Source organism: Pimephales promelas, chromosome 3 (assembly GCF_988280905.1).
Source record: "Pimephales promelas chromosome 3, fPimPro1.hap1.1, whole genome shotgun sequence".
Lineage (NCBI taxonomy): Eukaryota > Metazoa > Chordata > Actinopteri > Cypriniformes > Leuciscidae > Pimephales > Pimephales promelas.
The window spans coordinates 396,220-468,093 of record NC_142771.1 but is presented as its reverse complement, the minus strand read 5'-3'; the positions used below and the strand labels follow the sequence as shown (position 1 = coordinate 468,093).

General features: G+C 44.9%; 2 protein-coding genes and 1 long non-coding RNA gene across 4 annotated transcripts; all 3 read left to right on the top strand.

The window, feature by feature from the left end:
* Window positions 1–2,042: 2,042 nt before the first annotated feature.
* Window positions 2,043–2,938, top strand: LOC148981802 (uncharacterized). The gene is made up of 3 exons (XR_016155272.1): window positions 2,043–2,235; window positions 2,384–2,464; window positions 2,571–2,938. It is a non-coding gene; the product is annotated as an uncharacterized LOC148981802 (long non-coding RNA).
* A 13,922-nt stretch (window positions 2,939–16,860) lies between these two features.
* Window positions 16,861–19,834, top strand: LOC148981801 (uncharacterized). The gene is made up of 8 exons (XM_089129329.1): window positions 16,861–17,257; window positions 17,478–17,822; window positions 18,083–18,169; window positions 18,937–19,011; window positions 19,220–19,248; window positions 19,340–19,414; window positions 19,531–19,599; window positions 19,709–19,834. The coding sequence occupies exons 1-8, from the start codon at window positions 16,861–16,863 to the stop codon at window positions 19,814–19,816; spliced, it is 1,185 nt and encodes a 394-aa protein (XP_088985455.1). The 3' UTR covers window positions 19,817–19,834.
* Window positions 19,835–43,308: 23,474 nt separating this feature from the next.
* LOC120468254 (uncharacterized) lies at window positions 43,309–53,682 on the top strand. Of its 2 annotated transcripts, XM_089128993.1 has the most exons (6): window positions 43,309–44,424; window positions 51,637–51,951; window positions 52,049–52,435; window positions 52,884–52,979; window positions 53,128–53,208; window positions 53,315–53,682. In XM_089128993.1, exons 1-6 carry the CDS (start codon window positions 44,364–44,366, stop codon window positions 53,368–53,370), a joined length of 996 nt encoding a protein of 331 aa, XP_088985119.1. In that variant the 5' UTR covers window positions 43,309–44,363; the 3' UTR covers window positions 53,371–53,682. The 2 variants fall into 2 exon arrangements, with proteins under 2 accessions (XP_088985119.1, XP_088985118.1); XM_089128992.1 differs by lacking the exon at window positions 43,309–44,424 and having other exon boundaries at window positions 50,749–51,951.
* Window positions 53,683–71,874: the final 18,192 nt, after the last annotated feature.

Genomic DNA, 71,874 nt, shown 5'->3' with positions numbered 1-71,874 from the left:
TTCAGCTTGTCGCAGCGATGGAGTAAACAAACACTGTTCTCTGAAGCCTGTTCAAAAGATACTTGCAAAACTGGAGTCTACGCTGTTACATCTCGCCCTCTACTGGTCGGGTCGCGGTACTTCCTTTGCGGTGACAACTAACGGCAAGCCTCGTCTCTGACGCGTTCTCTCCACGCTATCGTGCTTTGTTTCCGTATCTGACGTCTCTTCTACGCGAATGCCCCACGATCTCGTTTCCTCTTCTCATCCAGCCGATGCCGTTCCACTCTTTGAGCCGTCCGGCTGTAATGGCGTTACGTTTTCACTATAGCTGCACTGGTCTGACGAAATAAAGGCCACGCTTCATACAGATGTCTTTGTCGTTTATTTCGTACATATCTCTCTCTCTCTCTTCAGTTGACACCATAGACACCGTGAAAACTACAAAAAATGAAAACATATATTCAAAATATGCATTTCTCAGTCCTTTGCAAGTTTCTCGTGCCAATGTCCCATGATATGAAAGTGAATCACAAAAGAAATATGACGAATCCAATCAACATCATGAAAAACACATCACATCATGCATGTAGAATAATATAAAACATTATAAACATTATGAAATATATATAAAGGTAAATTACCGTGTGCGCCTCTCAAACCATGCAGATTAAGCAACTCTTTTCAGACCACATGTCATTTCTCTGCATTCATGTTCGTTCTGACCCAAAGTGACGCAGAACCGCTACAAACTGAACCGGGTCATGTGACATCACGTTTTCTACGTAAAACCTCCTTAAAGAACCCCTAACTTTAAAACGCCTAAGGCATTTTACATACATTTTAAATATCCGCTTCTGAATATCACAATTGTATTTAAATGAACTCAAAATTTACATCAATTTATAAAAAGAAACAAATACACATCTCAACAAATACTTGTCCTTAGACAGTTACACCGCGCTCGCATCAACTTACAACTCAAAGAGCGATCCAAACTCAGCCGAAACTGGGCAGCTTTACAACAGAGCTTTAACACTCTCAGATGCAGTCGAGAGGACAAATATCATCATTTAATACTTCTGTTTATATCATCATGATCACTGAGATATACTGTGTTTCAGGAACCAGTGGAGCGGATCATCTGTTCATCAGTTCTGGTGTAGATGTCTCTCTGTCCTGTAATAAAACTCTTTCTGACTGCAAATCAACATCATGGACCTACTATAACAGCTTCGGACATTCATGGGTTAAACTGATTACTGGAGGAATAAAGAATAAAGACACAGAGAGACATGAGAGACTGAGTCTGGAGTCTGACTGCTCTCTGAACATCAAGAACGCCACAGGAGAAGATTATGGAGATTACAGATGCAGACAATATGTGAACGGAGAACAACAAGGAACTGATGCTTATGTTTATCTGCATGTTCTTCATGGTAAGTTTATGATTATGTGTTCAATATAAAAAGAACAGATTATCCCTTTAAACTCAGATGATGATTGAAGAATCTGTGATTTGGTCTTGTGTTCAGTTTCAGTGTCATCATCTTCATCATCATCATCTTCATCCTCACAGACTGAGATCAGTCCAGGCCGCTCTGTGACTCTCTCCTGTCAGTTGTATTCATATTCTAGACACCCCTGTGATTATTGGGTTCGTTATGAGGGAGTTGAGCTGTTGTGGGTGAATCAGGCTGGTGTTGATCTGAAGACAGACTCCAGATATCAGATATCATCATCATCATCATCATCATCACATCACTGTATCATCACTCTGACTACAACACTCCTGGATGAAGATGACAACAGAGAGTGGAGATGTCAGTTTACTCAGGGAAATCAAGTCCGGACGTCAGTCAGATACACTGTCAAGTATTCAGGTGAGGAAACAGTGTTAGAAGAGCCTCATGATGTCAGGAACACTGAGGTCTATCAGTATCACTGAACCAGAACAAACTGAGGGAACAAAAGCTGCTTTGACTCTCACAGAAGAGGAACTCAAAGCGTTGCTTCAAACTAATGAACTGCAGTGAAGTCACAGTCCAACTGTTCACTCTTTATGTAATGTGATGATCACAGTTAAAATATGACTGTCATATTCTACAGGACCATTGGCACATTGAGTTGTGTTAGCTTCATTTCATGGACTCGTGTGGTGTGTGTAAACATGTAGAAGTGTGTGTTGACCTGAACTAACACACGTGATCTCCACAGGTGATCCGGCATCAGGAACTGCTGGATTATTATACAGAGGTACGACACGTTGATTTAGACGGACAGCTTTCTAACATTACACTATCAGTCCGTCTGTAAATGCTTCATCAATAACTGTTGATAGATGAAGACCCTTGACTTCAGTCATGTCCAGTTTCTCTTCTTCTTCCTCTCATGTTTCCTGCAGTGATTGTGAGTATTGTTGAGATGGCAGTGTTTGCTGCTCCTACTGTGATTCTTCTTCAGATCATCTGTGCAAGAAGAGCTGGTGAGTTTGAGCCGCACACACTCTGAAGATTCACACTCGTCTGATCTGAACATCTGCAATCATGATAAACACACACCAGAGGTCAGGCAATGCTTTTATTTTGCAGGGAGGAAGGACTCGAAGCCCCCGGAGGAAATAGAGATGCCCACAATATTACAGTAAAACACTGATGAGTTCACAATCTGCAGCAATATTTACAATAGCAAACACTTTTTTATCTCAATAATACTTTTATTAGGATTTCTTTTCATTTCTATGGATATTTGCCTACAGTCATGTTCTTGAGCTTCATCTGTAAACTGCTGTAAATATAATATTAAATACAGTAATGGACAGACTCAGACTGTATAATCGTCTCTCTGTTCTGTGTGATGGAGATGATCTGAGGATTATTGTATTATTGATTCCTCATCTGTTTTTCATGTTGAATGATTGCTACTAATATTCTTAATAAACCTCTGCAGTTGTGTTTAATATGTCTCCTTTCCTGAGATGTTCCCCTTCATGAGCTCGTAATGTATGGTAATATAGAAGAGGAAGTGTGAGTATTAAAGGCTCAAGTGTTGATGAAATATGTGTGTGTGCAGCACTGTGAAACCAGTGCAAGTTCATGAGGAGAGGAGTGACGTGTGCGTCTCTATAGACCCTTTTACAGTTGGTAAACATGGTGACATTTTTGGTGGGCGGAGCTTAGGTGGAGGCAGAAAGATCCCTCTGGCCGCTTCACTAACGCTAGTTAGCAAGGATTGTTAGCTTGTTTTTTAACAATGACTGGAGAAAATCCGATATTATCTTAATGTGTAAGGTCACTCAGTGTCCAGGACCGCGATTGTTATTTCCAAAAGTTATCTTTAACGGACGGAACCAGATTGGCCGACCCGTAGCCGCCTACACGCTCACTCAATGCATGGATGATCTGACAGGAATGAAATGGCTTTATTTTAAAATGCTCTATATATGCGCATTAAAAAACAAATACTTGCAGTGAGGACATGCTATTAATCAAATTTAGGTTTAAAAATCATGTGATTTAAAATGTTTTAAAATAAACTATTTTGCATGTAGCCTATGTAGAGCGAAACTTGGATAACTTAGGCATCAAAATTGAACGTGTCAAAGCCAACAATGGACATACAGTAAACCTTGCTATATGGACAGAGTTCCTGACAAGTGTGTCCACATTGTTGTGCATCTGACTAAGCTTACACCTGATTGGAGTAGGTGTTCTGTGTGTGCATCTTCTAAGCATCCTTGACAATTATCATCATTACTCTGAGCTACTATGCCAATGGAGACTTCTTCAATGCACTCAATACTTAATCTTATATGATTCCAACTACATACTGTTTATTTGTAACTATGCCATGTTTGGTCTCATCTGACAGCTTATAAACTGAACTGAATGGTGGTGAACTTAATAGAGATATTATATTAATGTACTGTAGTACTGCTTACACATAATTCCATACGTTTATGTAGCGCTTTTCTCGACACTCAAAGCCCTTTACATAGAAGAGAGAAATCTCCTCAACCACCACCAATGTGGAGCATCTACCTGATGATGCGATGGCAGCCATAGTGCGCCAGAACACCCACCACACATGAAGCCAATTAGTATATACCGTATATATGGGGATGATCAGGAGGCCATGATGGACAGAGGCCACTGGGGCAAATTTGGCCAGGACGCCGGGGTTACACCCCTACTCTTTCTAAAGACATCCGAAGGATTTTTAGTGACCACAGAGAGTCAGGACCTCGGTTTAACGTAGTGCTGGGCCATTTGACCAAAAACTGTTTTTTGGGGGGGTTTTTTAAGCCGGTTTTCCGGTTTAAGACGGTTTTTTTCATGCATAATCAGGTGTTCAAAGCATGTTCTACTGGTTGAGAGAGGAGTTCTGCAATCAATTGACTTAGGATGGTCTATTTTACTGTCATTAGTTAATATTGTAGAATAGAATAGCGGCCAGTATAACCTAAAATTGTTATTTCTTAATGTCCTGATAACATTCTTATAACCAGGAAATAACAATAATACAACCTTTATATAACAGGAGAATTGAACGTTCTAATAACGTTTTTATAACTAAGAAATAACGTTATTACAACGTCTAAAAAAACTGGATGTTTTGAATGTTCCTAGAACATTCAGAAATAACGTTAATGGGAACGTTATGAAAACGTTCTTATAACCTAAAACCTCTTATTAAGAAACCACAATTAGATCCAAATAACCTAGCAAATTACAGACCCATCTCAAATCTTCCATTTATGTCAAAAATATTACAAAAAGTAGTGTCCGCTCAATTGTGCTCTTTTTTGCAAGAAAACGACATCTATGAAAAGTTTCAGGCTTCAGGCCACATCATAGCACTGAAACTGCGCTTGTTAGAATCACAAATGATCTACTTCCAGCTTCGGACCAAGGCTGTATATCAATACTAGTTTTACTTGATCTTAGCGCTGCGTTCGGCACTATAGATCACACAATACTCCTAGATCGACTACAGAACTACACTGGTGTTCAAGGACAAGCATTAAGCTGGTTCAGGTCATACTTATCTGACCGCTACCATTTCGTCTGCTTAAATGGAGAAAACTCGATCATAACTTCGGCAAACTATGGAGTGCCGCAGGGATCTGTGTTAGGCCCTTTATTATTCTCAATATATATGCAAACACTTGGTAATATTATAAGGAAACATGGAATTAGTTTCCATTGTTATGCTGATGACACTCAAATATATATTTCATCACGACCAGATTAATACGCTAAACTATCCAAATTGACAGATTGTGTCTGTCTCTGATGCAGAAAAATTAGTTCACGCATTCATGACCTCGAGACTAGATTACTGTAATGCTTTATTAGCCGGTTGTCCTGCATCCTCAATAAACAAGCTACAGTTAGTACAAAATGCAGCTGCTAGAGTTCTTACTAGGTCAAGAAAATATGATCATATAACACCGATTTTATCATCTCTACACTGGTTACCTATTAAGTTCCGTATCAATTAAAAAATACTACTACTGACCTATAAAGCCCTAAATGGTTTAGCACCTATGTACTTAACGGACCTTCTTTCGCCCTACAATCCACCGCGTTCCTTAAGATCACTAAATTCAAGGCTTCTGGTCATTCCTAGGATATCTAAGTCCACCAAAGGAGGGAGGGCGTTCTCGCATTTAGCTCCAAAACTCTGGAATAGCCTTCCCGATATTGTTGGTTGCTCAGACTCGCTATACCAGTTTAAAACTAAAGTGGGACCTCTAAAGACTAAAGACGCATTTATTTAGCCTACCATTCATATACATTTTTCATCTCACAGTCACATTTGGCCTCTAGTTCATAACCGCCAGAGGAGAACTGGCCCCCGACTGAGCCTGGGTTCTCCCAAGGTTTGTTTTTCTCCATTGGGTCATCTGATGGAGTTTTAGGACACCATCGGGTCACTTGATGGAGTTTTTCGGTTCCTTGCCACTGTTGTCTTTGGCTTGCTCAGTTGGGGATATTCAAATTAAATGACCCATCACACCATTGATCAGCTCTACCAAACTTGGATGTCTATTTTGTCCAGTAATAAACAAACACTGTTAAGTTGTCTTGATTGATACTGTGAAGCAGCTTTGATGCAATCTGTATTGTGAAAAGCGCTATAGAAATATATTTGACTTGACTAAAATTGTTAGCTGTGGAAGAGGAGAGATTGGCGATTGCACTGAACATGTTTTATGTGCAGGATTCTCAGAGCGAGCCCAGAGAAAATAGACCTATTCTTACAAGAGCAGCGTGTGTCTGCGAGCGCATTATATTAATGTACTTTGGCGCTACAGTAGTGCGCTCTCGACATTTGACGGGAAAATAACGCCATAGTTCTGCAGCATCCATCTTCCCTGTAACTAAACACCAAAGCACTTTCTCTGCTTAAAACTTTTAACTGTTGATCTTGGAGAAAGGCTTTTACGGCCTCGTCTGCACAACAGTCCATACTAACTTTCAGAATGACACACACGACCTCATGAAATCAAATTTGACACATCTTCTTTTTATATGTAATGTTGTAGTGTTTATTATAAATGATTTATCTGTGCACTTCATAATTTTTTTTTTTTAATTCATGAACAGTTGTAATCTTTAATCAAATACATTTCCCTTCCCTCCCCCCTCGAAACGACCTCTCTTCTCTTTCGGTCACGTGACACGAAGGGATTCATAAATTTTGGGGCATCTCACCCGGGGGGCGGGGTTACGTCCTACGTCACATCTCTCATGCGGGTTCTCGTCGACCAGGGTGAGCGGCGCGCGCACCATAGCGGTCACAGGCAGTCACAGAACTAGCTACCGAATCTAGGTCTTAAATCTAATAAGTTATGTTTTTTACAACACGTTTATTGATGGGAAAGTTTAGTGAACGAAGTCGAAACCAGGAATTGCGGTCTTTCAGTTTGTTTATCGTTAAGTTACCTAGCTAACGTTACCATGAGTTTAAGTTGTACAGTAACAAGATGTGTAACGTTAGCCTTAATTACAATGGCCAAGTCGCATTTCATATTACCAGATGAATAGGCTTCGCTCAGTTTATTAAATACATCCAACCTGAAAAGTCTCTGACTCTTACAAACTATGAAGGGACAATGAATCAATCAATACACTGACTGACATGGCAATAGCCTACTTTCTTTGCACAGCCTTACCGTGATTTTGTCACTCTTCTCTCCACTCCTAGACCTACGTCTGGTGACAGCGGGGAAACTTTTACCTCGATAAAGTTAGACCTACTTATTGTATTGCAGAAAAGTAAACTTCCAGTAAACTCCAGTTAACCAGTTCATGTTTCTTCTTTATGTGATTCAAGCACTAGTAACGACTAATTTGACTCAATACTGCTATTGCAGGTTGATATGAAATAGAAACAGGCCTTAATGCAAGATTTGAATCATGTCAATACACAATACATTAAGGATGGTAGAGGACGACTCATAAATGGTAACGTTAACGTTATTAACCCCAGTGACTGGTTGGGGTAGGTCATATATTTATATAACTTAAACAGTTAAGTCAACGGCATTCATTAACACTATGCGTGGCACGCCAAAAATCGAAATATCATGAGATCTAACAGTCGAAATCTTAACTAAACAGGAAAACAATCTAACATGATTAAAACGTACCCTCCATCGTGCAAAAAGATGTACAAATGCCGTTAAATTTAACTTCCCACTCAACAGACGAGTACAGAGCAGAGATGGTTGGAAAAACTTTGACTGGAGCGAGCGCGCCACTGCTGACCCTGGTCGACGAGAACCCGCATGAGAGATGTGACGTAGGACGTAACCCCGCCCCCCGGGCGAGATGCCCCAAAATTTATGAATCCCGTGACACGAAAGGGTGTGGCCAGATCTGATGAGGGTGTGGCTATCGGTGCAACGCCTCTCAGAGAATCGCATTCAAATCTGCCTCCATTTTGTTTGCAACGCCCAACCTCCAACGATCCAATCAACTCCCGGAGGATGAAATCAAGCCCCGCCCTACATTTTATTCTAATTTCAGAAGCCGGTTCACAACAAGGAAAAAAATGACAATCTCAACTTCTGTTTCATGCCGACTTTAAAGCTCGTCTGAAGTGCTTTAGACAGCTCAGCCTGTGTCAGGGAAAGGGAGAATCACTGGCGTTTGGTGTTTGTAGTGTTAATAAAGGAGTCTGCATCTGATCTATATCTCAGGCTGGAGAGATTAAAGTAGAACATTATAATCCATGTGTAGAAACTCTTCCTGAAGACATTTAATATCTGCTTTACAGACACTCGTGAAGTGTGTGCAAATACTGTCCGTTTCACCAAACTGAGTTGATGTTAATCTTCAAAATGCAACACACACACACACACACACACACACAGAGCAACACTTCACTGTCATGGACTGATAGTGTCACTATAGCAACGGACGTAAACTCATCAGATAAGATGAAGTCAATAACCACAGGAGGAGCTGATGATGATTAAAGGAGGAGCTGTAACTATATATAATGAAGAGGAAGAGCTGTCACTATATCTAATGAAGAGGAAGACGGACAGAAGCAGAAATGTCTGATCAGTGTGATCTGTGTCTGCTGGGACTGATCATTCTCTCTTCACTTCTCACAGGTAAAGAAATCTGTATTTTCTCTAAACACATTTAGTGGAATTAGTCTGGAAAGAGTTCATTTGAACATGCTCAGTTTAAAGGACCCAAGGTCTCAGACCAAGGAGCAGGACCAGAGCACAGAACGTTTTAATATATTTATTAGTATAAAATGACCAACGTTTTGATGCACATGCGTCTTCATCAGAGTCAAACAATGCACAGACAATGCACAATGTCTGTGTACGCTTTCTGCAGTGACTGGGGAACGACAAGTCTGTGCCCTTTCATGACGACGCCCTCCTCAATGGTAAGCTCATCTCTGAATGGAAAAAAAGAACTGATGGATGGTGGAGCGTTATGCTGTTTGACTGGCCATCCGTGTTTGATGACAGATGAGAGGGTTTGCAGTAGTCTGTCTTCTGCTGTGTGCCTCTTGAGTTCTTCTAAGCAGCTGGAAGAGACTCTGTTGACTGACATGACCTCAACGTCGTTTAGCTCGTTTACATATTGAAGTGTGGACGCTCTAGGAGCACGTGACAGGGTATCAGCCAGGTACATGTGTTTACCTTTTTTGTGTATTTTTGTGTATTTTTGAAGCTACAGCATCATGCGTTGCAGTCGTGCAGGCGTTGAGAAGATGGGCTTTCTGATGATGGTGATCAGAGGTTGATGGTCAGTATTTATAGTGACAGGCTTCCCATAGATATAGTCATTGAACCGCGAACACGCAAACACAACTGCCAGGAGTTCTTTTTCAATTTGGGCATAGCGTGTCTCGGTCTCAGTCATTGTCCTTGATGCGTAGGCTATAGGTCTGCCCCCTTGTAGACATGCTGCTCCCAGTCCGTGTTGGGAAGCGTCACATGTGAGTGTGACTGGTTGGTCAACATCGTAGTATGCAGGACAGGTGGACTGGAGATGCATCTTCTCAATGTGTCGAATGCATCTTGGTGTTGCTTCAGCCAGCACCATGCTGTGTCTTTGCGTGTCAGCTGATTGAGAGGGGCAGTTAACTCACTCAGGTTTGGTACGAACTTTCCCAGGTAATTTACCATGCCTAGAAATCGCTGTAGGGCTGTCACATCTCCGGGAACAGGCATTTCAGTGATTGCAGTGGTTTCATCAGGATCTGCCTTCAGGCCTTCGCTGGTGAACACATGACCGACATAAGTTACCTCTGTCAGCCGGAACTTGCACTTGGGATGGGTTGAGTCTGAGATTGACTTTGCGCGCACGGTCAAGCACCTTCTTTAGGTTTGCATCATGCTCCGCTTCCGTGCAGCATCCGATGATTATGCCGCCGACGATGATGGCACAGGGGTATCCTGCGAATATCTGTTCCATTGCGCGCTGGAATACTTCACTGGCTGAGTTTATTCCAAAAGGCATATTTAGGAACCTGTAGCGTCCAAACGCTGTGCTAAATGTGGTCAACAGAGATGACTTACTGTCCAGGGATATCTGCCAGAATGAACTTTTGGCATCCAGAACTGAAAACAGTGTTGCATTGGCCATCTGTGATGCAACCTCTTCAACCGTTCGCATCGGATGATGGGGGCGCTTTAGGGCTGTGTTTAAATCTTTGGGGTCAATGCAGATCCTTATGTCCTTTGTTTGCTTCTTGTTTGTGTCACGATACACTTAACAAAAGTGAAGGGAAGGACTCAAGTGCAGTGAAGGGATGATTTATTAACAAAATAAAACAAAACACAAAGCAAAAACCCACGAGGGGGAAAACATACTCAACAAAACATAAAACTGAACTTGAACTGAAATACCATAGACTGACCATGAATAACACCGAGGAACAGGGGAGATATAAGACAAAGATCCAACACAGACTGCAAACATGAAGGAACTTAAATAGGGAACAAATCAAGAGGGAACAGGTGGGAGAACTCAAACACTAATCAGGTAACGAGGGGGAGGATCAAACAATGACAGGAGCACATGGCTCAACATAACAAAACCACCCATGTGCTAACGCGACAGGACAGACACGTGACACTACCCCCCCTCAACGGAGCGGCTACCAGACGCTCCATCGGACTGGATGGGAGGGACAGACCAGGGCGGGACGGGAGGAACGGACCAGGGCGGGGCGGGAGGGACAGAGACATCAGGCGACCGGGGCGGAACAGAAAGTCCATAGGGCGGTGAGGGAGAAACACAGAGTTCATTGGGCAGTGAAGGAAAAACACAGAGTCCATCGGGTGGCCAGGGCTGTGAAGACCCCTCGGGCGGCCAGGGCGGTGAAGACCCCTCGGGCGGCCAGAATGGAGCAGATCTTTCAGGTGGCCAGGGCGGTAAAAACCCCTCGGGCGGCCAGGGCGGTGAAGAGCCCTCGGGCGGCCAGGGCGGAGCAGACATTTCGGGCGGCCAGGCCGGTGAAGACCCCACGGGCGGCCAGGGCGGTGAAGACCCCTCGGGCGGCCAGGCCGGTGAAGACCCCTCGGGCGGCCAGAATGGAGCAGATCTTTCAGGTGGCCAGGGCGGTGAAAACCCCTCGGGTGGCCAGGGCGGTGCAGACCCCTCGGGCGGCCAGGGCGGTGAAGAGCCCTCGGGCGGCCAGGGCGGAGCAGACATTTCGGGCGGCCAGGGCAGTGAAGACCCTTCGGGCGGCCAGGGCGGTGAAGACCCCTCGGGCGGCCAGGGCGGTGAAGACCCCTCGGGCGGCCAGGGCGGTGAAGACCCCTCAGGCGGCCAGGGCGGTGAAGACCCCTCGGGCGGCCAGGGCGGTGAAGACCCCTCGGGAGGCCAGGGCGGTGAAGACCCCTCGGGAGGCCAGGGTGGCGAAGAACCCTCGGGACCAGACACTGGCTCTGCCTCCGGCTCGGGAACAGGCGCCGGCTCAGGAACTGACACTAAAACAGACACAGTCACAAGAACGGACACAAACACAGACAAAAACACTCGGTCCTGAACCAACATGAGCTCCAGCTCAGGGACAGGCACCGTCTCAGGGACAGGCACCGGCATCGGCTCAGGGACGGGGACCGGCTCAGGGACAGGGACGGGCTCAGGGACCGGCTCAGGGACAGGCACCGGCTCAGGGACAGGCACCGGCATGGCCTCCGCCTCTGAAACAGGCATGGGCTCTGGCTCAGGTACAGTAACAGCAAAGACTGGCATCTCCAAAATCCGAGCCAGATGCTCCAAATAGTTCGTCACAGCTTTCGCAGCCACGCAAAAGGGGCTCGGTCTCAGACTGGACAGACGGGACGTGAACAGTCTCTCGCTGGGCAGACGGGACGTGAACAGTTTCTCGCTGGGCAGACGGGACGTGAACAGTCTCTCGCTGGGCAGACGGGACGTGAACAGTCTCTCGCTGGGCAGACGGGACGTGAACGGTCTCTCGCTGGGCAGACGGGACGTGAACGGTCTCTCGCTGGGCAGACGGGCATTTCCTCCTCCTTCTCCGTCCGTGACGGCGAGAAGTGGGTCCTGAACTGTCCCTATAGATGGGCGAAAATTGACTTGACCCAAATGAGGCGATGAAGTAGTCCGGGCAATCCAAATAGTCGTCATCGTAATCCAGATTTCCCCAGTCAAAGTCCTCGTCCTCCATCCTGCTGAGTCCTCAAGTTGGTTGGATCTTTCTGTCACGATACACTTAACAAAAGTGAAGGGAAGGACTCAAGTGCAGTGAAGGGATGATTTATTAACAAAATAAAACAAAACACAAAGCAAAAACCCACGAGGGGGAAAACATACTCAACAAAACATAAAACTGAACTTGAACTGAAATACCATACACTGACCATGAATAACACCCAGGAACAGGGGAGATATAAGACAAAGATCCAACACAGACTGCAAACATGAAGGAACTTAAATAGGGAACAAATCAAGAGGGAACAGGTGGGAGAACTCAAACACTAATCAGGTAACGAGGGGGAGGATCAAACAATGACAGGAGCACATGGCTCAACATAACAAAACCACCCATGTGCTAACGCGACAGGACAGACACGTGACAGTTTGTTGCTACCATGGATGACACCCATTCGGTCGGCTCTGACACGGGAGTGATGACACCCAGGTCTGTCATTCTCTCTAGCTCTGCCTTCACTCTGTCCTGCATGGCTACAGGAATACGGCATGTTGGGCGGACTACAGGTTGCACATCGGGGGCTATTTTCATAGAATATGTCACCGGTAGCTTGCCAAGTTCATCCTTGAATAGATCTGCATACTCTGTGAAGATCTTGTGTGGCAGGTTGATATCCACGTTCACACTGAGTTTGTGAACATCCCTGCTCAGCGTCACTAGCTTCATGCGTTGGCTTGCTAGTAGACCTAGTAGTGGCTGGACATTTCTCTCCACAATGTGGAACCGTAGTTTGTATTGCTGACCTGCAAGCTGACATCGCAGGACGACTGAGCCCATGGTGCTCATCGTGTTTCCCCCATAAGCGACAAGGTTGGTGATTATTGAGCGGTCAATCGGTTCCCCGCTCTGCACATGTTTGAAAGCATCATATGATATAACGTTGCACTGTCCACCTGTGTCGACTTTCACCTCTACAGCTTTGCGGTTGATGTGTACAGTGGCGAACGCTACATTTTTCTCATGTACGTTTGAGTCTATTGTGTCCACGACAACTGGTGTTATTCCATCTATACAGAATGAGTCATCTTCAGCAGTGCTGCACGTGGCCTGGTTCAGTTCGAGGTGGTGGACAGACTCCCTGGAGCTTTGTATCCTAGAGTATCTCTGTACTGACCTGCAGCATTTCTTGTAGTGGTTCCATTTTTTACATGCATGGCATTGTTGACCAGAAGCTGGACAGCTTTCTCTTTTTGCATCATGGCTACCACCACAATTATTACAGTTGACAATGGGCTGTTCATTTCTCCCTGTCTGTGCTCTCTGTCGTGAGCCAAAGCTCTGCTTCCTCCCACATTTGTACTGCAGACTGTCAACACTAGGAGAAACATGCGATGATGACAATACCCTGGTGTGCTGTTCTCTTTGCTCATAAATTTGACACAGTGAGATGGCTTTAGCTAGAGTTAGCTCGCTGTCACGCAGCATTATTTTTCTTAGATTATCATCAGTTATGCGACAGACCAGTCTATCACGAATGAGCTCGTCTAGCAGTGTTCCGAAGTTACAGCCCTTTGCTTTTATTCTTAGATCTGTGACATATGATTCGAAAGGCTCACCTTGGTGTTGGAACCGTGTGTTGAACTTGTGTCTCTCCACTATAATGTTTATTCGGGGGCTGCAAATCACCCGGAATTTTCTCTTCAGACATTCAGGGTTCTCCTTTGACTCAGCCGGAGTAATGATTGGTCCCGGTGTGTCGTCAATGTTGGGTCCTCTCACCACGGGCGCGTAGACGAACGACCTCTCCCTTTCAATGGCTTCCGATCCTGCTAGATTTAGGAGAATGTAGGCTTGTGTGCGGGCCGGCTTGTCAGAGTGTGCCGCCGCAATAAAAACTGTCATATTCCTGTTCGAATACTCGCCAATTCTCTGCGATATTCTCATCAAAGACGAGGGGGTCCGGTCTGCGAAATCCGTCCGCCATGACGCACTTTATGTCTGTTAGCAGGATAGCCGGTAGCAGCGTTAGAAGCTGGCTATTGTCCTTATTAGACTGGCGAACAGTCGTGCACTCCGTGATGAATGAGCTGTGTTCACTTCTGACACCATGTAGAATGACTTGTCAGACGGAATACTTTATAAACCGAACTCTGTTTATTAGCTTGCTTGTCCAGCTCTCAGTCACCAGTAACATTCACCTAGCCTCGTCTCGAACTTCCTCTTTTTACCTTTAGCGCATGCGCTGTATGGTAACCAGTACGGTGGCTACCGAGGCACATTCAACTACAAGCGAGCATTGGGTGGATGCTCTACAAATGTTATAATCTGTGTCACCGGATAAATCAAACCGTGTGTTATTCCTGATGTAATTTCATTCTCAGATCTTTAAACTGCGCTCTTCTCTTGGACACTTCTGCTGTTAAATCCGGAAAGATTTTGACATTCATCCCTTTAAAATGTAGGAATTTTCTTGCTTTTCTATTTGTAGAATAGCCTCTTTCACCGCATGTCTCTGCATCCTGACGAATCAATCCATGTTTTGTAACAGACCCCACTCTGTGCGCAATTACCACTTCAGGTTTATAAAGCAGTTTATCTTTAAATACCTCATTAAAGAGGGATAACATGAATTCGGTGGGTTTTCCTTTTTCCATATCCTTTTCGAGGCTCACTCTCTGCAACCGGACATGATGTCAGACATTTTTAGTGCAGGAGTTTGAAGGGGTAACCTTGATGATGGCTCTCGCCAATAACCCACGCCTACTGACCAGCACTGGCTTTTACCGGGCACGAAGAGACGGAATGTTTGGTGGCTGTGCAATACAAAAAGAGGTGATTAGAAATCCTCCTCTCGCGCTCCTTAGGAGAGATCCGAAGTCCTCCAAGCTGCATCGGCTCAGGATCCGTGCTCGTGGTTGAGGGATCGGAACTGACCGGGGCCGTGGAAAAAACATTGACTTCCATACGGTGAGCTCTGCGCCGTAGATCGAACCGTTTCTGGACCCGAATAGCCAGGTCGATGAGATCGTCGAGCCGAGTAGAAACCACCCAAACGAGGATCTCGATCTTCAACTCAGGATTGAGACCCTCCATAAAGCGAGCGTCCAACGCAGGTTGATTCCAGCCGCAGGTGGTAGCGAGGGTCCGGAATTCAATAGAGAAATCAATCCCCTGCCGGAGAGCAGAAAGCAGTGGAGAAGCCTCCTCACCGTCGGCTGATCGATCGAAGACCCGGATCATCTCATCCTTGAGACGTGAAAAGCTGAAGATGCAATCCGTCTCCACCTCCCAGTTGGCGGCTCCCCATTCCCAAACCTGGTCAGCGAGAAGGGAGATAACGTGAGCGACCTTAACCCGCTCCTTAGCATACGTCACGGCTGAAGGGAAAATACCACCTCGCACTGGGTAAGAAAGAGCGACATTGTGTTGGCTCACCCGAATAGACAGGAGGATTATTAATCCGCGGCTCCAGCGAGTCGTGAGAAGCCGGTGAGGTTGAAGGCTGGAGGAGTCTATTATGGACCTGACATGAGAGATCGGCCGTCTGAGCGACTCGACAGCGTGTCTGGCGGCGGAAATGTCCTCCTCATGTTTGCCCAGGAGGACACCCTGGAGTTCGACTGCAGACTGGACCGAGCTGCCACTCGCTGAGTCCATGTTCTGGTCAGATCGCTCTGTGATGAGGTTAGAGAAATGAGGTTAGGACAGGACAGGACTGTAAAAACACTGGTCAATGAGTAACTGTGACATCCAACAATCTGACAACAAGACAGAGAAAGAGAGGCTTAAAAGAAGACAAGATAATGAGAGGAGATGAGGAACAGGTGGAGAGGAATGAGCAGAATGAAAAGAGAAAACAGCTGATGTGTGTGTGTGTGTGTGTGTGTCAAGCGTGCTGCACAAGCCCTCAAAAATGAAGCCAATACGCCTCGATCGCCCCCCTGTGCTCGGACCTAGTATAGCTCATAACCCCCGCCTCCCCATGTTATTCAATGGGACGCGAGACCAACTAAACAATTAAATTACACTTCACATATCCTTTTTCCAAAGATAGTTTCTGTCATTTACTTTAGTTTATATCACGCTGATGTAATTTCAAGTGTTCGTTTTTTAAAATAAGTTTATTTTTAGTTAGTTATGTGATGATAAAGACGGTGCTCTGACATCATGATTGACAGCTGTGATTGACAGGTTCTCTGTGCGAGGTCACTGAAGCACCAGCGGACTTTTTTTAATAATGTTGATTATGTGGTTAGTAGTTGTATTTACCTTATTTTAACGAGGTTCTGCAATCAGCAGACATCATTGGAGAAGAACGAAGCAGACAGAGGACAGTTAATGAAAGTGCGGGGCGTGTGCATGTGTTTGATTTTAGCGAGAATGAGGGCGCGGCCTTGATTTCGCGGATTTACTTCCTGCTCACGACTGCGCATGACTGGTCCCGAAACACGCAAGTGCGCAGACTCAGGTCCCAAGATGTCAGCGTCATATCGAGACACTGGCGGCTTCAGTTCACTCTGATGGAAAAGAACGAAGGAGCGCCGTCCATCTTTTTTTACAGTCTATGGTGTGTGTGTGTGTGTGTCCAGCAGAGGGAGACAGAGAAGGAGACAGGATCATTGTTACCATTAAACACTGAGAGAGTGAATAAGACCGCTGAGAAACAGCAGGAGAACAGGGGAACAAATGTATTATGTGCAATGATGAGAAAGAAGAAAAATGAAGCGATCTGGGGAGGAAAAAGGGAAAACTGGACAGTTTTCTGTTTATATCATCATGATCACTGAGATATACTGTGTTTCAGGAACCAGTGGAGCGGATCATCTGTTCATCAGTTCTGGTGTAGATGTCTCTCTGTCCTGTAATAAACATCTTTCTGACTGCAAATCAACATCATGGATCTACGAGAACAGATATTCAGTAGTTGAACTGATTACTGGAGGGATGAAGAATAAAGACACAGAGAGACATGAGAGACTGAGTCTGGAGTCTGACTGCTCTCTGAACATCAAGAACGTCACAGTAGAAGAAGATTATGGATATTACACCTGCAGACAATATGTGAATTACAGACAACAAGGAACTGATGCACATGTTTATCTGCATGTTCTTCATGGTAAGTTTACGATTTTGTGGTCAATATAAAAAGTGCTCACACACTCACTGATAATGGCTGAGGCCGAAAAGCATCTGTGTGGACATGGTATAATAAATATATATTCGATGCAACTATAGAGAGTGCGGTTTTTCATCTTTATGTCAATATAAAAAGAGCAGATTCTCCCTTTAAACTCAGATGATGATTGAAGAGTCTGTGATTTGTGTCTTGTGTTCAGTTTCAGTGTCTTCATCATCATCTTCATCATCATCCTCACAGACTGAGATCAGTCCAGGCCGCTCTGTGACTCTCTCCTGTCAGTTTTATTCATATACTGGATACTCCTGTGATGTTTGGGTCAGTTCTGATGGAGTTGAGCTGTTGTGGGTGAATCAGGCTGGTGTTGATCTGAAGACAGACTCCAGATATCAGATATCATCATCATCATCATCATCTCCAGATCGCTGTATCATCACTCTGACTACAACACTCCTGGATGAAGATGACAACAGAGAGTGGAGATGTCAGCTTACTCGGGGAAATCAAGTCCAGACGTCAGTCAGATACACTGTCAAGTATTCAGGTGAGGAAACAGTGTTAGAAGAGCCTCATGATGTCAGGAACACTGAGGTCTATCAGTATCACTGAACCAGAACAAACTGAGGGAACAAAAGCTGCTTTGACTCTCACAGAAGAGGAACTCAAAGCGTTGCTTCAAACTAATGAACTGCAGTGAAGTCACAGTCCAACTGTTCACTCTTTATGTAATGTGATGATCACAGTTAAAATATGATGCTCATATTGTACAGTATGAATCATCTGAACTAACATTGATCTTCACAGCTCAAGCTGATTCAACGACAGCAGTGAATCCAGTCCACATCACACACTCTCAGGATCCCTCAACTATAAACACACACGTTTCTAAAGGTACATCATCACTGTCTTTCTCACATCAGTGCTTTTCAGTGCGTAATGCTGGAGTTATCTTCAGTGTTCACTCATCTAAATATGACTGTCATATTCTACAGGACCATTGGCACATTGAGTTGTGTTAGCTTCATTTCATGGACTCGTGTGGTGTGTGTAATTAGCGTACTTATTCATATTCCATGACATGTTCAGTATAAACAGTGAGAGACGGTTCTTTCACTCGATTCTCCCAGAAAGCATCAGATGAAGACGAGATGTTGAGCCGTGAAGCACACTGGGAACCATGAGTATGCAGCATGATGCATGTCACCATTGTTGAGATTCATATGTTGATTCTTGACGTCTGTGTGTGTCTATAAATCCTGTAATATATTTAAAAATAGAAATTCAGAATGTCTGATCTGTGGCAAGAAAATATTATGTATAAAGTAAATATTAATCAGGTCAGGAATAAGATTAGTGTATTCTACTTTATGATGCTAAAAACCTATATCACTTGATCCTCTTTGTTCCTGGCTTTCTTTGCAATGCATGATGTGTTTCAGTAAACAATGTAGTTTGCTACGCCTCACCTCGTGTCCTCCTCATCCTGGATATTATTATGAAGCATCTCAACTAACATTCATCCTTTTCAGATCAAGCTGATTCAACAAAACCAGGCACAAACTCTCCTGCAATCACAGGTTCATAATCACATCTTCTGTCTATAATTGTCCTCAGTCTGGCCTGTCCGTCTCTGACTCTGAGCTCGATCTCTTCTTCAGTCATAGGGATTTCTGTCGCTGCAGTCGCTGTTCTCCTTCTTGCTCTTCTCTGGCTGATCTGCAGAAAAACAGCTGGTGAGATTCACATTTACTCCTTTACAACAATTAAAAACAGTTCAGATGAGCAAACAAACACATCACATTCAGAAACATGTGGATTATATGAAATCTCCTGCTCCTGTAATGTCAATCTCAACGAGATATCAAGTCAACAATCATTTAATGCTTCAACAAACTCTGATTGTGCATAAATACTCATATTTCACGAGGCACTTGTTTTCAGATAATAAAGTCGGGACTGGCGACTCTGCGGTGAGTTCAGGAATGCAGTGATTTAGATTTGATTATTGTCTTTAAAGCTCAATAAAGTGTCATTCATGCAGTTGAACTGTTTATTCTGAAGGTCAAAGATGAGGATGAACATAAAGGGACGTATGAGACGATCAACATGTCCATTCCTCCTGATCTAAGAGCCGATGTGAGTCTCTAAATCATCAAACATTACGCTTTAAAAGCTTTTGTGTTATTCTCCATGTTATAGTGAGAGAGATGTGTGTTAAACTCGACTCTCTGTACGTTTGCATTGATGTTTAGGAGCAGACAGATGATGTGACTTATTCTGAGGTCTCTTCTTTCAACACAAAGCCAGTAAAATCACTGGATGTGAGTCGACGCCAGCACACGAGTTTGACTCTCAGATAAATGATGCTCTAATAATGGTAATAATAATCGCTGTGGTTCAAACATTGATGGACAGAATCTGTTCTTTCAGGATCATGATACCGTGACTTACGCTGCCATCAGAGGAAGAGAAGATAAACCGCAGGATCAACTTTATGCCTCTGTGAACAAGAACAAGACCTTCACAAATACACATTAATGACACAGATCATGCCCACTGAGCAAAATGATGTCCAAAAGACGTCTTTTCAACGTCTTTGTCACAAAAGTCGGACGTTGAAAAGACGTCCACTGAGGGGCCATAATTAAAGTTTTTATAACGTCTTTTTTTTGACGTGTTCTGGACGTCTGAAAAAGATGTTAATGGATGCTTCGTACAAGGTTAAAAACTAGTTCAAATGTGGCCATTTTCAACATTATTTATGGTATCATTTAGACAATTTATACTGTTTCTTGACCAAATAAACACTCTCAGGATGCATTAAATTAAAACTCAAGTTTATTTCAATGTAATTTCCTTACATTGTTTAGATGGTGATATTTATTTTATTTTGAGTCACCATTGTGGTGATCAGTGTTTGCTGTAGTTGGGCGCTTGGTCCCAATTAGTGATGGGAAGTCCGGTTCTTTTCCGCGAACCGGTTCTTTCGGACAGTTCGTTTTAATGAACCGGTTCAAAAAACCGGTTCACCAGTTCTTTTACGTCATCACGTAATGACGTCAATTCTATCATCCCGGCGGATAAAAATACTTCAAATTAAAGGCATTTGTAATCACAACTTCAGTTAAATAATAGTATGCATTGTCATAATCATCTTGGATAATTTTCTTACATTTACATTTTGAAAACGAACCCTGCTGCAGCCTAGTCGATGTGCTAACGCGGATGTTTTACATGTTTTAAATATATAAAATGCATAAATGGTCTTCATCATTTTATTTGTTATTAAATAAACTTACATTTCGCCGATTCGCCCTCTCATTTAAGTCCTGGGTTCACCCGTACTACTGCGTGCTCGTATATCAGCACAGGATCAGCCGGCCGAAAGAAAGTTCTGTTCAGAGACGGTGCTATCACGCATGCGCAGTATCTCCAGCTCATCGGTTCTCCGTATCGAACGTGTCCGAAAGAAACAGTTCTCGGTTCTGCACTAGTGATTCAAGAACTGCAACAACCAGTTCTCGACTCGAGAACCATAGCATAGGCCTGTGCTGAGCTGAAACCTGAATATACAGTCGACAAAACTAAAAAATCGATGCATGTCTGTCTCCAATATAGCCTGTAGCCTATACGTAACAGTATACATCATGTTTATAATGTGTTAACATAACGAATTAAACATATGTTTACATATATGTTTAATTCGTTATGTTAACACATAAACATTTACTAAGCAGTGCACCAAACCTTGGCAAGAGTTTACATCAAAGATTTATAATATTGTTACTTAGAAATTAAATGAGTCCTGAAAATATTATTTTAGTATAATAATAAATGTTTAGTAGTTTGACAGTTTTAGAATCCAATCATTATTTCCAATCGTTAAAATAATACAGTGATACAGTAATGGGATAAACATGTTTCCAAAATGTTTTATTTTGTTACACTTACTGATGTTCAACTAAAGACGTGGAAACGTACATTTCGTCCCTCAGAAAAAAAATGCACGCATGCTCAGCTCATCAACTCATCAGTTCTCAATATGTCGAACGTGTCCGAAAGAAACAGTTCTTCTCGGTTCTGTACTGGTTATCCGACCGCTGTACCTGTATGTTCGGTAGTACACGCATGCGCAGTATCAGCTGCTCGTGCTCATCACTTCTCTCAGCACCAACATATGTCTCCGTTCAGTGAACTTTTTGAGTTACTGGAATAAAATGTACTTCTGGATATTGGTTTATTTCGATTCGGAGGGACTGTCAGGCATGTCTGAAAGTGAGTAACTTTAGTAACTTGTGGTTTAGCGCTGACGCAAGACGCGAGCTGTTTCGAACGATTCAGTCCGATTTAGTGTACTGGTTCGACCGGTTCACTAAAAAGAACCGGTTCAAAAGAACGATTCGTTCACGAACTGGCCATCACTAGTCCCAATAATTAGTATTCTAGCTTTTCTTTGGCTGTTGTAACTGTGTGTTTGAATAACACCAATGTTGTGACAGAGAAAGCCAAGAAAATTGACTCTCATCAGCTCCTTGTTGTTGTTGTTAATGATGGTGATGATGATGATGATGAAATCAACATAAAGTGGGCATTTAACGTTGTGTTTAGACTTTTGTGTTTGTATCAGGAATTTATAACCACCAATGTTGTGGAACTGCATTAGTAGCATGGAAGTTGGACAAAAAGCAAATTTACACAATGTTTTGAGAAAATCTACCATAGAGTCACACACAGACATGAAGATTTTGCATATGATTCACAAAAATGGTGACAATAAATAAAAAAATGCTTCATGCTGCAATGCATGATGGGTAGCTTTCATAGTACAAAACATCCTCGATTCCCAGGCTTTTTTGTTTTGGTTGTCGCCGTCGTTGAGAATCATATGCAAAATCTTGATATCTTGTGTGTGACTATCTGATTCACTTTCTTAAAACATATTATACACAGTGGTCATTATAAAGTTACTGGTCCAAATAATGCAGTTCTAAAAGGTGAATAATTATTTCAGATATAAAAACAGAAGTTTAGATGTTGTTTAACGCTTGCATTGCGTTGATTTTGTCATCATCAACAAGCAGCTGAAGACAGATGATCTTTTATTTTCTTGGCTTTCTCTGCACAATCAATGGTGTTATGCAAACAGTTACAACAGCCAAAGAAAAGCTAAAGTAAGAAGAATTGGGACCAAGAGCCAAACTAAAGCAAACACTCATCACCACAATGGTGACTTAAAATGAAACAAATATCACCATCTAAACCACATCTAAACAATGTAATGAGTTTTAATTTAATGCATCCCGAGAGTGTTTATTTGGTCCAGAAACAGTATAAATTGTCTAAATGAGGCCATAAGTTATGTTGAAAACATGTCCACAATGGCCACATTTGAACTAGTTTTTAATCTTGTCCGAAGGACCCATTAACGTCTATACCGGACGTCCAGAACACGTCACAAAAAGACGTCATAAAAACTTTCATTCCGGCCCCTCAGTGGACGTCTTTTCAACGTCCGACTTTTGTGACAAAGACGTTTAAAAGACGTCTTTTGGACATCACTTTGCGCTCATCACATCAGGAGCCGACGGGAAGATTTCATCCGGTGTTTGGAGGAATGAGTGTGTGAACGAGCAGATATTTGTTGAATGTGAATCATCATCTGGTCTGTCGTCGGTCAGAGCGCAGGATCTCCTCTATATCATCACCGCTACAGTAAAGATGGAGATTATCCGCTCTGGAAACCTTCATCCAGTAGCGGTTCTAGGCACGGGCGAACCGGGCAGTCGCCCGGGGCGGCATTTCTTCATGTCACATGGGGGGCGGCACGCACGAGCAGTTAAAAAAAAATCCTCTGTGCCGCGAAGGTTTTCTATTTTTTTACCATTTCGATTCAATTATTGGCAATGGCGCCCCTAATTGCTGAGAAGGTGCCGTGCACAGAAGCGATGTCAAGGGGGTCTCTTGATTAGTTCACGTATCGCGTCTTTTGCGCGCTCGAGGTCGTTATTTCAAATAGGCGATTAGGCGCACCGGAAGCGCGCTCATTATCCGCTCGGGGGAGGCGCGCTCATAAACTTTTCAGTATGGGAGTGCTCGTGCACCCAAACACTTGGGTGTTTTTTCTCTTCTCCATAAAAAAATCTTTTAGCAGAGCTTCAGCAAGCGTTTTTCTGTGGTGGAAATACATTAGCTACTAAAACTTGTTTTTCATTGTGGAGAGCTCGGTGCATGGTTGTATAGCAACGACAGCCATGGACAAATCGGTCCGAATTTTACTATTAATAATAAAAGATAAGCTACTGTGCATTATAAATGTCAGGAATGTATCTTTATTGACTCATTCTTTTTATAGAGATGATTGAATGCATGAAATATGAGGTATATATTTTTATAAAATCTCTTTTTGTGTTAACCCTTTTTTAAGTTTAGGTAAGATAAAAGACACTCCTTTAAAACAAATCTTTAATGTTATTAACTTGGTGAATTGATTGTGTATTAGGCTTTTTGTGTATGTGATCATGTTGGTCACTATATTCATGAAATGAAAATAATTTACATAATGATCAACTTTGTCTTTTTACAGTAGCCTATATGCAAAGTACAATTTTCTATTTTCTAACATTCTAACATTTTAAGAGTGACATAGGGCTACAAAAGCTATTTTAGGTCTATAACAGTTTAGTGTTTAATATGAGAGCTGTTCAAAATTATTTAAGAGATAAGTATTGTGTTACTAAATAAGTATCTCTCAGACCCTTTTACTTTTAAAAACTCCATTTCGTGACAAATATTGTTTAACAAGCCATAACTAAAAGTGTGCCATATAATTTAAGGCAATAACCAATGCGCTAATGGTTACTTCCTCTCTTTAAAGTTAGATTAAACTAGCAAAATAACTGGATTCTATTAACTGTGTTTTTCAAATGAACGTTATGTGATTTTATTGTTGGGTTGTTGTTGTTTTGTTTTTTGTTTTGTTTTTTTTTTTTTTGGGGGGGGGGGGGGGGGGCGCTCGAAGGGGGTCTCGCCCTGGGTGTAATTGAGAGTAGAACCGCCACTGCCTTCATCTTCATCATCCTCTTGCTTCAGCTTGTATATCAGCGCTTTCTTCTACAGAGAGACGTCCGTCTGAGAAGTACATCAGTGCTTTCATTATACTGGCGTAAAATAGTTAAAAAAGTAATTTGCAGTGTGTATATGTTACAAAATTAAATGTCAGTTATTGCTTTTCTCACATGTGACAATAAAGAGCAAGACAAATCATGGGTTAAAGAAAAGTGTTTGTGTCCTCCATTCCTGTAGAAACACACACAACTAAACTTGCTCTTGTTAGCTGGAAAGTTGTTTTAAAATAATAAATTCGAGAGCTTGTAGATTTGAATTTGAGCAGAAAATATTGATGTTTGTGAACTGAAATTTACCCTCATAGTTCTGATGTGAAAGTCTGAATGTTTCGATTCACACAGACCATAAACTAGTCAGACGTTTCCAACTAAGACAAACGTGCAGCGAAGGGTTTATTATGATGAGCATTGCACTGACCTCGTACCGTATGCACACCGATGATGAGGAAACGATGGAGTCTGGTCATCTACAGCTTTCAGATGAGCTTCTGGAGTCGGGGTTTCATCCCTGTTATAGGAATTAAGTCTCATTCAGTGAGAGTCGGTAGTGATGAGTGAACTTCTCCATCTGTCCATTCTACACTTACTCCCCCGAGAAAATGTGGATTTCTCAGACCTACATTTCTGCATTTTAAGGTGTTTGAAGGTCATAAAAATGGTATAACAATAGCTTTAAAAGCATGTTGCATAAAAGATTACAGATTCTTAAATATGAGAATGAGGATAAATGTTGAAATGAATGATGAATGAATGTTTCTGCTTATTGTTGACACACAATCCATATTCCGATCAGGAATGGCCTTAATGAGAAATCTTTCAAGGATTATTTTACATAGATGTTATTTCAATCAAACACCAGTGCAATCTTTTTATGTCCAGAGGAAAATGTGCAATTTATATATTAGCATTAAAGATTGGTTTCAGCAACTTGTTTCTTTCTAAGGTTAGCTAATCAATATTTTTTGCACTAATCTGTTAAGTTAAAGTTCAATTGTGCACTCATAAAGACAGTCAATAATGCAAGTTGGGCAAACACAGACCGGCGGAGTGATACAAACGGTGAAAAGGCTGATAATATTCAAACACATTCGAGGACCACACAAATATATATTGTAAAGGACCTCTTTGAGAGTTTAATGTGTGCTTTAAGTTGGGTTATTGGTCAAATATTTGTGGAAATCTTGTAACTTATTCAAGTATTTTGTATGTGCTTTTGTTATTTGTATGATTGACTGGAAATTTGGTGCACCTGTAATACTGAGATTTGTCCTTTTGGTGACACCGTAGTTTTGCACAAGGGATGATGAACATTTAAGGGTAGCTGGCGGTGTGAATGGGGAGCGGCCGTGTGTTTGAGCCTACATGTGTGTATTTTATCTGAGATCTCGTGTTTTATTCATGAACTTGAAACTTGACGCCCGTTTATGACGGAAGGGGATTATCAAAATTTGTTTGCATTCCTTTGTGAGCGCAGCGAGGTATGATTGATCATTCATAATACTCTCCATATGTATGGTTTTATTAGATGTATAATTAATGTTTGTTTTGTAATGATGTTTGTAACCGTGAAACCAAGTGTGTGAAATTTTATATGTTTTCAATACAGTTTTCACGGTGCTGGTGATGATGAAGATGAGTTGAGCTTCATGGTTTGGGGAACTTACTAAAGGACACCTTATGCATCAGTCGAGACTCTCTCTTTTGGATCCAAGGGCTATGAATTGAGCTTATAGTTTATGTAATTAGCAAATGACATCTGTGTTAAATAGGAATATATTGTAATAATGTTAAAAGGCGTAAAGATAGAGCAAAATATCTTGGTTCAATCATTGATGATAAACTTTCCTTCCAAGACAATGTGGATTTTATGGGCTACATAAGAAAACTAGACAGCGTTTAAGTCTACTTAGGAAGTTAAGAAATCTTAACCATTGTTTATAGATCAATGATTGAAAGTGTTTTAACTTATAATATTGTTTCATGGTATTACAGTGAATGAACTAACATGAGTAATCAATGAAGCAAATAAGATCATCGGCCAAAAACAGCACATTACAGGAGCTATTCACATTTTTTTTGAGAAAAGGGCATTATCAATATATTCAGCCCAGACTCATCCCCTCCATTCCTGCTTCGAGATCCTTCCTTCGGGGCGCAGGCTTATCCCTAATGTTTCAGAAACCCCAAAAGTGACCTTAACCCGACCATAACCCGAAAACTGGCTGCATGTAAACGTAGTCATTGTCTGTTTCTCCCTATTTGATCCCCTTGTGTTTGCTGTCCTGTGCCATGTCTATACCTTGTGAGTAGCTTGTCTTAACGAAGTTGTGATCTTGTAAAATCCTGTCTTGTTCCTGTATAGTTTAATGTCAAAGTCTTAGTCTAGTGTTATTAGTCTTTATTTTCCCGACCAGTGTTGTTTGGCCCCTCGTGGGTTTTGTTTTCCCAGTTTTCTGTTATCAATAAACGTTGTGTGTTTGCATACTTTCTGCAATTGGGTTCATCTGCTATCCACATAACAGTGTGTATTAATTATTTATTTCTTATGTGGTTTGTAACGTGGTGGTTGTGCCAGTGTCAAAGATGAATTTCTGTCCAGTACATCTGAACAGACAATGAAGTTAATCAAATCAAATTCGCATTCATGTTATTATATGCCTATATACAGATGTCAGTCGGATATGGACTTGATTTATGGTAATTGAGAATGAACGTGCACGCGCATCCCATTTACGACAGGTTGGAATTAACACACACATTTCACTATGACATCTGACGTTTACGATGTATCTGGAAATCATGAGAAGAGTTTTCGGGAAGGTCTCTTTACGTGGAAATCACTCTCATATTTACACTCTCATATTTACATATTTATGAATGAGACTCACTGTGAGGAACTGCAGGCACTCCGGCCAACGGTGACGTCACGTCCCTCTATTTATAATTTCTGAACATTGAATCTCAGAATTTATTCACCCTTTTCTCATGGTTTCTCAATAGAGTTCATACAAGTATAGAGTAGAAAAGCAATAATTCTAATCATTTGCTCATTGCAACGCAGAGTGACAACATGCCCCGCCTGCACAACTGGGACAAAGTTCTCTTAAATATAGGATTTAAACCCGGCTAGTCTGTCTTCTGCTGTCACACCAGCATTCAAGAACTATCTCAAGATATAAGATAAAATAATATCAGACTTGTTCAAAATTAACACAAGAAACTTACTTTTGCTATGGTTAAATAAATGTTCAGTAATATCTTAAATTCATAGGCTATATTTTTTTTAAATTCTATAGTGTTGATATGGCAACTAGAAAATTTGTCCGCTAAACTCCATAATGTGTCGCGTTTCAAATCAATGCCAGTTGGAACTCCTAATCAAATGATAACATTAATTACTGCCAGGTGGTGGTTAATTAATTGAATTAACGAGATGAATGCGTTCCTGATCTATTAGAGTCTGAAGAGTGGCTTGATAAGGGTTAGTCTTGGCTGATCTGTCCTCATGGCTGTGAGGGAGATTTGTGTTTGGAAGAAGCTCATTTTCACTCTTTTTCTCTTTGCTGTTGATGGACTTAAAGAACCAGGTCAGTACCATTAGGCTTTGAAGTGAACAGAAGCATTCTGTTTTTATGTTGGAGTTGTTTCCTAAACTTTACAGATGGTGAAAATAAGCTTTGTGAACCATTGAAGCTTTCCTTCAACACCATTACTACTCTTGGTTTGTTTGCCATCCAGTGATCAAATGGATGATTGTCCGGTTTTTTTTTTCTGCTTTGCTTTGTTTCTGGTTTAGATTAGGTGAGCTATTGGCTGATCTGAACCATATACTCTTTATCATCTTTACAGGACATCCACTTAAAGCCACAAAGTTGATATTCTTCACTGTTTGTTTGGAATTTCTCTTTCAGATGTAATGGTGTCTAAATCTGCAATGGTGTCCTTTTATGTTTGTAGTCGGCAGAGTCAGATTTGTGGACCTCCTGGTTCCTTATTTTGAACCTGGATCAATGCTTAATGGAAAGGTAAGCAAAATGTCATCCCTTATCCCAGAAGCCTTCAAATTGTTTCCCTTTCCTAACCTTGATTATTCCTAACAGATATCCGTGACTCGTTTTGATAAGACTCCAGTTGCAAACAAAGTGATGGCGTCGATATGGCTCCAGCAGTGCAGATTCTGGTCTACATCGTTCTTCCCAGTGAGAATGCAGCTGTGCTCTCTTACCACCCTTGACTCCAGCGTGGACCATCGGCCATTCGGCCTCCCTCTGTTGGACATTACATCTTCTTCGCCATGGAGTTGCGGCCCATTCGCTACCCTACGGCTCTCCACCTCTTTCGCCTTTGAATAGCTCCGCCCTCCCTCAGGTTCTGGCTCCATCTATGGTTGCTGCAGCTCAGCCTCTAACTTCAGGATCGCTGCTTCCAGTTCAGGGGTCGGCGCTGTGGCCTAGTCGCAGTCGCCTAGGTCTTTGTGTCTCACTGCCACATCGCTTCTCTGGCTACGTGGTGTGCTCCACCTCCATCACCTCCGGTAATCCCCTTGGTAATGTTGGGACTCTTGACTCCATGGCTACTCCATTCTGCGACGCCGCCGTGGAATGCAGTCCTGACTGTGGGCTGGGTCTCCGTCTGCCCTTCCCTGCTCAAGGCCGTCTCCCTGGCTGTCACCACCATCTGCACCAACCTTTTTTCATGGTTCTCAGTCGCCCGCCCCGTCCGCCCAAGTCGTTCGTCCACCCGCCCCGTCCGCCCAAGTCGTCCGTCCGCCCGCCCCGTCCGCCCAAGTCGTCCGTCCGCACGCCCCGTCCGCCCAAGTCGTCCGTCCGCCCGCCCCGTCCGCCCAAGTCGTCCGTCCGTCCGTCCGCCCAAGTCGTCCGTCCGCCCGTCCCGTCCGCCCAAGTCGTCCGTCCGCCCGTCCCGTCCGCCCAAGTCGTCCGTCCGCCCGTCCCGTCCGCCCAAGTCGTCCGTCCGCCCGCCCGTCCGCCCAAGTCGTCCGTCCGCCCGCCCCGTCCGCCCAAGTCGTCCGTCCGCCCGCCCCGTCCGCCCAAGTCGTCCGTCCGTCCGTCCGCCCAAGTCGTCCGTCCGTCCGCCCAAGTCGTCCGTCCGTCCGCCCAAGTCGTCCGTCCGTCCGCCCAAGTCGTCCGTCCGCCCGCCCCGTCCGCCCAAGTCGTCCGTCCGTCCGCCCAAGTCGTCCGTCCACCCGCCCCGTCCGCCCAATTCGTACGTCCGTCCGCCCAAGTCGTCCGCCCGCCCGCCCGCCCGCCCAAGTCGTCCGTCCGTCCGCCCAAGTCGTCCGTCCGCCCGCCCAAGTCGTCCGTCCGCCCGCCCCGTCCGCCCAAGTCGTCCGTCCGTCCGCCCAAGTCGTCCGTCCGCCCGCCCCGTCCGCCCAAGTCGTCCGTCCGCGCTCCCAAGTCGTCCGTCCGCCCGCCCCGTCCGCCCAATTCGTACGTCCGCCCGCCCTGTCCGCCAAAGTCGTCCGTCAGCCCGCCCCGTCCGCCCAAGTCGTCCGTCCGCCCGCCCCGTCCGCCCAAGTCGTCCGTCAGCCCGCCCCGTCCGCCCAAGTCGTCCGTCCGCCCGCCCCGTCCCGTCCGTCCCATCCCTCCAAGGCCATGAGCAGGGAAGAGCAGACGGACACCCTGTACACAGTCAGGACTGCATCCCACGGCGGCCATCCGTCCGTAGCTGGAGGAAAGGTTGGTGCAGATGGTGGTGACAGCCAGGGAGATGGCCTTGAGCAGGGAAGGGCAGACGGAGACCCAGCCCACAGTCAGGACTGCATCCCTCGGCGGCGTCGTAGAATGGAATAGCCATGGAGTGAAGAGTCCCAACACTACCAAGGGGATTACCGGAGGTGATGGAGGTGGAGCACACCACGTAGCCAGAGAAGCGATGAGGCAGTGAGACACAAAGACCTAGGCGACTGCGACTAGGCCGCGGTGTCGCAGAATGGAGTAGCCATGGAGTGAAGAGTGCCAACACTAGTCTCCCAAGTCTTTGAGGTGAAAAAATACGGTAAGTTGTTGTGTGAGGGCAATTCAATGACAGATCTGAGGCCTTAATCTAAAGCACTTTGTTTCTGGTTTAGTTTTGCCCAAGTTTGACGTGACCGTAAACGCACTGCAGACCTACAGCGTTGAAGTTATGGGACTGAAAGTTGAGTCTTGTGCCAAGTGAGTGATGCTTTTATTTTCTTGTCTTGTGGTTGGTCAGTTCTTTATCTTGTTATGATGATTCCCAGATGTACATATGGCCAACCTGTACCTGGTCAAGCCTTAGTGGAAGTGTGCCGTAATCCATTTCCATACAGTCTGCTTCATAATGTGACCGGACAGTGCCTGACTCAAACTGCAAAGGTGTGTGACTCCTGCCTTACTACTGAGGGTTTTCCTTTTGCCTGTGCTTGACTTAATTGTGTCTTTGTTCTCCTACCAGATGAATGCCACGGGCACCAAATTTGAAGACCAAATGCAAGACACATTTCTTGTAAATGTGAATGTTACTGAGGAGGGAACAGGTGAGCTATTGGCTGATTTGAACCATATACTCTATCATATTTAGAAGATATCCACTTTAAGCCACAAAGTTGATATTCTTCACTGTTTGTTAGGACTTTCTCTCACAGATGTAATGGTGTCAAAATCTGCAATGGTGTCCTTGACAAACAAAGCTGTATATCTCTTGGAGGGGAGCAACTGGCCCAACAAACTGCTGTTGAATCTAACCACAAACAAGAATAGACGGGCTGCGTTCTCCCTAAACACTGCTAATCTTAAGGCTGATCTGAATCTGGTGGTACGACTTGTATTTTGTAAAAATTAAGACATTCTCTCGTATGATACTGATTAAGTTTTATCTTCCCCAGGCGAGTGCTAATCCAGAGGTTTTTTTATGGTTCTAAATCGCCATACTTCACTACAGATACAAGGTTTGTTCAGCTTCTCCTACCTGTTTCTCCCGACAACCCATCGTTTAGTGAACTGACTATAGTGAAGCTCAATCAGCCGCTCAAATGTGGTGCTTCGTTTCCAGTGACCGTGGAGTATTCATTTGTTGGAGAGGCTGGTAGCTACAGCGCTGACAATCTATATGGTGAGTGGACATTAGTTTTGTAGTTAAGTTTGCTGGTCTGTTTGTTCCACAACTAGCACACCTATGTCTTCTGTCAGGTCTTATCCAAACAGTGATCATCCTCCATGGATTTCAGACGGTTATAGCAAAGGCTGGTGATGCAGTCACAAGTGGCTCTGTGACGTTCCAGTTGTCCGTCAGCGTCGATATGGATCCAGCAGTGCAGATTCTGGTCCACAGCGGTCTTCCCAGTGAGAATCCAGTTGCTGCTAGTGTGCCGTTTGACACCGATATGCATTTCCAGAACCAGGTACTGTGTGATGAGGCTATTTTTCAATTTGGGAGTGTTGGTGTGTGTCCTACAGCGTGTTGGTCCTTGTTCCAGGTGTCTCTGCAGTTTTCTACGGCTGTTCCTGCGGAGGGAAACGTTCTGATGGTGTCTCCTCAAGCAGGATCTCTGTGTGGTAGATCAGAGCATCCGGATCATGGAGCCAGGAAGACGTCTGAGTGCTGAAAGGGTGTCTGTGTGCCTCAATCAGGTTTTTTGTTTGGGCTTTTAATCTGGATATTTCAGTGTGTGGCACTTCTGATTAGAATGCCACTTTAGTTTACCCCAGTGTCTGAAGTACAAGGGCCTGAATTTTTATCGCAACTTCAGTGTCGGTATGTCTGTTAGTTTGATTCTTACTCTAGAAATTGGTACATGACTTAAAGATAAAATGAAAAAATGTAGTCTTGTGTTGTAATGGTCTATACTAGCTTTTGTTACTGAATGTGGTCTTTTAATATAATGGTAGGAAGGATGTCCGTCCGTCCGTCCGTCCGTTCTTCCTTCCATGCGTGCGTCCGTCCGTGCGTGTGTCCGTCCGTCCGTCCGTCCGTCCGTGCGTGCGTCCTTCCGTCCGTGCTTGCGTGCGTCCGTCTGTCCGTCCGTCCGTCCATCAGACACGAAGACCTAGGTGTCAGAATGGAGTAGCCGTGGAGTGAAGAGTCCCAACACTAGTATCCCAAGTCTTTGAGGTGGAAAAAATATGGTAAGTTGTTGTGTGAGGGCAATTCAATGACAGATCTGAGGCCTTAATCTAAAGCACTTTGTTTCTGGTTTAGTTTTGCCCAAGTTTGACGTGACCGTAAACGCACCGCAGACCTACAGCGTTGCAGTTATGGGACTGAAAGTTGAGTCTTGTGCCAAGTGAGTGATGCTTTATTTTGTCGTCTTGTGGTTGGTCAGTTCTTTATCTTGTTATGATGTTTCCCAGATGTACATATGGCCAACCTGTACCTGGTCAAGCCTTAGTGGAAGTGTGCCGTGATCCATTTCCAAACAGTCTGCTTCATAATTTGACCGGACAGTGCCTGACTCAAACTGCAAAGGTGTGTGACTCCTGCCTTACAGCTGAGGGTTTTCCTTTTGCCTGTGCTCGACTTAATTGTGTCTTTGTTCTCCTACCAGATGAATGTCACGGGCTGTGCCTCTCTTACTGTTGATGCGTCAGTGTTTTTGAACACCAAATTTGAAGACCAAATGCAAGACACATTTCTTGTAAATGGGAATGTTACTGAGGAGGGAACAGGTGAGCTATTGGCTGATCTGAACTATACTCTTTATCATCTTTACAAGACATGCACTTTAAGCCAAAAAGTTGATATTCTTCACTGTTTGTTTGGACTTTCTCTCGCAGATGTAATGGTGTCAAAATCTGCAATGGTGTCCTTTACAAACAAAGCTGTGGATCTCTTGGAGGGGAGCAACTGGCCCAACAAACCGCCGCGGCCAATGCCCCGTACTCGGACTTCTCCAAGGCGAATTATTTATGCAGATCAGAGAGTTCTCTCCTCAAGTCCATATACAGCAGCCACTGAGGACAGAACAGTTCTGCCTAGAGATCAAGACGATTCTCCTCAGCCCATGAGGGCACCGTCTGTTGATTCACGAGGTGACCTTCTGCATTCTCATTCTGTCAGTCACAAAGAGATTGATTATCTCACTGACAATCTAGGAGACCTGAGACTACCAGGCTCGGCAACTCGGCTAACTTCAAGTCATCCTTTCTCTTCTTATGAACCAACACAAGCTAGCCCATCAAGAAGATGCTATATATCCTCAACCTGGTATTAGGAACATGGATAGACCACGTGGTTACTACAACACAGACCACTGAGGCCATAACTATATGTCCACTGACCAAAGAGATCGCAACCACTATCCCGCAGCTGTTCAGTTTATGCCTCAGGACTATAGTCAAGAGACAGCAGCTACGTATGGGACTTATAAAGATCATAGTCTGAACTGCAAACCCGTGCGCTATTTCCCTTCCACTGAACCATATGGTTATCAGCAACCTTATCATGGGATTCCAGCTACAAGTCCAGTCTATCAAGATGAGAGACTTTCTCCAAGGGATACATTAGCTCACCATGCACATGAGAGACACTCAGACAGCTATGGTCAATCAGCTCCTAATCCTACAGACAAGGGTTAGTGCGCCCTCCTTCTCTTCCATATCCTCATGTAGAGCCCACCTACAGAGGTCCAATTCCCACCATTTCTGATTTTTGTAGTAAAGATCCCAGAGAGTTTGCATGACTCAATTGCACTGGAGAATTTGCTACCTGCTGAGGCTACAGAACGTTTCAAGTACCAAATACTCGATCATCTGAAACAGGAGAATGCCTTGCTCATTGCAGACATGTACGTCAACAGCAGGTACCCATACACCAACACCATGAGGTCTCTAACTGCACTTTATGGTCAACCACATCAACTTGCACTACAAAGAATTGCAGAATTGATGGATGGCCCAAAAATCAGGAGTGGTGACACTAAATCTTTGAGAATGTTTGCCCTCAATGTGCGTGCATGAGTTGGAATGCTGCACCAACTTGGAGCTAAAGGATGGACAGCTCAAATGTGGGTCGCATGTTTCACGTCTCCTTGCCAAATTGCCTCATGATCTTAAAGCAAACTTCAGAAGGTTTGTTAACCCCATTCAGAACCCAGTTCCAACACTGATAGAACTTAGCGATTGGCTTGAATATGAGCTCAGAATACAAGATGATGAGTCACAGTACGTTAGTAATGTAAGCAGAGCCTACTCTCAGCCACAGAGAGAACAGCAAAGGAATTGCAAGCCGGTTCAACGATTTGCTACTGTCTTGGATGGTGGCGAACAGAGTAAACCAGCAAGTGTTACAGCAGTCAAGAAGGAGAAACCGACAAAGTACTGCCCCTTCTGCAACACTGTGCAGCATTACTTCAATCAGTGCGCTAATTTCAAACTGCTGAATCAAGATCAAGTGGAGTCTTGGCTGAAGTCAAATCAGAAGTGCTTTAGGTGTGGCCGTGACCACCAGATCTCACAATGCAATCTTAAAGCCAAATGTGAAAAGAGGCATTTAGAAATACTGCATGACTTCAATGCCAAAGGCAAACATGAAACACAAGCTTCAACAGAAAACGGTTGTTTTGTGAACTCAGAAGTAGAGACTTTGTATATGGACAGACCAACTGCAGGCAGCAAAGTTCTTTTGAAGGTCAGCCGAGTGATCTTGAGAAATGGAGAGAAGGAACTTGACATGCGCTATATTGGATGACGGATCAGAGAAGACAATGTTACTGTATGAAGCAGCACAGCAACTTGATCTTCAAGGACTTCCTGAAGATATAGCCTTCCGTACTGTGAGACAAGACATACGGGTTGTTCATGGGGTGGCTGTTTCATTCTCAGTAGCTTCTGCATTTCAGCCAAACAAATCCGTCACCATTGAAAGAGCTTTTATAGCCAAAGAACTGAGCCTCGCAAAACACACTTACCCTGTTAAGTTGCTGCAGAAGAAATACAGATATCTGCAAGGTCTGCCCATTCCCTCAATGCAGCAGGCTCAACCACTCTTACTCATTAGCTCAGATTATCCACATTTAATCACAGCTACAGAGCCAGTTCGTCTCTGACCTCCTGGCGGTCCTGCCGCTGTGAAAACCAGACTCGGGTGGACTCTGCAGGGCCCCTCAATTCCTTGCCAGTCAGTTCTCACCACAACAGTGTCTGTCTATTAACCTCCACTTTGTCAGCAGAAGCCGAACTGTTCAACAATGTACAGAAATTGTGGCAAATGGACACACTTCCGTATGGGAGTGAGAAACTGATCACAAGATTAAGGCAAGACACAGAATGAAGCAAATCCTTGAGGAGAAAACAGTCAGGGTGGCAGTCGGAGATATTCAAAGGTATGCAACACCTCTCCATATTGGCAATATGGAAAACCAGGAAAAATCAAGGATTGCAGCATAATAGTATTAATGTTGAAGTGATGTTTTTGAAATTAGTGGCTGGTAGACTAAAGATAGAATTTGCATACTATAGTCTTGTAACTAATGAGAAGGGTTTCAGTGATATGTGGTGTGTTAATGATGCTTTGTGTGTTTATGATGGAAATCTGGTTTTGGAATTTTAATGTGTTTTTTTTTATTATTATTTTTTCCATATATACAAATAATGTTAATTGTTGAATATTAAGTGTTTTAAATAAAGTTTTGTAAACCTCTCTCTCTCTCTCTCCTCTGGTGCACAATCTAAACTCAAGTGTGCTGTGTAACCATAGTAACCATAGTAACTTTGATCTGTTTGAATATTTTTATCGTCTTTAATACATGATTCTGAAGGATGGATTAAAATACCCGGTATTTTGTTTATTAAATAAATAATAAATTATTAAAATTTAATAATAATTATCAATCTTTTTTCTTTTTTTTTTCTTTTTTTTTGGATCCGGGGTTATAAAAAACACATCCGGGGCTGAAGCCCTGAATGCCCATGTCTAATGACGCTCCTGGTCTGTATCATGAGCAGTGAAGGGAGGAAAGTGCTTGAAGAATGGAAGACTGAGTTTGCGGTCAACGAGCGAGATGGACAGCCTTTCTGCTTGCTCTGGAATAAAATACTGTCAAATAATGTCAACAAGCATTTCGATACCACACATGAAACTCTTGACACAAAATACCCATCTGGATCTCAGGAAAGAGCTTTAAAGATAACTAGTCTTGAAAAAAATGCCATTGTTGAACAGAATACATGCGAGCTAGCTTAAAAGTGTCTCAGGCCGCAACATTAGCAATGTTAAAAATGTCCTGGCTCCTTGCTAAACACAACAAACCATTCAGTGACGGAGAGCTGGTCAAGAACTCACAATGTCTGTTTGATGACCTGAGCAACAAGAGCGAGATCATTCACAGGATAAAACGTTTACAGCTCAGCAATGACACAGTTACTCATCGAATCTCTGAAATGTCTGAGAATTTGACAGAACAGCTAAAAACTAAGCTAGCCACAGCTTCAGCACTCAGTTTGGCTGCGGATGAATCGACGGACATCGGAGATGTTGCTCAGTTTTGCATTTGGGGGAGATGTGGGAATTCTGCAACATGACATCATGACTTTTGCGTAAACATACAAGCCACTTTCAAGTCAAGTGGCGTGTTATCTATACGCATTTTCAGCTATCCGCATGTATGCGTGTATGTCTACGCCATTAACGTCCGAGTGATTCTGGGTGTCTGTACACGCCGGCAAATGTCCGAGCGAAACGAAGCAAAATGTAGATCTACATCTGGGGAGCTATCTTTTTCTTTCCTAGGATGGTGAGGGAACAGTCATAAATGCCATTAACCCCAGTGACGGTTAGGTTTAGGGACGGGGTTGAGGTAAGTCATATATTTACATAAACCGTAATAACATTAAGTCAACGGCGTTCATAAACACGCTGAAAAGCGATTATGCGTGTTGATAGCACGCCAAAAATGGAAATACGAATTGGCGTGTCATACACACACTACTTCATGAGATCAGTCTGCCTACGCTGTGGGTGACCTGAGGTAGTTTCTGCTGCAGAATAGACTGCCGCCTTCAGTGCTTGCCATTGTTCTTCAATGTCCTCTGTTTTGACTTTTACTGCAGATGACACAGTTTCAGCCAGTCTTCTGCAGTGCTCTTCATTTGCAAGCTTTCCAAGGTCAAGTTTTAAGGGGTTGTGCCTAAAGAGGAGGAGTTTTCCTCCTTGGCACGGTTATCTTGAGTCTGATCTGACACCTTACAAGGTAATGGTCAGTCGAACACTCATGTCCCACTCATGACCTTGGTGCAAATGATCTCATAAAGCCCGTTCCTACAGGTAACAATGTAGTCTAACAGAAGGTAGTGTCCAGAGCGTGGATTTTCCCATGTGAAGAAGTTCTTATCTGGCTGGCTGAAGAAGGTGTTCGTTCGTGACATAGCTCTTGTTGAGCAAAGAAGTTAAGTCCGTTGTGGTTCTTCTTACCTTTGCCAAACTTTCCAATGATTTCACAGTCACTTCCCACCCTTGCATTGAAGTCACCCACAATTAACAGCTTGTGTTGTGGGGAGACTCTGCTTACAATGGTTGCCAGCTCCTGGTAGAAAGCCTCCTTTTCCTCATCTGGGTAGGTCATGGTTGGGGCATACACATTGACAATGGTCAAATGCCTGTTGTTCTCAGTTGGTATATAACCATCATCCTCTCAGATACGTTTCAGCGTCTCTCCTTCCCTCTGTCTTCCCAACCCAGAAGAAAGTGTAGTCTTCCTTTTGCACCTGAGGAAGACTACACCTTCTTCTGGGCATATTAAATCAACTTTTTACTTTTTCGACCACTGATTAGAAGTCCCGCTGGAAGCGGTAAACCATCCAGGATGTGTTCTGAGCATGCTTTGTTTACACCACCTTTTCTATAGGCTTCCCCTTCTGGGGTAGGCAGTGCTTTCCCTAAAAAGGTCTGCCCAGACGCTCCCAGTGCTGCCTCAGCCCACTGGCGCTCAGGATTCAGTGATGCTGCGACCATCAGCTGTGAGCCGCCTGTGTGCAAGGTTTCCGCTATCAGCTCCCAGCTACTTCAGCCTGCTGATGTTACGTTCCCCTCATCGCCACAGGGCTTCCACCTACGCCTCCAGTCAAGATGCCTTGCACCATGGTAATGGACCTGCGTGAAGTTGGCCCCCCACCCAACGCAAAACGTCGTCAAAATATGCTTAATCGTTTGTGCTCCGTTTGTGCTGTAAAAAGTTTCGTTTGTGCTGCTTCGTTTTTTTAGATATTAAAATAATATTTTTAGGTCATTCTGAGGTCACTCAGCCCCCCCACATGATCAAAATTCACCCAAAATAGCCTCGTTCGTTTGTGCTCAGTTTGTGCTGGATTGTGCCGGTAAAATTTTCGTTTGAGCTGCTTTGGATTTTTAAATATTAATCATTGAAGGTTGGGTCGATGACATCACTCAGCCCCCCACATGCTTCGAATTCATCCAAAATAGCCTCGTTCGTTTGTGCTCCATTTGTGCTGGATTGTGCTGTAAAACGTTTCGTTTCAGCTGCTTCGGTTTTTTAGATATTAAAATATTTTTATGTAGGTCATCTGAGGTCACTCAGCCCCCCACATGATCAAAATTCACCCAAAATAGCCTCGTTCGTTTGTGCTTCGTTTGTGCTGGATTGTGCCGGTAAAAGATTCATTTGTGCTGCGTCGGGTTTTAAAATATTAGACATTACATTATTATTGATGACCACCAGCCCCCCACATGATCGAAATTCACCCAAAATAGCCTCGTTCGTTTGTGCTTCGCTTGTGCTGGATTGAGCCGGTAAAATTTTACCGTGCTGCTGGCGTCGGGTTTTAAAATATTAGACATGAAATCAATTAGAAATGTTGATAGGCCTATTTAAGCTGAGTTTTAAAGTTTTTAAAGGTCAACATTTTTTGTTATGATCATAATGTTCGATATGATTAAATTTCAAAAGTTAAATCATTTAGACTTAATTCATTGTCATGAGTTTCCACATAGGCCTACATAATAATAATAGTTATTAAACGAATTAGGCCTATATATAGACCATTTCACAAGATGTAAACAACACTAGTCCAGAAGCACTTCCTGTTTCAGTTTTTTAACACTACATAAAAGCTGGGATAAAATACAACCAACAGAACATTTAAAACTGAATCAAAAAGTTAAACAAACATCTTTAAGATGTTTTCTTTACATGTGAAATAAAGAAATCAGTTACAAACTGAAACAGGAAGTGCTTCTGGACCAGTGTTGTTTACATCTTGTGAAATGGTCTATAGCTAGCCTACACATAGGCTACAACACACACAATACCAGTCAAAAGTTTGAAAATAGTCCCTTCTGCTCACCAAGGCTGTATTTATTTGATCCAATTATTTCAAAATACAATTATTTCACTGCTGTTTTCTATGTGAATGTATTGTGAAGTGTAATTTATTCCTGTGATCAAAGCTGAATGTTCAGCATCATTACTCCAGTCTTCAGTGTCACATGATCCTTCAGAAATCCGGATAATATGCTGATGTTATTAATTTGATGTTTAAGAAACATTTCTGATCATTATCAATGTTGAAAACAGTTGTGCTGCTTAATATTGTTCTTTCTTCTTCTGGAAACCAAGATACATTAAAAGTTTTTTGGTTAAGTAATATAAAAGAATAATAAAAGAAAGTTATTTAGCAAGGATGCATTCAATTATTCAGAAAAAAAAATTTGTTTTTTTATAGTTTCCACAAAAATATTAAGCATCTAAAACCCACGCAATGGGTAGGCTATTCAACATTGATAAAAAATAAAAACCTTTCTTAACTGAGCACCAATAATAATTGATCAATCAACATTTTACTATGATTTCTGAAGAATAATGTGGCATTGAAAACTGGAGTAATGACAGTAATTTCAGCTTTGACATCACAGGAATAAATTGCTATGTTTAATTAAAACAGAAAATAGTTATTTTAAAGTGTAATCATATTTTACATTATCAGTGTATGTTTGATCAATAACAACAGCAAAAATCAGGCTTGGTGAGCTTAAGAGACCTTTAAAAAAATATCCAAACTTTTGACCTGTAGGCTACTGTAGCCAGTGTTGGGAGTAACGCATTACAAAAGTAATACATTACAGTAACATATTACTTTTTGCTGTAACGCAGTAGTGTAAGGCATTACTAATCAATTTTCAGTAATATTTTACTCGTTACATGTTCAGTGAGGCTTGTATTACAGTTGTATTACAGTGTATTGTCTGCTTTTACTTCTTAAAGGCAACAGACTATGTGAAAGTTTTAAAGCAGTCTTTTAGTGCCGGTTCAGAGCGGTCGCGTCTGTAACATTGTTTTTTCCTCATAAATGCGAACATGAAAACTAAAATAAAATGAATATTTTAAGTTCTATGGAGACTGGAGAGCCAACCGTTCCTCATCCAATTTGCGCAGTGTAATTAACAGAATTACAAAAAATCGATTTTGCCTCCTATTTTTTTGTCACGCATGAATGTGTGTATTTTCCCTAATATTAAAAATAAAACATAGACTGATATTTGTCTAATGTCTGGAGTCCTTTAAGGAAGTAGCCTATATACGTTTCAATACATGTATTTTCTGAGAATATTTATTTCAAGTTTTGACTGCAAATGTCATGTCCATAATGCTGGACTTCCCCAATTTTAAATAATTTATCCTCAACTAGTTTTGTGGTGTAAGTCTACGTATTTTATAATGTTAACTTCAAATAATACTAATAGCCTAATTTAAAGATAAGGCAGCATTGGATCTGGACGGTAAGGAGAATAACGCTGGAGTTTGAAGAGGTGTTTCGCGATTCTGTAGGTTCGTGGATCTGAGTCGTGTGGCGAATCGCGATTTCGGTTTCATATTGCATATCGTTACAGCCCCAAAGTTAAGTTCTACTTAGTTATTTTGGTGAAAGTAACTCAAAAGTAATACATGAGTAATGTAACGCATTACAATTCTGGGACAGTAATATTGTAAGGTAATGAATTACTTTTAAATAACAGTAACAAGTAATACCTAATGTATTACAGTTTTGAAGTAACTTGCACAACACTGACTGTAGCCTATAATAGATCTATAGCCTACACACACGCTGCCCTACAAAGGCAAAGTGCAGTAAATACGCAAACAAAGAAACGGAGAAAAAAGCCTTTAAAGTTTTTATACCTTTTAAGTTTTTATGTTATGGGTAGATTAATGCATCTCCGAAACGGGACATAATTTAACCCCGATATTTTTTCACAAGACAGAACACATGTCATAAAGCCCTTTACAAGTCTTAACTCATTTTTGACTAAATGTGTTTACTGCGCTTTGCCTTTGTAGGGCACAGCAAAACAGATTATGGTGCATGTATTTTTGACAATGTTCATATTATGTTGTTAGGCTATTAACAAAACATCATAATATGTAAAACACTTAGGCTACCTTGGAGTTTGTGTTACATTCCACACCTCCAATGATCCTTAGTGTCCGTTAAGAGTTGAATAGGCTACACACAGGATAGGTAACAGAATATTGTGATTTGGTTTGCCGTTTCGGTCTTCCTTTAACTGTTGCTAGCTATAAAAAAAAAAAAAACATCTGGACTGGAGAAGTTAGCTACTATCTATCATTCAGTCTAATATTTTACAACCCAACGCCACGGTAAAATTTTTGCACAAACGAAGCACAAACGAACGAGACTATTTTGGATGAATTCGAAGCATGTGGGGTGGGGGGGGGGGGATTGACGTCATCAATAATAATGTAGCCTAATGTCTAATATTTTAAAACTCGACGCAGCACAAATGAATCTTTTACCGGCACAATCCAGCACAAACGAAGCACAAACGAACGAGGCTATTTTGGGTGAATTTTGATCATGTGGGGGGGCTGAGTGACCTCAGAATGACCTAAAAATATTATTTTAATATCTAAAAAACCGAAGCAGCACAAACGAAACTTTTTACAGCACAAACCAGCACAAACGATTGAGCATATTTTGACGATGTTTTGCGTTGGGTGGGGGGCCAACTTCACGCAGGTGTTTGTGCCCCCACCAGACTGCCTCTCTGGACCTCCACGCCGGTTACCATGAGGTGCAGAAAGGTGCAACAAACAAGGCTGCCCCAACAGTAGCATCTCACTTCAGGTGTGTGTGTAGGAACCCAGTTTTATGTAAATCATTGAAATAAAAATTTTAGCAACACTGAAACAATCAAATCAACAGTGAGCTTGTAAATGGGTTGCAGCAACTATAGCAAACATTTCTTGGACAAGATAAGATGAGCAATTCAGTCGTAGAAAGAAGAGGAAGTGTTTTCTGAATGTGAGAGTTCACAGCCGTCCGCCTAAACTGGGTTCAGAGATGATGTTGTGTGTGTGTGTTTAACAGTGCGGTCAAACTAACTGAGTTCTCAACGCCAGCGAAGACATACTTCTGAAACACCATTACTGTGGACAGCAAGTTCGGTCCGACACTCGTGAAGTGTGTGCAGATACTTTCTGTTTCACCAAACTGAGCTGATGTTAATCTTCAAAATACCTTAAAAACTGTTTTAGTATTAATTTTCTACAAGTTAGTCGTGGAAAATGGAAACCTTTTTAGAAACAAACCAATTGTATCACTAATAATGTAATTTTTTTTTTTCTAGATTTTAGCATCATGCGATAAACTGCTAAAAGAAAGAAGTGAGAGTAACAGTAATTCTCTTGTGTGCAAAAGTAGCCAATAAACTGTTCAGGGGTGCGTTTCCCGAAAGCATCGTTAGCCAAATATGGTCGCAAGTTCCATCGTTACCAATAGAGTTCAATGGAAATTGCAACCAACTTGTGACCATAGTTGGCTAACGATGCTGTCAGGAAACGCACCCCAGATCAGATGTGTGTTGAGCCAGTGACATTAACAGGAAATGCACTTCTCACAACACACACACACACACACACACAGAGCAACACTTCACTGTCATGGACTGACATAGTGTCACTTGTAATGGCTAATTTTGCATTTACATTTATACAAGTTTCTTTTCTTTCATATATGATCTTTATTTTCTTTTATATGTTTTCTTTTATTTCATTAAGATGTGATAGATGTGTTTGTAACTTTTACTAACGTTGGAGAAGATATACTCATGAGCAGTTAAAGGAAAATATTCATATCATCTAACATATACTCATAAGCATTTACAGGAAGATGTTCATGTAATCCAAAGGACATTGTTAAAGATATAACAAGCTGTTAGAAATGCATAAGTTAGAGTAAGCTTAAGGTATAACTAAACTGTTAGAAATGCATAAGTAATGTAATCTTTGTGTGAGGACTTAATGTTCTGTGTTTAACAAAGAAGCAAGCAGCATGAAAACATTTTAATAGCTCTTCGTATTTCAAGAGTGAGTTATATTTGTGCAGGGTTTTGATCAAATAACAGATAAACCAGAACTTTCACCCAAGAGGTAAATTGAGCAGAAAGGTGTGAGGTCGAACATAACTTGTAACCAAGAGATAAATTGAGGTGTGAAGCTGAATTTGAACATAGGAAACTTAACACAAACGTCATTGTGCTGTCCAAATTAAAAATACCGTCTACAAGAATAGTCAAGAGCAGCGCAAACAGGTTTCCTTGCTAGAGGGTGTAGGAGACACTCGGTAGCAAAACCAGACATTGCCTGCATGGTTTCCTGGGTTTTCAGGTATATAAGGATGATGAGAAGGACTAGCCTTCGCCTTCACATGTAGACACTGTTCTGTATGTTGAACGCCAAAAGATTGGACGTGTTTTCTTGCAAGAAAATAAACTTTTGATACTTTGACTTTTGAAAAGGTTTCCACTTGTCTTCTTCCTCCTATCTTTTCGAATAACAGAGAATCATTTCCACAACACACTATAGCAACGGATGTGAACAGGTCATCAGATGAGATGAAGTCAATAACCACAGGAGGAGCTGATGATGATTAAAGGAGGAGCTGTAACTATATATAATGAAGAGGAAGAGCTGTCACTATATCTAATGAAGAGGAAGACGGACAGAAGCAGAAATGTCTGATCAGTGTGATCTGTGTCTGCTGGGACTGATCATTCTCTCTTCACTTCTCACAGGTAAAGAAATCTGTATTTTCTCTAAACACATTTAGTGGAATTAGTCTGGAAAGAGTTGATTTGAACATGCTCAGTTTATTCTTGCACACATTCACGTTGTGATCTCAGAGTTGTGTATTGATACACACACGTTATACAAAAAGATACACTTCAGAATCGATCATCCGTTTATTCGTCAACACCAAACGTTACACCACCTCGTTCGTGCTCTAACAACAACAACTGCACTTCCGGGAACTTCATAATATGAGTCACATTTTATTCCCGGTAAACTGCCATGTGAAATCTTAAACAATATTCAGCACAGAGGTATAATGTGCATGAACACATTTTTTAATGTCTAAAACTTAAACTCCCACTCTTCAAAATAAAAAAAATAAGTAATAATAATCTTTTAATTCAGCATACTAACAGAACTGAACAACAACTTCCTTGAACAGAAATACGGCCTAGTATATTTTAAGAAGCTCTCGAGTCCAACTCAAAGACAGACTGTTTTAATGGCTCTGGAAGCCCCAGACTCAATCTGAATAGTTATGCTCAGAGTGTCTCCCCCTCGATGTAACCCCTCCCCATTAAACTCTATGATAATGTGAAGGTGTGGGTGATACAATGAGGCTGATTGGATTACCATCTATACATGACACTGTGATGCTGATGAGATCAGAGATGGGGAATTTCCAGTAACGAGCTGAATCCTGTACCTCATTTACATGCTTTGTTTCTGCACTCTTTCTAAAGCTCTCGTCATAAACACTGAAGTTATCTGCACTGCACTGTGAATCTCTCATTTATATCGCGTCTAGACTTTGTTTATGAGGGGATTTGCAAAAGGATAAAGCTTGTGCTGATTCTGAACATGTATTTTGAGTGAATTCTCTGCATGTTGACTCTAAAATGCCTCTGATTTGCTCACTGTGTTCATGCACTTAATATACATGTCTGTGATTGGCTATAATGCACAACACAAGTAGTTTCGTTTCGTTTTTGAATAATGTGTCCTCCAGTGCCCGCACTCGATTGGACTCGGACTATTTTCCGTGTCTAAAATGTCCGAGTCCGAGAACAAATTCATCCGAGTGCGTGACAAGTCCGAGTTCATTCAAAACTGGACTCGAGTCCGAGTTCGAGTACCCCAACTCTACGAACCTCCAAACTCCATCTGAGTCCGTTTCGCCTGATGCCTTTATTTCTGATGCCTTTTTGTCTGAGGCTGTTTCGTCTGTGTCACAGACTAGAAGGACACAGATGGATGAGTGTAACCAGGTTTATTGAGACAGTGGGTATGATAGACAGCTGGTAAGTGAGGAATGGATAGAGTTCGGCTCAGGAGTGGGAAACAGTCTGATAATGGATTTCTTATCTTAAGCAGGGCTGGAAGATGGTAAGCGGCGGCAGTAGACGGTTGACCAGAAGGATGACCGGGGACCAGGAGCGGATGAGAAGCAGACGGGCAGAAGTAAGCGGGTAAGTATTCCACAGATGAAGGCAGTAGTGTAGCGGGAGTCTGTAGTCGAAGTGTCGACGAGACCAGACGGTGAGTGACTGTGAGGAGTGAGTTTATAAAGGGAGGATGATTGGGACGGTGATTGAAGCGGGCAGGTGACAGTGATTAGTATGCTGGGGAGCTGGAACGAGTGGGCGGAGTGAAGGTGTCTGGTGCTGACGCTGATGGATCCGTGACAGTACCCCCCCCCCACGGCCAGCTCCAGCTGGCGGACGGAACCGACGACGGGGACGACCACGGCTCCGGGGCGCTGGACGATCAGGGTGGGTGGTGTGGAAATCCTGGAGTAACGAGGGGTCCAGAATGTCCTCCCGGTTGACCCAGCATCTCTCCTCGGCACCGAATCCCTCCCAGTCCACGAGATATTCCAAGCGGCCGCCCCGTCGTCGGGAGTCGAGGATTTCATGGACTCGGTAGATGTTGTCATCTTCGGGATCCGCAGGAGGAGGGGGCACCTCCGCAGCACCAGACCCTGGGGAAGAAGGAGTGAGAGGGTTAGTGTACGGCTTGAGCAAGGAGACATGGAAGGTGGGTGCGATGCGGTAGTGAGCGGGGAGTGCCAGCCGGTAGGTGACGGGGTTGATCTGCCTCTGAATCGGGAAAGGACCGATATATCTGGGACTCAGCTTCCGACAGGGCTGTCGGAGACGGATGTCCCGGGTGGAGAGCCAGACCAGTTGTCCGGGAAGGTAGTGAGGGGCGTCGGCACGGCGAAGGTTGGCCTGGTTCTGGTGTCTCCGAACAGCCCGCTGGAGGTGAGTATGAGCTGAGTCCCAGACTCTCTCGCTGGGACGTCAGATGGTTCTCCTGACCAGGGGAATAGTGGAGGCTGGTAGCCGAGTATGCACTGGAAGGGGGTGAGTCCGGTGGTGGTTTGTCGGAGGGAGTTCTGTGCATACTCGGCCCAGGGCAGGTAACGGCTCCAGCAGTCCTGGTGGTCGTGGCAGTATGACCGCAGGTATCTCCCAATCTCCTGGATCTTCCGCTCAGTCTGGCCGTTGGACTGGGGATGGTATCCAGAAGTGAGGCTGACAGTCACTCCCAGAAGGTTGAAGAATGCCCTCCACACTCGAGAGATGAATTGGGGTCCTCGATCGGAGACTACGTCCTCGGGGATCCCAAAGTTACGGAAGATGTGTTGGAATAGTGCTTCAGCTGTTTCAAGGGCTGTTGGTAAACCCGGAAGGGGAATTAGCTTGCACGCCTTGGAGAAGCGGTCCACTACGACCAGAATGCAGGTGTGGTTGTCAGACAGGGGCAGGTCGGTGACGAAGTCCACTCCGAGGTGGGACCACGGTCGAGTGGGTATTGGGAGAGGAACCAGCTTGCCTTCCGGGAGATGACGGGGAACCTTGGCCATGGCACAGACTGAGCATCCGCTGACGAACCGGGAGACGTCCTGGGCCATACCCGGCCACCAATAGCGCTGTTGGACGAGCGAGAGAGTGGCTTGGCTGCCTGGGTGTCCAGAGCCCGGAGAGGTGTGTACTGAGTCCATGAGGGACAGGCGTAGACGGGTTGGAACATAGACCCGTCCCTCTGGACCTCCCGGCGGAGCAGGTTCGAGTTGCGTGGCGTCGGCGATGTGGTCATCTAGGCTCCATTGGATGGGGCTGACGACCACGGCTGGAGGGAGAATGGGTTCAGGCTCGGAAGAAGGTGTCTCAGGTTGGAACTGACGGGAGAGTGCATCTGCCTTTACGTTCTTTTCACCGGGGCGATAGGTGACTGAGAAATTGAAGCGAGTGAAAAACAGGGCCCAACGGGCTTGACGGGGGTTGAGTCTCTTGGCCTCCCGGAGGTACTCGAGGTTGCGGTGGTCAGTGATCACCGTGAACGGGTGTTGGGCTCCCTCCAGCCAGTGCCTCCATTCCTCCAACGCCAATTTAATGGCTAGTAACTCCCGGTTGCCGATGTCGTAGTTCTGCTCCGCCGGGGACAGCTTCTTGGAGTAGAAGGCGCATGGATGGAGTTGAGATGGATTCCCCTGCCGCTGAGAGAGGACCGCTCCTACCCCCGAGATGGAGGCATCCACCTCGACGAGGAAGGGCACGGCGGGGTCCGGAAGGGCGAGGGTAGGAGCGGAGCCAAAGGCAGACTTCAGGGCTTGAAAGGCTTGGGTGGCTCGGGTGTTCCAGGACAGAGACTTGGCCCCGCTCTTGAGAAGGTCGGTGAGTGGAGAACTGATGGGACTGAAGTTCTGGATGAAACGGCGGTAGAAGTTGGCAAACCCCAGGAAACGTTGAAGCTCCTTACGGGTGGTGGGTTGTGGCCAATGGAGTACCGCTTCCACCTTCCTCTGGTCCATGGTGATTCCGTGTGGGGTGATGACGTAACCGAGGAAGTGGATGGTGCTTTGGTGGAATTCACATTTCTCCAATTTGAGGTAAAGATGGTAATCTCGTAGGCGTTGGAGTACTGTCTGAACGTGATGGATATGGGAGGTCAGATCGGGAGAGTATATGAGGATATCGTCGATGTAGATGACGACGAACTGATTGAGAAGATCACGGAAGATTTCGTTCATGAAGCCTTGAAAGATGGCGGGTGAGTTGGACAATCCGAAGGGCATCACGAGATATTCGTAGTGCCCTGCGGGAGTGATAAAGGCGGTCTTCCACTCATCGCCTTCCCGGATACGGATGAGGTTGTAGGCACTAAGAAGATCGAGCTTGGTGTAAACGGATGCCCCTCGGAGTTGTTCCAGGGCGGCTGGGACCAGAGGAAGGGGATAGCGGAATTTAACGGTGGCTTGGTTGAGGATCCGGTAGTCGATGCAAGGGCGCAAGCCTCCGTCCTTTTTTCCCACGAAGAAGAAACTCGAAGCGGCAGGGGATACTGATGGTCGTATGAATCCGTGGTCGAGAGCCTCTTGGATGTACTCCTCCATGGCCTTCTGCTCCGGGATGGACAGAGGGTAGATCTTACCTCGCGGTAGGACCGCCCCAGGCAGCAGGTCGATCGCGCAGTCCCATGGCCGATGCGGGGGTAGAATGGTGGCTTGGCGTTTATCGAAAACATCCTGGAACGCCCGGTAGGGAGAGGGAATCTCGGGAGACGGTTCTACTGGTGGGCTCTCTACGGAGGTGGTGGAGAGTGGAACGGTCGGAGTGGTGGAAGAAACTGGAGATTTCGTCACGGAGGGAAGACAGCGCTGGAAACAGTCGTGGCCCCACCGTAGAACCTCGCCGGTGGACCACTGAATGTGAGGCGAATGGGTCTCCAACCAGGGGCGTCCCAGGATGATCTCAGCCGTCGAGCCCTCCAGCACCAGAAAGGATATCTCCTCCCGGTGGAGCCAGCCGATCTCCAACCCCAGGTCCGGGCTACGATGTCCAACCCGGCCGCGTCCCAGTGGTTGTCCCAGAATGGTTTGGACTTGGAGTTTGTGAGGGATGGTTCGTTGCCTGGTTTGGAGCCGGTTTAACGTGGACAGTGCAATGAAGTTGGCCGCTGATCCGGAGTCGATCAGCGCCTGGACTGAAATGGAGCGGTTCAGGTAAGTGATAGTGGCCGCAGTGAATTTCAAGGAGGAGATAGGCAATGGTAACTGGACTGTACTCACAGCTGGTCGGGGCGGGCGAACGGGACAGGAGGCGAGCAGATGACCGGAGGCTCCACAGTACAGACACAGCCCGTTGGTGATTCGCCGATTCCTCTCGGATACTGGCAGGTGAGTGGTACCGACCTCCATGGGTTCTGGTGCTGGAGGACTGTGGTGGCGGGGCACAGGATCGCTGGATGATGCTCTCAATGCCGACGTTGTCGTCATAAACCGCGAGCTGGAGGCGGATATCTGGATGTAACCCATGACGGTAGGCTGTGATGAGAGCAGACTCACTCCAACCGAGAGTGGCAGCGAGGGTGCGAAATTGCAGCGCATATGAGGCGACGGACGATCTCCCTTGTCTCAGGCGGTACAGCTGGTCCTGGACGGAGATGAAATGGGCTGACTGTGAGAACACCTCGGTGAAATGGCCGGAGAAAGCAGCGAATGTCCGGGTAACTGGGCCTCGATCCTTCCAAAGGGCGTGAGCCCAGTTGAGCGCTCGTCCTCGCAGGAGGGAGATGAAGAAGGCCACTTTGGATCGTTCCGTGGGGAAGGATAACGGATTCATCTCCATATAGAGCTCGCACTGCAAAAGGAAGCCGCTGCACTCCTCCTCCTCGCCTGAGAAGGGCGCTGGTTGGGCCATGGGACTGGCAGAGGCAGATGCAGAAGAAGTGGTCACGGTGGATGTGGCGAGTGCTGGAGTGCTGGTCCGGGGAATGGTAGGAGGAGGTGGGGTCGGTGTAGCGCTGGTGCTCGGGGTAGATTGCTGCATTATGTTGGTCTGGTCTTCTGTCACAGACTAGAAGGACACAGATGGATGAGTGTAACCAGGTTTATTGAGACAGTGGGTATGATAGACAGCTGGTAAGTGAGGAATGGATAGAGTTCGGTTCAGGAGTGGGAAACAGTCTGATAATGGATTTCTTATCTTAAGCAGGGCTGGAAGATGGTAAGCGGCGGCAGTAGACGGTTGACCAGAAGGATGACCGGGGACCAGGAGCGGATGAGAAGCAGACGGGCAGAAGTAAGCGGGTAAGTATTCCACAGATGAAGGCAGTAGTGTAGCGGGAGTCTGTAGTCGAAGTGTCGACGAGACCAGACGGTGAGTGACTGTGAGGAGTGAGTTTATAAAGGGAGGATGATTGGGACGGTGATTGAAGCGGGCAGGTGACAGTGATTAGTATACTGGGGAGCTGGAACGAGTGGGCGGAGTGAAGGTGTCTGGTGCTGACGCTGATGGATCCGTGACAGTCTGATGCCTAATTGTACGACACCTGACATTGTTTTTCCTGAGACCTGAAGCTTTTCAGTCTGAGGCATGATGCCTTGTCTTCATATGTCTGAGGATGTCCTAAAATGTACACCGTACCGCTGAGAAACAGCAGGAGAACAGGGGAACAAATGTATTATGTGCAATGATGAGAAAGAAGAAAAATGAAGCGATCTGGGGAGGAAAAAGGGAAAACTGGACAGAGCCAACACAAAGAAAAGAATAAAACAGAAAGGATCTTTCTCACCCGTTTCAACTAAACCTTCCGAATACAGAAGAAAAATGTAGAAAGAAAAGTCTTCCCTATACTTCCCTACTCTATCTATCAAAAGAACAATGACAGCGAACGGCACATGCCCCTAAACCTAGTGTGTGTAAACTAAATAAATCAGAACTAAGTGTGTCCGATGTACGTCACGTGACATCACTTCCCTTTTCTATATGTAGAAATAAAGGCCAGCGCATCAGCCGTTGATTAGCATTATACATACGGGAAAGTAAAAGGAGGGAGTTGTGACCCCTATAGACAACAGTGTGCCGGATGGAAGAGCCGAAGTAAACTTCACAGAACTGCAAGAAAAACAACAACGCCAAAGTTTCCTTTTCAACTGTCGAGTAATTCCCTTGATGTTTATATAACTTACGGGAGAAAAAGCACACTGATGGTCCACATCCTCGCCGTCTAGAAGCAAAACTGCTCCAGTAACTCCATGTATCCGCGCTCGCATCAACTTACAACTCAAAGAGCGATCCAAACTCAGCCGAAACTGGGCAGCTTTACAACAGAGCTTTAACACTCTCAGATGCAGTCGAGAGGACAAATATCATCATTTAATACTTCTGTTTATATCATCATGATCACTGAGATATACTGTGTTTCAGGAACCAGTGGAGATGATCATGTGTTCATCAGTTCTGGTGTAGATGTCTCTCTGTCCTGTAATAAAGATCTTTCTGACTGCAAATCAACATCATGGACCCACTCTAACAGCTTCGGACATTCATGGGTTGAACTGATTACTGGAGGGATAAAGAATAAAGACACAGAGAGACATGAGAGACTGAGTCTGGAGTCTGACTGCTCTCTGAACATCAAGAACGTCACTGGAGATGATTATGGATTATACAGATGCAGACAATATGTGAACGGAGAACAACAAGGAACTGATGCTTATGTTTATCTGCATGTTCTTCATGGTAAGTTTATGATTATGTGTTCAATATAAAAAGAGCAGATTCTCCCTTTAAACTCAGATGATGATTGAAGAGTCTGTGATTTGTGTCTTGTGTTCAGTTTCAGTGTCTTCATCATCATCATCATCATCATCATCTTCATCAGCATCATCATCTTCATCATCATCATCCTCACAGACTGAGATCAGTCCAGGCCGCTCTGTGACTCTCTCCTGTCAGTTGTATTCATATACTGGATACTCCTGTGATGATCGGGTTCATTCTGGGGGAGTTGAGCTGTTGTGGGTGAATCAGGCTGGTGTTGATCTGAAGACAGACTCCAGATATCAGATATCATCATCATCATCATCATCATCATCTCCAGATCACTGTATCATCACTCTGACTACAACACTCCTGGATGAAGATGACAACAGAGAGTGGAGATGTCGGCTTACTCGGGGAAATCAAGTCCAGACGTCAGTCAGATACACTGTCAAGTATTCAGGTGAGGAAACAGTGTTAGAAGAGCCTCATGATGTCAGGAACACTGAGGTCTATCAGTATCACTGAACCAGAACAAACTGAGGGAACAAAAGCTTCTTTGACTCTCACAGAAGAGGAACTCAAAGCGTTGCTTCAAACTAATGAACTGCAGTGAAGTCACAGTCCAACTGTTCACTCTTTATGTAATGTGATGATCACAGTTAAAATATGATGCTCATATTGTACAGTATGAATCATCTGAACTAACATTGATCTTCACAGCTCAAGCTGATTCAACGACAGCAGTGAATCCAGTCCACATCACACACTCTCAGGATCCCTCAACTATAAACACACACGTTTCTAAAGGCACATCATCACTGTCTTTCTCACATCAGTGCTTTTCAGTGCGTAATGCTGGAGTTATCTTCAGTGTTCACTCATCTAAATATGACTGTCATATTCTACAGGACCATTGGACCATTCTACAGGACCACACGTGATCTCCACAGTTGATCCGGCATCAGAAACTGTCGTCGGTGTGAGTGCTGGATTATTATACAGAGGTACGACACGTTGATTTAGACGGACAGCTTTCTAACATTACACTATCAGTCCGTCTGTAAATGCTTCATCAATAACTGTTGATAGATGAAGACCCTTGACTTCAGTCATGTCCAGTTTCTCTTCTTCTTCCTCTCATGTTTCCTGCAGTGATTGTGAGTATTGTTGAGATGGCAGTGTTTGCTGCTCCTACTGTGATTCTTCTTCAGATCATCTGTGCAAGAAGAGCTGGTGAGTTTGAGCCGCACACACTCTGAAGATTCACACTCGTCTGATCTGAACATCTGCAATCATGATAAACACACACCAGAGGTCAGGCAATGCTTTTATTTTGCAGGGAGGAAGGACTCGAAGCCCCCGGAGGAAATAGAGATGCCCACAATATTACAGTAAAACACTGATGAGTTCACAATCTGCAGCAATATTTACAATAGCAAACACTTTTTTATCTCAATAATACTTTTATTAGGATTTATTTTCATTTCTATGGATATTTGCCTACAGTCATGTTCTTGAGCTTCATCTGTAAACTGCTGTAAATATAATATTAAATACAGTAATGGACAGACTCAGACTGTATAATCGTCTCTCTGTTCTGTGTGATGGAGATGATCTGAGGATTATTGTATTATTGATTCCTCATCTGTTTTTCATGTTGAATGATTGCTACTAATATTCTTAATAAACCTCTGCAGTTGTGTTTAATATGTCTCCTTTCCTGAGATGTTCCCCTTCATGAGCTCGTAATGTATGGTAATATAGAAGAGTAAGTGTGAGTATTAAAGGCTCAAGTGTTGATGAAATATGTGTGTTTCAGCCGTTTCTTGAAGATGGCTAAAGCCTCGTCAGCTCAGGTTGAGTCGGGCAGCTCATTCCTGCAAATCTGCAGCTCTAGTAATGTGCTCTGCAGCCCAGTTTTATTTCTAGAACGGCATGCAGGAAACTGCTCAAATAAGGAAGTGAAACTATCAGTAATGCTCTCGTGTCAGTGTCTGGTTGTGTTTCCTTGTTTGTCCACTAGATGTCCTCCTTCCCCTCGGTGTCATGTAATTCTGGAACTGCATTTCCCAGCATTCTGTCTGTCACTGTCACTCATCTGTTCATTGCACTCAGCTGTTCCCTGTAATCATTGTTCCCAGCTGTTCTGTGTTAGTCTTGTTAGTTCTGTGTATATATTCCCTGTCTGTGTTTACGGATTCGTTGCTGAATGTCACCAACACTTCCGAGGTCTGTTTTCTTGCCTGTTCTTGTTTTGTTTCTTGTTTATTTGTTTATTGGACTGCTAAAATGGATTTTGACCCCTGCATGGATGACTATGAGTTGGATTGCCCTGATAATAAATATGCTACATTTGGATCCACCTGTTTCCCTGTGTGTTCCCGTGACAGAACGAATCTGTCAAATAATGGATCCAGTAGCATGAACATTTTTCAGGGCTTTGCCTTATTGGCCCGCCGGACTGAGGTCAAGGTGGTCAATTCCCCTGAGAACCCGGCCACCGATGACCGAGAACCTTTTAGGGGAACCCGTCTGGCCAAGTTTTCTGGGACTCGTGGAGGCCGCAGGAGAGGAGGTCCTAGAAGTGAGCCCCGAAATCACTCTCCACTTTGGTCTTTCTCCGACCATGGGCCGGTGATGCTCAGCCCAGAGCTTCCTTCACCGCTGGTCCTGTCCTGTTCACGTCCCATCTGCCCAGCGAGAGACCGCTCATGTCCCGTCTGCCCAGCGAGAGAGTGTTCACGTCCCGTCTGCCCAGCGAGAGAGTGTTCACGTCCCGTCTGCCCAGCGAGAGACTGTCCACGTCCCGTCGGCCCAGCGAGAGACTGTTCACGTCCCGTCTGCCCGACGAAAGACTGGTCAGGTCCCGTCTCTATCCCTGAGCTTGGACTATCTGGAGTGTCTGATTAAGACGTTGGAGAGACCTGTCCCTGAGCCGGTGCCTGTCCCTAAGCCGGTGCCTGTCCCTGAGCCGGTCCCTGAGCCGGTCCCTGAGCCGGTCCCTGAGCCGGTCCCTGAGCCGATCCCTGAGCCGGAGCTCATATTGGTTCAGGACCCAGCGTTTTTGTTTGTGTTTGTGTCTGTTCTTGTGACTGTGTCTGTTTTAGTGTCAGTTCCTGAGCCAGCGCCTGTTCCCGTGCCGGAGGCAGAGCCAGCGCCTGTTCCCGAGCCGGTGTCTGGTCCTGAGGGATCTGCTCTGCCCTGGCTGCCCGAGGGGTCCGCACCGTCTTGGCCACCTGAAAGATCTGCTTCGCCCTGGCCGCCCGAGGGGTCCTCCCCGCCCTGGCCACCCGAGGGGTTTTTACTGCCCTGGCCACCTGAAAGATCTGCTCCATCCTGGCCGCCCGAGGGGTCTTCACCGCCCTGGCCACCTGAAAAATCTGCTCCGCCCTGGCCGCCCGAGGGGTCTTCACCACCCTGGCCACCCGAAAGGTCTGCTCCGCCCTGGCCACCCGAGGGGTCTTCACCGCTCTGGCCACCCGAGGGGTCTTCACCGCTCTGGCCACCCGAGGGGTCTTCACCGCCCTGGCCACCCGAGGGGTCTTCACCGCTCTGGCCACCCGAGGGGTCTTCACCGCCCTGGCCACCAGAGGGGTCTTCACCGCCCTGGCCACCAGAGGGGTCTTCACCGCCCTGGCCACCAGAGGGGTCTTCACCGCCCTGGCCACCCGAGGGGTCTTCACCGCCCTGGCCACCCGAGGGGTCTTCACCGCCCTGGCCACCCGAAGGGTCTTCTCCGCCCTGGCCACCCGAGGAGTCTTCTCCGCCCTGGCCACACGAAAGGTCTGCTCTGCCCTGGCCGCCCGATGGACTACGTGTCTCGCCCTGGCCACCCGATGGACTCTGTGTCTCGCCCTTGTCCTCGGTTAAGCCCTCACCCCTTGTTCCTGTCTCCCTTCACGGACCTGGCCCACCATCCCTCCCCCTGATCCTCCACCGTTCCACCTCCCTCCTGAACTCTTGTGATTGTGTTGTAGTTGTTGTCGTGGAGTGTCTGGTAGCCACTCCGTAGAGGGGGGGGTTATGTCACAGTGTCTGGTTGTGTTTCCTTGTTTGTCCACTAGATGTCCTCCTTCCCCTCGGTGTCATGTAATTCTGGAACTGCATTTAGATTAGATTTAGATTAGATTTATTTGACCACTTAAATATAAAAATATGAAGAACAGTAAGAAAACTGTTGCATACATTAAAATCAAATACAAAAGTAGTCAGGGATAACACAATAAAGCCCGAAGACTTATTTCCATTGTGGTCCCTTATAAAGGCAGCAGAAGAAGTCAAGTGGCAACACATCACACATCAATCATTCACATACATAAACCATTCATTCACATACATCAATCATTCACATACATTCACATGCATTTCCCAGCATTCTGTCTGTCACTGTCACTCATCAGTTCATTGCACTCAGCTGTTCCCTGTAATCATTGTTCCCAGCTGTTCTGTGTTAGTCTTGTTAGTTCTGTGTATATATTCCCTGTCTGTGTTAGTTTGTTTACGGATTCGTTGCTGAATGTCACCAACACTTCCGAGGTCTGTTTTCTTGCCTGTTCTTGTTTTGTTTCTTGTTTATTTGTTTATTAGACTGCTAAAATGGATTTTGACCCCTGCATGGATGACTATGAGTTGGATTGCCCTGATAATAAATATGCTACATTTGGATCCACCTGTTTCCCTGTGTGTTCCTGTGACATCTCGTGTGTTCAGAGCAGATGTGTGTTGCCCTTCTCAGACATGTTTAACACACATGTAAAGACACTTCACTGTGGTATAGTGTCAATAAAGATCAACTCTAGCATGATTTACACACTCATATTGTCAGGAGTGTGACTACGCCAACATGTGTATTATACGGTCCACTTTAAACACAGTCTGCGGTCACGGTAAGTAGTTTATTTTCATGTGCTGAGCAACAAAGTCTCTTCTGTGTAAATTAGCCACATGGTCAAATCTGTATAGCCGGTGTGTGCTGAGCACAGGACACTTTGTTGATCGATATCTATTAACTCGTGTTCAACCAACAGGAATGTCTGTGTCCAAAACAACAACACAAGCTCTCTGACATTAGGTGGCGCTCATGTAAAACCAGTAATACGAAAGGGATAGAGTGTGTATGGCATTCATCTTTCAGTCGAACACAATCAGAGTTATATTAAAAATGCACTTTATGATGGCAGTGAAATGCTGTTTCTGTCTTAGTGCATCTATTGATGGTAAAAGTGCACACACTGCTCTGGGGCTTTAATAAAGGCCTTCTGAAGCAGCGAAGTGTGTGTAAGAAAACACATTTAAAACTTTATAAAGTAAAATAACTAGCTTCCGGCCAAACACATATACGGATTTGGACTTTGTGTTGTGTTTGTGTTGTGGATTATGTGTCAATATGTCTGTATTGTACAGTTTGTTGAACCATAATCCACAACACAAACATTTCATCTGCTATCCACATAACAGTGTGTATTAATTATTTATTTCTTATGTGGTTTGTAACGTGGTGGTTGTGCCAGTGTCAAAGATGAATTTCTGTCCAGTACATCTGAACAGACAATGAAGTTAATCAAATCAAATTCACATTCATGTTATTATATGCCTATATATAGATGTCAGTCGGATATGGACTTGATTTATGGTAATTGAGAATGAACGTGCACGCGCATCCCATTTACGACAGGTTGGAATTCATTAACACACACATTTCACTATGACATCTGACGTTTATGATGTATTTGTAAATCATGAGAAGAGTTTTCGGGAAGGTCTCTTTACTCGCAAATTACTCTCATATTTACATATTTATGAATGAGACTCACTGTGAGGAACTGCAGGCACTCCGGCCAACGGTGACGTCACGTCCCTCTATTTATAATTTCTGAACATTGAATCTCAGAATTTATTCCCCCTTTTCTCATGGTTTCTCAATAGAGTTCATACAAGTATAGAGTAGAAAAGCAATAATTCTAATCATTTGCTCAGTGACAACATGCCCCGCCTGCACAACTGGGACAAAGTTCTCTTAAATATAGGATTTAAACCCGGCTAGTCTGTCTTCTGCTGTCACACCAGCATTCAAGAACTATCTCAAGATATAAGATAAAATAATATCAGACTTGTTTAAAATTAACACAAGAAACTTACTTTTGCTATGGTTAAATAAATGTTCAGTAATATCTTAAATACATAGGCTATATTTTTTTTAAAATTCTATAGTGTTGATATGGCAACTAGAAAATTCGTCCGCTAAACTCCATAATGTGTCGTCTTTCAAATCAATGCCAGTTGGAACTCCTAATCAAATGATAACATTAATTACTGCCAGGTGGTGGTTAATTAATTGAATTAACGAGATGAATGCGTTCCTGATATATTAGAGTCTGAAGAGTGGCTTGATAAGGGTTAGTCTTGGCTGATCTGTCCTCATGGCTGTGAGGGAGATTTGTGTTTGGAAGAAGCTCATTTTCACCCTTTTTCTCTTTGCTGTTGATGGACTTAAAGAACCAGGTCAGTACCATTAGGCTTTGAAGTGAACAGAAGCATTCTGTTTTTATGTTGGAGTTGTTTCCTAAACTTTACAGATGGTGAAAATAAGCTTTGTGAACCATTGAAGCTTTCCTTCAACACCATTACTACTCTTGGTTTGTTTGCCATCCAGTGATCAAATGGATGACGGTCCTGTTTTGTTTTTTCTGCTTTGCTTTGTTTCTGGTTTAGATTAGGTGAGCTATTGGCTGATCTGAACCATATACTCTTTATCATCTTTACAGGACATCCACTTTAAGCCACAAAGTTGATATTCTTCACTGTTTGTTTGGAATTTCTCTCGCAGATGTAATGGTGTCTAAATCTGCAATGGTGTCCTTTTATGTTTGTAGTCGGCAGAGTCAGATTTGTGGACCTCCTGGTTCCTTATTTTGAACCTGGATCAATGCTTAATGGAAAGGTAAGCAAAATGTCATCCCTTATCCCAGAAGCCTTCAAATTGTTTCCCTTTCCTAACCTTGATTATTCCTAACAGACATCCGTGACTCGTTTGGATAAGACTCCAGTTGCAAACAAAGTGACGGTGTCGATATGGCTCCAGCAGTGCAGATTCTGGTCTACAGAGTTCTTCCCAGTGAGAATGCAGCTGTGCTCTCTTACCACCCTTGACTCCAGTGTGGACCATCGGCCATTCGGCCTCCCTCTGTTGGACATTACATCTTCTTCGCCATGGACTTGCGGCCCATTCGCTGCCCTACGGCTCTCCACCTCTTTCGCCTTTGACTAGCTCCGCCCTCCCTCAGGTTCCACCTCCATCTATGGTTGCTGCAGCTCAGCCTCTAACCTCAGGATCGCTGCTTCCACTTCAGGGGGTCGGCGCTGTGGCCTAGTCGCGGTCGCCTAGGTCTTTGTGTCTCACTGCCTCATCGCTTCTCTGGCTACATGGTGTGCTCCACCTCCATCACCTCCGGTAATCCCCTTGGTAATGTTGGGACTCTTCACTCCATGGCTACTCCATTCTGCGACGCCGCCGTGGGATGCAGTCCTGACTGTGGGCTGGGTCTCCGTCTGCCCTTCCTGCTCAAGGTCATCCCCCTGGCTGTCACCACCATCTGCACCAACCTTTTTTCATGGTTCTCTTTGGCTTTTTATTGTCCTCCAGCTAAGCCGCATTCCTTCCGGATGGACTCCTCCGCCCAAGTCGTCCGTCCCGTCCCGTCCGCCCAAGTCGTCCGTCCCGTCCCGTCCGCCCAAGTCGTCCGCCCGTCCCGTCCGCCCAAGTCGTCCGCCCGTCCCGTCCGCCCAAGTCGTCCGCCCGTCCCGTCCGCCCAAGTCGTCCGCCCGTCCCGTCCGCCCAAGTCGTCCGCCCGTCCCGTCCGCCCAAGTCGTCCGCCCGTCCCGTCCGCCCAAGTCGTCCGCCCGTCCCGTCCGCCCAAGTCGTCCGTCCGTCCAAGTCGTCCGTCCGTCTCGTCCGTCCGTCTCGTCCGTCCAAGTCGTCCGTCCAAGTCGTCCGTCCGTCCCGTCCGCCCAAGTCGTCCGCCCGTCCCGTCCGCCCAAGTCGTCCGCCCGTCCCGTCCGCCCAAGTCGTCCGCCCGTCCCGTCCGCCCAAGTCGTCCGTCCGTCTCGTCCGTCCAAGTCGTCCGTCCGTCCCGTCCGCCCAAGTCGTCCGTCCGTCCGCCCAAGTCGTCCGTCCGTCCAAGTCGTCCGTCCGTCCCGTCCGCCCAAGTCGTCAGTCCCGTCCGCCCAAGTCGTCCGTCCGTCCGTCCAAGCCGTCCGTCCCGTCCGTCCAAGGCCTTGAGCAGGGAAGAGCAGACGGACACCCTGCAGTCCTGACTGTGGGCTGGGGCTCTGTCTGCTCTTCCCTGCTCAAGGCCATCTCCCTGGCTGTCACCACCACCTGCACCAACCTTTTTTCATGGTTCCCCGTCCGCCCAAGTCGTCCGTCCGTCCGTCCCGTCCGCCCAAGTCGTCCGTCCGTCCGTCCGTCCCGTCCGCCCAAGTCGTCCGTCCCGTCCGCCCAAGTCGTCCGTCCCGTCCGCCCAAGTCGTCCGTCCCGTCCGCCCAAGTCGTCCGTCCCGTCCGCCCAAGTCGTCCGTCCGTCCGTCCGTCCCGTCCGCCCAAGTCGTCCGTCCCGTCCGCCCAAGTCGTCCGTCCCGTCCGCCCAAGTCGTCCGTCCCGTCCGCCCAAGTCGTCCGTCCGTCCGCCCAAGTCGTCCGTCCGTCCGCCCAAGTCGTCCGCCCCGTCCGCCCAAGTCGTCCGTCCGTCCGTCCCGTCCGCCCAAGTCGTCCGTCCCGTCCGCCCAAGTCGTCCGTCCATCCCGTCCGCCCGTCCGTCCCGTCCGCCCAAGTCGTCCGTCCGTCCGTCCCGTCCGCCCCGTCCGCCCAAGTCGTCCGTCCGCCCAAGTCGTCCGTCCGTCCCGTCCGCCCAAGTCGTCCGTCCGTCCCGTCCGCCCAAGTCGTCCGTCCGTCCCGTCCGCCCGTCCGTCCGTCCCGTCCGCCCAAGTCGTCCGTCCGTCCCGTCCGCCCAAGTCGTCCGTCCGTCCCGTCCGCCCAAGTCGTCCGTCCGTCCCGTCCGCCCAAGTCGTCCGTCCGTCCCGTCCGCCCAAGTCGTCCGTCCGTCCGTCCCGTCCGCCCAAGTCGTCCGTCCGTCCCGTCCCGTCCGCCCAAGTCGTCCGTCCGTCCCGTCCCGTCCGCCCAAGTCGTCCGTCCGTCCGTCCTGTCCCGTCCGCCCAAGTCGTCTGTCCGTCCGTCCCGTCCGCCCAAGTCGTCCGTCCGTCCGTCCGTCCGTCCCGTCCGCCCAAGTCGTCCGTCCGTTCCGTCCGTCCCTCCAAGGCCTTGAGCAGGGAAGAGCAGACGGACAGCCTGTCCACAGTCAGGACTGCATCCCACGGCGGCCATCCGTCCGTAGCTGGAGGAAAGGTTGGTGCAGATGGTGGTGACAGCCAGGGGGATGACCTTGAGCAGGGAAGGGCAGACGGAGACCCAGCCCACAGTCAGGACTGCATCCCACGGTGGCGTCGCAGAATGGAGTAGCCATGGAGTGAAGAGTCCCAACACTACCAAGGGGATTACCAGAGGTGATTGAGGTGGAGCACACCACGTAGCCAGAGAAGCGATGAGGCAGTGAGACACGAAGACCTAGGCGACTGCGACTAGGCCGGGGTGTCGCAGAATGGCGTAGCCATGGAGTGAAGAGTGCCAACACTAGTCTCCCAAGTCTTTGAGGTGAAAAAATATGGTAAGTTGTTGTGTGAGGGCAATTCAATGACAGATCTGAGGCCTTAATCTAAAGCGCTTTGTTTCTGGTTTAGTTTTGCCCAAGTTTGACGTGACCGTAAACGCACTGCAGACCTACAGCGTTGCAGTTATGGGACTGAAAGTTGAGTCTTGTGCCAAGTGAGTGATGCTTTTATTTTCTTGTCTTGTGGTTGGCCAGTTCTTTATCTTGTTATGATGATTCCCAGATGTACATATGGCCAACCTGTACCTGGTCAAGGCTTAGTGGAAGTGTGCCGTGATCCATTTCCATACAGTCTGCTTCATAATGTGACCGGACAGTGCCTGACTCAAACTGCAAAGGTGTGTGACTCCTGCCTTACTGCTGAGGGTTTTCCTTTTGCCTGTGCTTGACTTAATTGTGTCTTTGTTCTCCTACCAGATGAATGCCACGGGCACCAAATTTGAAGACCAAATGCAAGACACATTTCTTGTAAATGTGAATGTTACTGAGGAGGGAACAGGTGAGCTATTGGCTGATTTGAACTATGTACTCTATCATATTTAGAAGATATCCACTTTAAGCTACAAAGTTGATATTCTTCACTGTTTGTTTGGACTTTCTCTCATAGATGTAATTGTGTCAAAATCTGCAATGGTGTCCTTTACAACAAAGCTGTATATCTCTTGGAGGGGAGCAACTGGCCCAACAAACTGCTGTTGAATCTAACCACAAACAAGAATGGACGGGCTGCGTTCTCCCTAAACACTGCTAATCTTAAGGCTGATCTGAATCTGGTGGTAAGACTTGTATTTTGTAAAAAATTAAGACTTTCTCTAGCATGATACTGATTAAGTTTTATCTTCCCCAGGCGAGTGTTAAACCAGAGGTTTTTTTATGGTTATAAATCGCCATACTTCACTACAGATACAAGGTTTGTTCAGCTTCTCCTACCTGTTTCTCCCGACAACCCATCGTTTAGTGAACTGACTATAGTGAAGCTCAATCAGCCGCTCAAATGTGGTGCTTCGTTTCCAGTGACCGTGGAGTATTCATATGTTGGAGAGGCTGGTAGCTACAGCGCTGACATAATCTATATGGTGAGTGGACATTAGTTTTGTGGTTAAGTTTGCTGGTCTGTTTGTTCCACAACTTGCACACCTATGTCTTCTGTCAGGTCTTATCCAAAGGAGTGATCATCCTCCATGGATTTCAGACAGTTAAAGCAAAGGCTGGTGATGAAGTCACAAGTGGCTCTGTGACGTTCCAGTTGTCCGTCAGCGTTGATATGGCTCCAGCAGTCCAGATTCTGGTCCACAGCGTTCTTCCCAGTGAGAATGCAGTTGCTGCTAGTGTGCCGTTTGACACCGATATGCATTTCCAGAACCAGGTACTGTATGATGTGGCGATTTTTCAATTTGGGAATGTTGGTGTGTGTCCTACAGCGTGTTGGTCCTTGTTCCAGGTGTCTCTGCAGTTTTCTCCAGCTACGGCTGTTCCTGCGGAGGGAAACGTTCTGGTGGTTGCTGCTCAAGCAGAATCTCTGTGTGGTAGATCAGAGCATCCGGATCATGGAGCCAGGAAGACGTCTGAGTGCTGAAAGGGTGTCTGTGTGCCTCAATCAGGTTTTTTGTTTGGGCTTTTAATCTGGATATTTCAGTGTGTGGCACTTCTGATTAGAATGCCACTTTAGTTTACCCCAGTGTCTGAAGTACAAGGGCCTGAATTTTTATCGCAACTTCAGTGTCGGTATGTCTGTTACTTTGATTCTTACTCTAGAAATTGGTACATGACTTAAATATAAAATGAAAAAATGTAGTCTTGTGTTGTAATGGTCTATACTAGCTTTTGTTATTGAATGTGGTCTTTTAATATGATGGTTGGAAGGATGTCCGTCCGTCCGTCCTACCGTGCGTGCGTCCGTCCGTGCGTGCGTGCGTCCGTCCGTCCGTCCATGCGTGCGTCCGTCCGTCCGTGCGTGCGTCCGTCCGTCCGTGCATGCGTCCGTGCGTGCGTCCGTCCGTGCGTGCGTCCTTCCGTCCTTCCGTCCGTGCTTGCGTGCGTCCGTCCGTCTGTGCGTGCGTCCTTCCGTCCGTGCGTGCGTCCGTCCGTCCATCAGACACGAAGACCTAGGTGTCGCAGAATGGAGTAGCCGTGGAGTGAAGAGTCCCAACACTAGTATCCCAAGTCTTTGAGGTGAAAAAATACGGTAAGTTGTTGTGTAATGGAAGTTCAATGACAGATCTGAGGCCTTAATCTAAAGCACTTTGTTTCTGGTTTAGTTTTGCCCAAGTTTGACGTGACCGTATACGCACCGCAGACCTACAGCGTTGCAGTTATGGGACTGAAAGTTGAGTCTTGTGCCAAGTGAGTGATGCTTTATTTTGTCGTCTTGTGGTTGGTCAGTTCTTTATCTTGTTATGATGTTTCCCAGATGTACATATGGCCAAACTGTACCTGGTCAAGCCTTAGTGGAAGTGTGCCGTGATCCATTTCCAAACATTCTGCTTCATAATTTGACCGGACAGTGCCTGACTCAAACCGCAAAGGTGTGTGACTCCTGCCTTACTGCTTAGGGTTTTCCTTTTGCCTGTGCTTGACTTAATTGTGTCTTTGTTCTCCTACCAGATGAATGTCACGGACTGTGCCTCTCTTACTGTTGATGCGTCAGTGTTTTTCAACACCAAATTTGAAGACCAAATGCAAGACACATTTCTTGTAAATGGGAATGTTACTGAGGAGGGAACAGGTGAGCTATTGGCTGATCTGAACTATACTCTTTATCATCTTTACAAGACATGCACTTTAAGCCAAAAAGTTGATATTCTTCACTGTTTGTTTGGACTTTCTCTCGCAGATGTAATGGTGTCAAAATCTGCAATGGTGTCCTTTACAAACAAAGCTGTGGATCTCTTGGAGGGGAGCAACTGGCTCAACAAACCGCCGCGGCCAATGCCCTGTACTCGGACTTCTCCAAGGCGAATTATTTATGCAGATCAGAGAGTTCTCTCCTCAAGTCCATATACAGCAGCCACTGAGGGCAGGACAGTTCTGCCTAGAGATCAAGACGATTCTCCTCAGCCCATGAGGGCACTGTCTGTTGATTCACGAGGTGACCTTCTGCATTCTCATTCTGTCAGTCACAAAGAGATTATCTCACTGACAATCTAGGAGACCTGAGACTACCAGGCTCGGCAACTCGGCTAACTTCAAGTCATCCTTTCTCTTCTTATGAACCAACTCAATCCCAACACAAGCTAGCCCATCAAGAAGATGCTATATATCCTCAACCTGGTATTAGGCACATAGATAGACCACATGGTTACTACAACACAGACCACTGAGGCCATAACTATATGTCCACTGACCAAAGAGATCGCAACCAATATCCCGCAGCTGTTCAGTTTATGGCTCAGGACTATAGTCAAGAGACAGCAGCTACGTATGGGACTTATAAAGATCATAGTCTGAACTGCAAACCCGTCAGCTATTTCCCTTCCACTGAACCATATGGTTATCAGCAACCTTATCATGGGATTCCAGCTACAAGTCCAGTCTATCAAGATGAGAGACTTTCTCCAAGGGTTACATTAGCTCACCATGCACATGAGAGACACTCAGACAGCTATGGTCAATCAGCTCCTAATCCTACAGACAAATCAAGCTTCTTGACCCCACGACAGTACGCAGATTATGCTCAGCCTGAGACATATCAGCCATACCACCCAGTATGCCCTCCTTCTCTTCCATATCCTCATGTAGAGCCCACCTACAGAGGTCCTATTCCCACCATTCCTCATTTTTGCAGTGACAATCCCAGAGTTTGCATGACTCAAAATTGCACTGGAGGATTTGCTACCTGCCGAGGCTACAGAACGTTTCAAGTACCAAATACTCGATCATCTGAAACAGGAGAATGCCTTGCTCATTGCAGACTCGTACGTCAACAGCAGGTACCCATACACCAACACCATGAGGTCTCTAACTGCACTTTATGGTCAACCACATCAACTCGCACTACAAAGAATTGCAGAATTTATGGATGGCCCAAAAATCAGGAGTGGTGACACTAAATCTTTGAGAATGTTTGCCCTCAATGTGCGTGCATGAGTTGGAATGCTGCACCAACTTGGAGCTAAAGGATGGACAGAGCTCAAATGTGGGTCACATGTTTCACGTCTCCTTGCCAAATTGCCTCATGATCTTAAAGCAAACTTCAGAAGGTTTGTTAACCCCATTCAGAACCCAGTTCCAACTCTAATAGAACTCAGCGATTGGCTTGAATATGAGCTCAGAATACAAGAGGATGAGTCACAGTACGTTAGTAATGTAAGCAGAGCCTACTCTCAGCCACAGAGAGAACAGCAAAGGAATTGCAAGCCGGTTCAACGATTTGCTACTGTCTTGGATGGTGGCGAACAGAGTAAACCAGCAAGTGTTACAGCAGTCAAGAAGGAGAAACTGACAAAGTACTGCCCCTTCTGCAACACTGTGCAGCATTACTTCAATCAGTGCGCTAATTTCAAACTGCTGAATCAAGATCAAGTGGAGTCTTGGCTGAAGTCAAATCAGAAGTGCTTTAGGTGTGGCCGTGACCACCAGATCTCACAATGTAATCTTAAAGCCAAATGTGAAAAGAGATATTTAGAAATACTGCATGACTTCAATGCCAAAGGTAAACATGAAACACAAGCTTCAGCAAAAAAAGGTTGTCTTGTGAACTCAGAAGTAGAGACTTTGTATATGGACAGACCAACTGCAGGCAGCAAAGTTCTTTTGAAGGTCAGCCGAGTGATCTTGAGAAATGGAGAGAAGGAACTTGACGCATACGCTATATTGGATGACGGATCAGAGAAGACAATGTTACTGTATGAAGCAGCACAGCAACTTGATCTTCAAGGACTTCCTGAAGATATAGCCCTCCGGACTGTGAGACAAGACATACGGGTTGTTCATGGGGTGGCTGTTTCATTCTCAGTAGCTTCTGCATTTCAGCCAAACAAATCCTTCACTATTGAAAGAGCTTTTACAGCCAATGAATTGAGCCTCGCAAAACACACTTACCCTGTTAAGTTGCTGCAGAAGAAATACAGATATCTGCAAGGTCTGCCCATTCCCTCAATGCAGCAGGCTCAACCACTCTTACTCATTGGCTCAGATTATCCACATTTAATCACAGCTACAGAGCCAGTTCGTCTCTGACCTCCTGGTGGTCCTGCCGCTGTGAAAGCCAGACTCGGGTGGACTCTGCAGGGCCCCTCAATTCCTTGCCAGTCAGCTCTCACCACAACAGTGTCTATTAACCTCCACTTTGTCAGCAGAAGCCAAACTGTTTAACAATGTGCAGAAATTGTGGCAAATGGACACACTTCGGGTGGGAGTGAGAAACGGATCACAAGATTAAGGCAAGACACAGAAGCGGTGCAAATCCTTGAGGAGAAAACAATCAGGGTGGCAGTCGGAGATATTCAAAGGTATGCAACACCTCTCCTCTGGAAAAGAAATCTTCCACCTTTGCAATCAGCTAAAGAAGCAGTAACAGCCCATTTAAGAAGCACAGAAAAACGCCTTTTGCAGAACACAGATCTTGCTTCAGTGTATGTAAAATAAGTGCAGAAACTTGAAAAGGCAGGCTATATGTCGAAGCTAACACCAGAGGAGACGGATAAAAGCCGATGGAATCAAGGTCCATAGTTCTTAACTCAGTTAGTTAGTAGTTGGCCCAAACAGCCTCATGATGTTGTAAGCGATGACATCCAAGAACACCGCAGTTAGACTTTCTCTGGAGCGCTATCCTCCAGTCAAACTGATATCCCAGATATCTCTCAATACAATTCACTTCAAGATCTGATTAAAGCTTCTGCTATTTCCCTTCATGTTTCATGTTTCATACGGCAGTATCTCCCCGACTTGCAACGATGACAAAAATGGCAAAGAGAATCAGACAACCTTCAAATTGGTGAAGTTATGATGATTGTGGACTAGCAAGCACCCAGAGCCTTATGGCAAACAGGTACTGTAGCCAAAGTCATTCCCGGACAAGATGGACGAGTCCGCACAGCGGTAGTGAATGTCAAAGACAAAAGTTACACGAGGCCTGTGGCTCGTCTGATTAAACTGCCTGCCCTACCTGATGACACCAGCAAAGACTAATAAGCCTTTTCTCTAATTACAAATTTGTTAAAGAAATTCGGGGGCGGCTGTGCAAAAGGCTAAGCTTCAATGACGCTGGTGCCCTCTGCTGGACATTTAATTTGTTGCACTTTAGTATATACTTATTTCAGAATCAATTTTCGGACAAACATGTGGCACACCTGAACCCAGCAGTAGGGGAGGGATGCAGGTTTTGTGGAGAGGAAGAAAATCTAGAACATTTGTTTTTAAAATGTTAAAGACTGGAAGGTCTTTCTGAAGTTCTTAATAGATTGTTTCAAGTTTTTGGTGAAGATTTCTCAGAGGAAGTTTTTATAGGGGGTGTGAAATATAATTTTTCAAAAAGAAGGAAGATGTGTCTGTTAAATTATTCAACAGGAACTGCGAAATTGGTAATATGGAAAACCAGGAAAAATCAAGGATTGCAGCATAATAGTATTAATGTTGAAGTGATGCTTTAGAAATTAGTGGCTGGTAGACTAAAGATAGAATTTGCATACTATAGTCTTGTAAATAATGAGAAGGGTTTCAGTGATATGTGGTGTGTTAATGATGCTTTGTGTGTTTACGATGAAAATCTGGTTTTGGAATTTTAATGTGTTTTTAAAATTATTATTTTTTTCCATATATACAAATAATGTTAATTGTTGAATATTAAGTGTTTTAAATAAAGTTTTGTAAACTTCTCTCCTCTGGTGTGCAATCTAAACTCAAACGTGCTGTGTGACCATAGTAACTTTGATCTGCTTGAATATATTAATCGTCTTTAAAGGTTCTCAAAGCGATCCTGGGTGTTGTTGCCGTTCGAGTATTTTCAAACAAATGGGAGCTAGACCCTCCCTCCTCCGCATCTCATCTCCTCCCCCTCCCTTCCGTGCTTCCTGAAATAATTGTGAACGTGCATAATTCTAGCTAATTATATCCTTGTGTGGGTTTGGCGAACATAAGCGTCAATTTAGAAGAAAAAAACAAACAATTTAATGTTACCCACCTGTCCAGCAAAAACAGAGCAACCTGAATGCTGGACTGGAAGCCCTTCTGCCGCCGGAGTTCTCGCCATCGTTCAAAAGCTCTGCTGCCGATGTAAATTCGGAACTTCGCACGTTCTTTATCCGACTCCATCTTCTTTTTAATTTGTTCTTCAGAACGAACGACGTCTCTTTGGTCGTGTGTCGGTCATTTTTCAAACTTCCCTCTGATGATACTTCTCTCTCCTTCACACACACACCCCCTTCATGTGCACGCGCACTAACCCCCCAGACCCACCCTCAAATACTTCTGGCCAGTGATTGGCTGGAACACTGTTTGTTAGGTTTCGTGGTCCGGGTAAGACATGATTGTTTTTGTTGCCGTTTGTGGCGCCTGTGGTGTCTACAGAGACCGCGGTTTTTTACAGTGTGTTTAGGGGACAGGCAGCTAGCCGATAGTGAGGAGACGTTTGATGTATGTGACAAAAAATGTTTTGGCCCCACATCGCTTAGACAACCTTTAATACATGATTCTGAAGGATGGAATAAATACCTGGAATTTTTTTATATATATAAATACTAAATCATTAAAATTTAAAAATAATTATCAATCTTTTTATTTTAATTTTTTTTGGATCCGGGGCTATAAAGAAAATATCCGGGGTTGAAGCCCTGAATGCCCATGTCTAACGACGCGCCTGGTCTGTATCATGAGCAGTGAAGGGAGGAAAGTGCTTGAAGAATGGAAGACTCAGTTTGCGGTCAACGAGCGAGATGGACAGCCTTTCTGCTTGCTCTGGAATAAAATACTGTCAAATAATGTCAACAAGCATTTCGATACCACACATGAAACTCTTGACACAAAATACCCATCTGGATCTCAGGAAAGAGCTTTAAAGATAACTAGTCTTGAATAAATGCCATTGTTGAACAGAATACATGCGAGCTAGCTTAAAAGTGTCTCAGGCCGCGACATTAGCAACGTTAAAAATGTCCTGGCTCCTCGCTAAACACGGCAAACCATTCAGTGACGGAGAGCTGGTCAAGAACTCACAATGTCTGTTTGATGACCTGAGCAACAAGAGCGAGATCATTCACAGGATAAAACGTTTACAGCTCAGCAATGACACAGTTACTCGTCGAATCTCTGAAATGTCTGAAAATTTGACAGAACAGCTAAAAACTAAGCTAGCCACAGCTTCAGCACTCAGTTTGGCTGCGGATGAATCGACGGACATCGGAGATGTTGCTCAGTTTTGCATTTGGGGGAGATGTGTGTATTCTGAGACTTTTAAGGTTACAGAAGATTTATTGGCATTGAAGTCGCTACAAGAACGAACAAGACGAGGACATTAATGAAGCACTTAGTGAAGCATGCAAAGACATGAACGTACCCGAACCCTCAGTTGTCTCCATCACTACCGACGGTGCGTCCTCAATGACGGGAAAACACAAGGGTCTCGTTGCTGAAATGCGGAAAATCTCCCCTGACTTGTTGGCATTTCACTGTATTGTGCATCAACAAGCACTATGGAGCAAGTTAGTGGATGGAGACTTCGTGGAGGTTATGAACACTGTGGTCAAGCTGGTCAACTTCATTCGAGCGCGGCCTCTAATGCTCTGCCGTTTTATGACGTTGTTGGGCGAACTGGACATAAGCTTACGGAGACCTCATTCTGCACAGTGAAGTGAGATGGCTAAGTCGTGGAAAAGTCTTGCATCGCTTTCTGGCTGTACTCCCCGAGATAGTCAACTTTCTTAATGAAAGATTTCCAGTCTTGAGAGACAACGAGTGGAAAACAAACGTTGCTTTTCTTTCAGACGTCACAGCTCACCTAAACAAGCTGAACTTACAACTTCAAGGTGACGAAAAGCATGTTGATGACCTGTTGGGCTGTGTTGAGAGTTTCAAAATGAAGCTAGGGCTGGACACGGCACAACTCAAAGATGATGATTTAACTCACTTTCCACTTCTGAATGACACGTGTGAGGGTGTACCGGACATACAACAGAAAAAACGGTTCGTTAAAACTGTCAGTCAAATGCAGGAAAAATTCACCTCGTTTTGTGATTTTGAGTGATAAAATCTGCAGGACATTTCATCAGAGAGACATTGACTTTCCCTGTGGAAAAAATCAAGGACTTGACTGCAACATCGGCTTGTCCCGCCGCGCACTGGAAGATGAACTGATGGATGTTCAGGCAAGAGGACACAGCCATACCGCGCAACAGTCATCCTCAGTTACAGAAATGTGGCGAAACATCTCTGGACTAAACCTCAGATTATTAAGTTCAAAAGTGCTTTCCATATTTGGGTCGACGTACATTTGCGAACCCACATTTTCTGCAATGACGCGCATCAAGTCACGTTTCCGTGCGCGTCTTACAGACTGCAACTTACAGTCGCAACTTCATTGTGCTGTTACTCCTTTTGAGACAAATTTCACCAAATTGGTCTGCTCCCGACAACATTATGTTGTGTCCCATTAATGGTAAGTAGAATTATACTCTCTAATAATAATAATAATAAATGTAAGTGTAATCATTTAGATACCTTAATGCTCAATATCTGGTTAGTTTGCATTGGTGACACTAAATGTAAATGATATGCGGCCTGTGAAACTTGAACTTAGACATAGTGTGACACGCTGAAAAAACGGTTGACAACCACACTCTGGGCTATAAGAAAACACTGAACATTTCGACAGCATGTTTCACAGTCTCTAGACACTTCCTCAAATGGGCTTCACAGCTTTATCAGTGTTTTAACCTGTTCTGAGAAGAGCTATTCTCTGAATGTGTTCAGATGCATCCTGCAAAACCTCCATCATCTGGAAATCACACTGAATCAGTCTGTTGAGCCAATGACATTAACAGCAAATGCACTTCTCGCAACACACACACACACAGAGAGAGAGAGAGAGAGAGAGAGAGAGAGAGAGAGAGAGAGAGCAACACTTCACTGTCATGGACTGACATAGTGTCACTACAGTAACGGATGTAAACAGTTCATCAGATGAGAGGAAGTCAATAACCACAGGAGGAGCTGATGATGATTAAAGGAGGAGCTGTAACTATATAT

Excerpts from the sequence above, each read along its gene's own strand:
- LOC148981801 (XM_089129329.1), top strand. The coding sequence starts at position 16,861 with ATGAAGCGATCTGGGGAGGAAAAAGGGAAAACTGGACAGTTTTCTGTT. Across the intron at positions 17,823-18,082 it reads ATACACTGTCAAGTATTCAG|CTCAAGCTGATTCAACGACA; the intron begins GTGAGGAAACAG and ends TGATCTTCACAG. Across the intron at positions 19,249-19,339 it reads TCGGGACTGGCGACTCTGCG|GTCAAAGATGAGGATGAACA; the intron begins GTGAGTTCAGGA and ends TTTATTCTGAAG.
- LOC120468254 (XM_089128992.1), top strand. The coding sequence starts at position 51,558 with ATGCAGTCGAGAGGACAAATATCATCATTTAATACTTCTGTTTATATC. Across the intron at positions 52,436-52,883 it reads ATACACTGTCAAGTATTCAG|GACCATTGGACCATTCTACA; the intron begins GTGAGGAAACAG and ends CATATTCTACAG. Across the intron at positions 53,209-53,314 it reads CATCTGTGCAAGAAGAGCTG|GGAGGAAGGACTCGAAGCCC; the intron begins GTGAGTTTGAGC and ends TTTATTTTGCAG.